The 72,089-nt window shown below is 41.3% G+C and overlaps 1 protein-coding gene across 1 annotated transcript; it reads right to left on the bottom strand.

Annotated features, from left to right (window-relative positions):
- Positions 1 to 2,258: 2,258 nt before the first annotated feature.
- Positions 2,259 to 39,771, bottom strand: PLXNC1 (plexin C1). Its single transcript, XM_062633301.1, has 14 exons — positions 38,794 to 39,771; positions 27,463 to 27,585; positions 25,604 to 25,738; positions 23,514 to 23,614; positions 17,974 to 18,088; positions 16,388 to 16,532; positions 12,385 to 12,454; positions 10,942 to 11,017; positions 10,761 to 10,814; positions 6,430 to 6,569; positions 5,182 to 5,361; positions 3,766 to 3,853; positions 2,647 to 2,853; positions 2,259 to 2,534 (listed from the first exon to the last, which is right to left on the bottom strand). The coding sequence occupies exons 1-14, from the start codon at positions 39,742 to 39,744 to the stop codon at positions 2,274 to 2,276; spliced, it is 2,646 nt and encodes an 881-aa protein (XP_062489285.1). The 5' UTR covers positions 39,745 to 39,771; the 3' UTR covers positions 2,259 to 2,273.
- Positions 39,772 to 72,089: the final 32,318 nt, after the last annotated feature.

Raw genomic sequence — 72,089 nt, forward strand, 5'->3', positions numbered from 1 at the left:
GAACAGAAGACAAAGCAGACCCATTTCCTCCATCAAATCTTTTTTCCTCATATATTTATATTTTTTCATGGTTCCTTTATATAAAGTACTTTTGGTCTGAACCTTCCTAAGATCCATTTGCCTTTTCTAAGGCTGAAATGCATTGGTAGCATCATAGTGTGATTAATACACCTGCCTTTCTTCACTTGTCATGTCCAACCAAAGCATTCCTAAAGCAGAAATTTCTGTTTATCATCTCTGCCTACTGCAAACTGAGACAAAGCATTCATTTTCTGCTCATATTTGAATTATCTTTAATCTTCATCATAACTTTCCTATTCAAGTGGTCCCATTTCTTTATTTTGCTTAAGAATCATGGACTAAATAAAGTACACCTGAATTCATCCAGTTCTGATCCCCAAATTAATTTCATTCTTCCTGCACGACATTATGAAACCTCCTCTGGACTGGTAATACCTCTGAACTTTGTCATCAGCAAATGTTATTAGCACATGCCTTATTTTTGTGCTCGAGTCACTAGTGATACTAAATAATATCTGTATGAAAAGCAACTTTGCCCAGAGTCAGCTCCCTGCACACAGCATTCAGGTTTTCTAATACCTGCGTCTTCATAATCACCATGTTAAGTAGTTTACTGAATGACTTCCAGGTACATGTGATCTACTGCTTTTTTGCTGTTGAGGAAATCACTCATCTTACGAAATAAAGATATCTAGCATAATCTGCTTTTATTAAAAAGAAGTTGACAATTACCCATTTTCCATTTACCTCCAGGTCTTTCATGAGTCCCTCATTCAAAATACATTAAAAAGCTTTACCCAGAAACAGAATTAAATCAGCAAGCCCCCATTTGCCTAGTTGTTTGTTTTTTTTTTTCTCTTAAATACTGGTTTATATTTGCAGCTCTCTGCTCATATACTGCCTCCTGACTGCAGTTTTATTTCATATCTTTCCTACTAAGCTTACAATATCATGTGCCAGTTTCTTCTCCGTCCTGTGATGGGAATGATTCTGTTACTGCTGTCTTAAGCCTCTTGATCTATATGAATCTTTCTTCTGTCACAAGAACAGTATTTTCTTCTTTGATACTGCCATTCAGACTGATCATCCTGTCTTTGACACCACACTCAATATCCTCTTTCTTCCTGAAAACTGTGGCAAGACATACATTTATTCTCAGGCAATACCTATCTTTTATACTTAGCTTATCCTTTCTACAGACTGGCCCTACTTCTTCCATGATGATTTATTCATAAGATTGAAAAAACACGTGATGATTTATTGCTTTTACACTTTTCTTGATGTTGGAAAGAACCATTTTTAAGGTACCAGAAGTGAAATGTTATATTATAACTATTGCATTTGATTTGCCTTAACAAAGTGGTGACCTTTCTATGGCAGTCACTCCTATGAAGCTTGCAGGATGAGCAAGGCAATGTTAATATTTAAATGCAACACCACTCTCAGAAAGGCTTTTCCATGCCATAACTGGCTCAGATGGCAGGATCCACAGATGGGGGATCAGTTAGCAGTGATATGAAATTGAGAATAGCTTCGTTAATCTTTACTATGAGACATATGCCTTGAAGTCAATAGAGTTATTTCAGTTTTATATCACCATATACTGCAATAAGAGTCTGGCATCATTTTTCTCCCTCATAAATGGTGATGACTGCATTTTAAAAAATTCATATCTTCATCTTATTCATGGAGCAAGTATCTTAAGCTGCCATTTAGCTTTGACATCCATGCTAATGTTCTTACATCTGGGCCTGGCTCTGTGCCGTGCTTTCAAAGCATTTTGTCCTTCCCACTGCACACTGAATTTCACCCCCTTCTTCGTCCAGAAATGCTTTCTCTTTTGTCTCAGTGGTGATCCCTATGCACTGTTCAAGATCTTCATCTACTTCAGTACAAAAAAGTAAATGGGAGGGCACAATCCTCCTCATGGCCACACTGCAGCATCTGATTGCTTACAGAACTAAAATGAGGAGCTCTCCCAGAGCCAGTCATGCTGTGCTGGTCATGTCTGTGCTGCAGCCAGAGGTGTGACAATCTACTGCTCTCCTGGAACTCAGCAGCAGTGAGTTCCGTTTGGGTGGCACAGCTTACCTCTGACATCACAGCAGCAACCATACCGTAAATGAGTTCTAGCGACACCTAAGCTAGTCAGGCATGCTTAGACATGCAGAAGATACTGTGCTACCAAGTTTCCGGAAAGCAGAAAATGCATCCAGTTTCTACCTCTATAAAGAACATTGAGAGCATTAATGCTACATTTTGCTACATTTGTATAAACATCCAAACACTCCTGAATTGCAACAAAAGGGAATTCTACTTACAAAAACTTTCACTGTGGAAAAGTCAATCTTGTCTGTTCCTTCCCGTTTGAATTTACACAGTATGGTGCTACGATCTGGCTTTTTGGTAATATTCTGGACACTGAACCATATCTTTTTGGTCTGTGCACCATTCATATATGACAGGTAAACTTCTACCTCAGTCTTAGAAATATTCAAGTTGTCATTTTCTTTCTAGAGGGGAAAAAATTGAAGATAATCAACAGTCATTAAATACAATAAGCAGTAAAATTATCCCAAACTCTATTTAAAATAAGGAATTGCAGTTCACTACTTTCAAACTTACATATATTTTCAATTCCAGATCAGGATCAAGCTCAGTGTGCAGCTGGTAGTTAATGAACACTGGGTCAGGGTGATAGTGTAATTTAACACATGGTATAAAGGTAGTTTCCACTTTTAACATCATATCAACAACTTTACCCTCTGTTGCATGGCTCAGGCTTGGGGTTAAGTAATGATATTCAGATTCATTTCCAGGACACCTAAAGACCTAGAAATGCAATAGCAAAGCTGTAACAGTCATTAAGTACCGAACAGTGGGTACAATTACAAACAGAGGCACTCAAAACCATTTTAATGTCTTCCTGACTTCACACAGATTATCTGCTAAACCTCTTCTCTCCGATCAGGGCTGCATGCAGAGCACCTGAGAAAATTTCTGCCTTGAGCCTGTGTCTACCTTTAAGCACATTTAACACACACCCTGCACGCTGCTTTAAGGACGATGGCACACTGCTAAGGCAGATAGTTCCTGCAGTGAGACAGGAATAGTGACAGTGATTTCTCCCTCCTTCCCCTCAATGCAGGTGACAAAAGAAGAGCAGGACAAGCTCTTTGGCACCCTGGGCACTTGCTCTGCCCAGCTTAACTCCTGAGAGATGGGGGTTGCTACAGTCACCCCACTGTTCACTCCATGGGGTGGTGCTGCTGTTTTCTGGTGTCTGTGCTGCAAGCCCAGGGGTCAACAGGGTTCCCACCTCCTCACAGCCTTGGGGAAAGGGTTTCATCCCAACAACAGCTCCAGTCTGCGGCCTGCAGCTGAGGCAGTGGCACCATGTGGGTTCTCAACACAAAGCCAGAGGGAAGTAAGCCATACCCTGCCCTCCAACAGATCCATGTATGGAGGTTGGGGTGACTCAGAAACGACAGATTTAGAACAAATCTCTAAGGCGTAGAAAAAAGGCTTAGGGAATTATGCAGAAGAGTATCTTATGTATCCATGATCTTGTACTGAGAATGTGAGCAACTGTAATCCTACAAGTGGTCATATTTATTTCAGTAGGGTGACTGATACGTGCCTGCAAGAGTTTAAAAACTATTGAGATCCTCCTTAAACCTTAAGAACAAAACCTAATCCATCGAGAGGCCTGTATCTGGTATTATAAAGGAGATTAAGACTTACAGTGAGGTTTGATCTCTGGTCATCTGAAATAATCACACTGTCCACAACATTAAAATTTCTACCAATCGTAGTAATTTTACGACCACCACTGTAAAAAAAACAAAGGGTGGGGGGGAAGGGAGGTTACTATTATCTGTTTTCCCACAGATAAGTCCTGCATTACAGCTTCAGCTGTGCATAAACTACTCTTGTACATTTTGCTTTGGTAGCAGCCAATACAATAAAGTCAAACTGCAGGACAAGATAATTAGAGCTATACAGAGTACTTTCATTCTTTCCTCATCATGTAATGGTAAATACTTTTGCTACCACAAAACCAAATGACATGTAATGAATACACATGCATACTCCTTTTCAGGGACTCTCCACCTTGTTTTCTATTCATGCAGCCAAAGAACTAGACTGTGATTTAATATTCTGTCTAGAAGAAAGAGAATTATGTTATTTCACTGCCCCGGAGCAGCCCTGCCTGTGCTTAATTCTTGCCTTCTTCAGGACGAACCGATGGTGCCAGGCACCTCACAGGAAACATTCTCAGCAGTGTTCAGACCATCTGTCTCAGCACACACAATGGTGCTTGTGTCTAAGGGCTCTGGCTCACAACCTCTGCTGAACACAGTTGGAGTGGTTTAAGGTGTTATTAATTTCCAGCTGCCTGAGCTGACTCTCACCTGGAGATGAGGGCATGCATCCTAGCTGCTCAGCTGCTGCAGCTGCCAGCCCAATCCATTACCTCAAATCCACACTTAACCAGTGCTTGACACCAAGACAGCAGATTAAGAATGTGAAAGTGGTTAATAACTGTGCAGGCAGAGGGACAGGTGGAAAGCTGTGCCTGAGAATATCTTAAAACCACCCTGTAAGTCTTTCACTGTAAAGAGCTGTAAGTCTACCACAGGACACTGCAAAGGCTTGAAAGGGGGTCTTTCAAGCCCCAGGCCTACAGCAAATCTGCCTGTATCACTGCAGCGGTGATTATGTTCACTTAATTTCCAATTCACTGATACTTTATACTGTTTTGGAGATGAAAGGTCTATTGAGTATCAAGAAATGAAAGTTAACTTAAGTTTGAATTTATGTGTGCTACCAGTACGTTGGATTTAGCTGTAGTATGAAGAGACTATTTTTGACTTCTACAAAGGAGACCTGGGGTGGGCAGGAAAGAGTTTACAGAATCCTGCAGAACACAGAATCCATTTTGCAGCTATTGTCACTCTATCTGTCTGTTAAATGTTAAATCAGTTCACCAGCATAAATTCATTCTCCACAACAGGCTACAGCAAGTCACCCAAGTTTACATCAACTGCAGTCTGGCCAAGGAAGGAGGCTCATATCGGCTCAGTGGGACTACCTTTCAATATAAACATAAAACCTACATTTAATATATGCACAAAAAGCATAGAAAGAGAAGCTTACCTGATCCAGGAGGTATTTGGTGTGATTGCAAGACATGATGGAGGTGAAACATAATGCAGGGTCATTGGTGGTGAACATTTTTTCCCATTAGCCTGTATACATATACTTTTGGCCTCTTTACGTGTTGGTGGTAGAGCAAACGTCATTTGTGTATCGTTTAGCACATTTCTAACTTTAATGCTGGAGGAGAAAGAAAACAGTCAGATGTTGAAACACAGATGCCACTATGCTACTCATTGGTGCTTCTACAGGAAGCCTATAACCTAAATCAAAGGGTAAGGAGAAAAGAGAAATCTCTCTTAGAGCTGCCAGATGGACGTGGAAAGACAGAACAGGAAGTTGAAAAGACAAAGCTGGGCACCTGTGGAATGTGTGACACCTGTGTGTCACAATAATCACAGAAGACAATTCAGATATTGGTTTGCTGGCCCTGGGATGAGGCTATGTAATCCAATTTGTGATTTTGTTGTTTACTGTATACTTCTCTGTGCTACCAATATGGTCCATGAGCTAGTGATGAATGAGAATCTTAAGCTTCCTTTTCTCTCATTTTTCTTCTTCTCTTTCCCTCTTTTCTCTCCTCTTTCCCTCCTCCTTCCTCCCTTTCACTCCTTTCTCTTTCTCTCTACTTCCTCCCTCTCCCTCCTTTTCTCCTTTTGTTTTCTGTGGTCCCCAGGAAATTCATGGTTGCAGTAAAAATTGAACAGTACCGTATGAATACTTTCTCAAGTGCTAGCTATGCAAAATGGGCTCAGTAATCACACACAGCCATTCCAGCTGCACCTGAAAATGACTGATTCAGACTAAGACAGCCTAATTATCTAGGGGGTTGCACTGTGCAATCATCAACAGAGAAAAGTACAAGCTGTTGCATGAGAGATTCCCTTCCCTGGCACTCTGTTTGTGCTTTCACAAGCAGAATCCTAGAATATAGTCAGAATATTTTGAAGCAGAGGAGAGTTAAACAAAAGCTGAGGCTTCCCTGTGATCTAACAGATGCTGTAAGGCACAGAGGGACATAGGTACAGAGCTGTCCCACTACTGCTGAGAGAACCGGCCACTTCCCCATCCCTCTCAAACACCAAATTAATTTCCATCCTTCAGGAATTTAAAGTGGAAGTATAACTAAAGGAGTGCAAAGCATGCCCTTGAGGAGAGGTCCCTGACAAACTGTTCACACAACATTATTGCTAAGGCAAAATGGGCTTAATTTTCAAATTAAATAGTATTTTTCAAAGTTTAACTCACATGTCTGGTTTACAGCCGGTGATTCCAGTCAGTATCAGTTTTATGCCTGATGCATGTGTAAAGTTTTCTCCTTTGACTGTTATTTCACTTTTGCCTAATGTAGAAATCCACAAAGGCTCAATGGAATGAATGCTGATATGCTATCAAAAAACAAAGCAAAATAAAATCGGATTATAAAAAGGCTAAGCAGTTAAACAACAGCTGCGAAAACAATCACCACTCAGGAATGGAGGGTTTTTTTAGCACTGAGATACATTTTTCTTATTAATTTCAATCTCGTTAGGCTTGATCCTGGGAAGTACTGTCAATTACAGCTTCTTTACAAGCCAACTATTTTTACCTACATATTTTATATTTCAATTTATCTCATAGCCAAGTTGTGCGAAGGAATCACAATCCAACATGCTGGAAGGTAAGTATCATAAAACCCCAGCTTGAAATGATTCATTTTGTGTGACCCTTGAAGAACTAAGAAGCAACGCAAGACAAAACCCACAGAGCCATCACCATGACAGATCAGAGAAACAAATGAAGGCATCTCTTGTGGCCTGAAAAGGGGAAGCAGGGTCAACTCCTAGAATGAAAAGTCAAGAAAGAGCCCCAGAATTAGTTTTACTAGAAAGTCTTTTGAAAGTCATACATAGAACTAAAGGCACAACACAACTGCGGGGATTTTCTAGTATCCCGTTTTGATGCTAAGAAATTTACAAATCTATATTCCAGGATTTAAGAATAATCCTAGTTTGCTCTCATGCTGTCACAGTCTTGCAGAAATGTGGCCAATTTTTAAACTGTGTTTTTCTTTGTGTATCTTTATATTTACTTATTGTAACTTACTAACATTACCAAGCTAGAAGAGGGATTCTTTTTCCCCCAGTATATTTACTTGATATGTTTGACAGCATCTCATGTTTAATCAGTTTTGCTGCTTCCCCAGTTTTATGGTCACACAGACGGTTTCTTTTCTGTGTGATTTTCAGACAACAAACTGAAAACATTCATAAAACAGAAAAATATGCATGTGAAACCACAAACTGTTTGGGACCTTCTCAGGCAAATGATTACTAGCTTGCTTTTAGACTGCCTATAATACTAGCTTAAAGTGATAGAGTATTGTGATTATCCTGATTTCTGCTGTACACCTGTGGATACATTCGTCCACTGGGCAGTTCAGCCCTCCTCACTGTGAGATGCGTGCTGGTGCAAAGCCTCTAGGAAACCCTTCCCACAGAGATTGTCTTCCCATTGATTTTTCACATACTCAACACAGCACCATGACTTCAGGCTGGTGGCCTGAGGGGACCACAGGAGTCACATCACCATGTTGCAAACACAACCTTGCCCATTTCAGAAAGGTCCCTGAGATGAGCTGTCCTCACATGCTACCACTGCCCACAGAATGCCACAGCACTCTGCAGCAAATCTGAGACTTGTCACAACTGACTGAAAGCTGCAACTTGTGCCTTAGGAAAGGGCAAGAGAGTGCAAAGGCTGGGGCTAGAGGGCCTGCAAAAAGGCCTCCAAGGTGACCTCGGGTATGGATAATGAAGAAGGGCAAAAGAAACTCCTGAGGGAAAAAATTCACTCCCACCCTGACTTGAGGATCACTTTAACCCTTAGTATGCAAGCAGGACAACTGAAGCAGAAATCCAAGCCAGTGAAATACCAGTGCTTTTCTCTAGCTGCATCCCATCTCTATGCTTATGCCCTACCTTAGCACACCAAGGACAGTCAATATCCTCAAACAGAAATCCAGAACCCAAATACTACAGAAAGGAGTAAAACACTGTTTTGGGTCCTGCTGGCCTCCCTGCCAGATACCCCTCCCTGCCAGCTTAGCACGCCTTGTTTCTTTTCTTATACCAAGAAGAAATCCTGTGAAGAATGGTTCACTCTGGAAGTTTCAGTCCCTCCCTGAAATCATGCCTTCCCTGCAGCTACACAACAGACTCCCTCGCCATGTCCTGCCTTGGACTCATGGCATCAGCACAGTCATTCACAGCGCTGAAGGCAAGCTGGCCTCAGCTACTTGGGAGCCTGCTTCCTGCCTTGACCGCCATGGTCCATGACACTTTCCTCAGGAGCAAAAGAAAACTGTGAATTTCCTCATTGAATGTGGGAGGGACCAAGTGTCCTCACTGGGGTCTGCAGTGCTTGTTTTCCTAGTGCTCATTTCCCCAGTGGCCAAGGGCCTTGACCTTCCAGTTGCTGTGTGGCAGGGGGAGAGATGCCCGGCAGAGGGAGGGAAGGGAGGATATTTATAAAAATCACTAGTTGTGAGGCATGGAAGCAGTGTAAACTCAGAGAGAGATACAGAAAGACTGCACCAGGTCCTCAGGTGATGTTAATCAGCACAGCCCTGTCAACTTCAATAAAGCTCCATATTTCTGAGCTGCAGCCACCCTGCCACATCCTCTGGATGGCCTAACTCTTCCTCGGGGCTGTGTAAACAGTGCCAGCCACATCCTCAGAGGTGTGATTAGCATGACTGCAGGTACCATTGAGATACCTGGCAGCATCTGAGGCTAAGCAGGCTCTGTCACCCTAGGCAGCTCATCCCTGCTCCAGCATAGCCCTCCTGTGGTGCCAGCACAGGGCCTCAAGGCCGTGTGAAGAATTCAATCAGGAACTAGCCCAGATGAAAAATAACCAGCCAAAAGACAATGTTTATTTCCAGACAAATCAAATTTCCCCAGCCAACCATACTTGTGCAACCACTCTGCTGCTCTGGCGCAGGGAGCGGGAAGGTGCCTGCATGGAATCCAGCAGCTGGACTCAGGAGGAGGCTGGGGCTGCCACTGAAAAAACTGTATTAATCTAAATGATCAGCTGCGGTTGTGGGAAAAAAACAAACCCCCTTTCTCAGCTCTCCAGTATGCTCTCCTTAAAGCACCAGCAGTGAAAGGAGAGCAGGATTTCAAATGCAATTTCAAGCCCTCTGAATGGATCAATCACTTCTAAACAAACGTCTGCATTTGGACTGCCTCTAGTGCTTTCACTGCTTTGTCCATCACTGTCTTTCCAAGATAAGGCATGTGGAAGAAAGCCATCTCCCAGGCAATTCCAACTATTTACCAATGTCAAATTAATGCACTTGGAAGCAGAGCAAAGAAGAATTTCCTCTGTTCTTTCACCAGCCATAATGCTTTATATGCAGACCAAATCTAGAATATTAATGCTCAGAATCACAAGTACTATAATCCCACTCATCTCTGTGAAAAACAAAATGAATTTTGTGATTTTGTGTAAGAAACCTCAACTGAACATCTGAATTTAAGAGGCTGAATTTTACCTGTCTTCCTAGGTAAAAGTTTGGGTAGTTCTAACAAAACATTTAGGGATAAGAACACACTTGCTATTTATACCAACTGTGCTATCACTCATGGAAAAGCAGAAACCAAAGAGTGTAGGCAGTAAACCTCTATGTACTTACTCATCAGTCAAATTTCTCTTCACTGCTCATTTCTTCCCTAACACCTGCATGTCATAAGCAACCACTTATGACAAGACCACTTAGTTTTATGAGAAAATAAAACCATTTTGGCACCACAGAGAATGAAGGGATAACCTTGTGGTTAAAGGGCTGCTCTACGAGGCAAATCACGTAAGACTGTACGCTCACATACAGTCTGTGTGATTTCAACAGAAACTCAACAACCAGATTCAAAAGGTACTCTGGCACCAGTGACACTCCTTCATTTTCAGTGATCCACCTTGAGCAGGATAGACGGAGAGTAGCTCCACTTCCAGTTTTGTCTACAGCCTGAAAGCAACAAATTTTTTTCTGAAATGTGAACCAGGCATTTACTAACATCCAGGGATTTCAGTTTCTGGATGCATCCTCTAGCCACTTAGAAACTGGGTGGCACATTCCCCCCCTCCATTTCTTCTGCTCCCCTGGAAGCTATGTTTCAGGAGAAGCTGTGATCTGACTACACAAAATGAAGAAGTTTGGGACTCTGAAACCTAACTTAGCAGAGTTCTCTATGACAGCAGAACTCAAACATGCATTTAAGTCTAGGTAAGAGATTAAGTTCAAGATGTTCTCCTCTATTTTTGTTTTGTTTTTTTTTTGTTGGTGGTGTTGGTCAGCTTACACGTCCCGGCACTCACGTACGCTGGCTCTTGTGGAGTGCCTAAATACAGCATACAAGGACTTACCAAGCACTATGAAAAAAAGAGTATCAAGCTCTGCATTACCTTTCTATGTAACCAACTGACTGGCTCCTCATCCAGATTTCTGCTCCTACTGCAGAGTCTCCTTATTTTAAATACATTTTTCCCCCAACCCACAGAAACACAATAATGCCAATCTTAAGATGCTAACTAACCTCTGTTTTCTGTGCAGTGGCAATCCCCTTGGAAGCAGCTGCATTACAGCTATCCTGAAAAAAAAAAACCAACAGCATTTCTCCATGTCAGGACAAGGAAGAGAGTGATTGCTGCTCAGATGTGAGAAACACAAGGAAAAAGGCATCACAGGGGATCCCAGTTCTCCCCAAGAAACTTCACCTGGCAGGTGGTGGCAGGAGAGACACGCGTCCATTTACAGCTGTCACATTCACCCTTGTGTATACATTGTAAGCAGCTGGGAACACAGAAAACAGAGGTTTTGTAAGACACAGGAACTCAATCTAGATTCAGCCGTGAATGTAAAATTTCAAGTGACAGAAAACAGCACAAACTGCTGAGAACAACCTGGCAAATATGTAATGAAATGTGTAAACCACATAACCTGCATTTACGCTCCAAGTCTATTGTTCTGTTGTGCTTATTCTGAGGGCAAATCTAGGGTTTGAAATACAGTCTGTGCTGAGATGCTGAGTCATAAATTTCCAAAAAGCACGAAGCAGCTGGAACACTTTGGATTTCATTCTGTTGTGGTTTTCTCCAGTACAAAAGTGGCCAGATAATACTTTTTAACTAGAAAGGGGCAGAAAACCATTACTGACTCACAGCTTGCCTGAACTTCTGTTCCGTGTGTGTAGTGCTAGCAAGTACTGCTAGTTTGCTATTGCCTTCCCCTACCAAAAAATATGCCTGTCAGAGACTAATTTGTCCACATATTGCTTTGCAATGCATCTATCAGCATGGAGGAGAGCCAAGAGCAGCACAAGCCCTCTCCACACATGCTGAGAAATGCTCTGATTTAGAGAAAGACAGCTCCTTCCCTGCATTGCTCCAGGGACCAGGAAGTGATGTACCACTTCCCAAAAAAGCAGGAGTTTGATTTCATCCCAAGGGCCTGTGAATTAGCCTCTGCATATCACAGAAGAGGGTTCTGAACAGGAACACTGTAGTTACCTACAGCATGTGTTAACCAGATCTAAGTTTTAACAACCAGATATCATAAAGGGTTAGGCCATGTACTGGGTAGAAATGCTTTCTATTGCAAGCTCTCAACAAAGTGTGTGGCTCTGAAAAATAATGTGCACAGAACAATAGTTATTCATTATTCCTATAAGCAGTTAGATGCAATTTTCTGTTTTAATTGTATTTATGTTACCTGTGGACCATATTTAAATTGTACCTGGCTCTATTAAAAAACAGCTCCATAAATAACTTTTACAGAATCTTGACTCCTCTAATCTAGGTCTTATTCTGAGTACCAGAGGCCCACCTTTTTCACAAGGACAAAAAAACTTTTAATGTCATTGTGACATCTTTCATTATCTCTTCAGGCACGTGTCATAAGTTCAGTCATTGTATCGACTTCCTTACAGCCAGCTGCCAGGGTCCCCTTAAATAAAAGTCATCAGAAGAAGTAGCTTTCTGAGGACAATAAAAAAGGAGGAGAAGCAAGAAATGGGCCAAGAAAAGGGATTTGATAATCTTCAGTGAAATGTATTTCCTTAATAAATACAAAAAAAAAAAAAAACTATCATACTTCAGGCCCCCATCCTCCCTCCCCTTTTCCAACCCCTCAGTGAACTTCAATAGGAACCAGGCTCTTACTTTTTCAACTGAAATGTTTGTGTGATATTCCAAGAGCTTGAGGACAGCGATGCTTCGATAACAAGACAATCTGGAAAAATGTCACAGTTAGACATATGCTGGATATTACAAGAAATAACTGTAAAAAATAACTGAGTTGAAAGCTCAAGTGCCTTCTTCACCTGTTCTCTACGTGCTATGCACCTTCTCTCATACATTCACTCACTCTTTTGATTTCTGATAAAAATAACTAAATTTTATCCTCCCATAGCACCCCCTTCAGCTGAGTTATTCCAAGACTTCATACACTCTCACTAATTAAGCTTGACGCTACCACTGCATGACATACAAAAACAATGTTATTGTAAGGATACAGATAAGGAAATGCTACCACGAAGCCAGGATATAAGACCATCTCCCAAAGAGCACACAGTGGTATACTGTGGCACAGCTAGACCCCAAATTCAAGCCCTCTAACACAACAGACTGTTTCAATGTGAGAGACCCCAACATACTGCACTTCTCTCTCTTTCAGTCTGAGACTTGGTTTCAAAGTCTTCTTTTGTAATCTATGCCATAGCAATTTTCATCCTATTTAAATCTTTTATGATAGCATGAGTCAATTTGCCATTATTTCAGCTAGCAATTACTATACCGACAATTCACTGGCAGCTGTGGAATGAAAGAGTATCTTCTCCTATGAGCAGAATACCACATCGAAAAGTAGAGTTAGATATGTACCACTTAAACCATGTTCCCTTTCATCTGTGTGCCTGCAGATGTGTATGTCTGTGAAATGAATGACTGTCTGAGATCAAATGAAACCCATGTGTGCAGACTTTTCTGGCTTCTCTATGCTAGGAAGTAGATAGCTTTTTTAATCTGTGAAAGTTACACAGATTTAAAGTATACCTACCTTGCAAAGATAGAGAAAGCTTTGTCTTCATGACAGGCTGGCTTGTTCAGATGAAAGCCAGCTTTGGCTACATATACACTGTTAAATAAAAAGTATCTCCTTGCTCTACATGTCATCATGGCACTCAGGTGCTCACTGTAGAGGTCACCTGCTCGATGTGTTAGAAACAGCCATTGGGACTGTTTGTATGCCTAAATACCTTTATGGATATCAAAGAGTCTGATTTTTAAAGGTGCTTAATGCGTGAAGATGTGGATAAGCACACATAGACATTCTAAAATCCTTCACCAAGCATCTAATTGCCTAAATCACTTGCCTACATCATTACACAAGAAGGGTCTCAAGCCATGAGCTACTGAAAAATAGTATGATTCTAGGAGTAGTAAGTAAAAGTTAGGAATTGATCTACTTCTGGCAGAGCTTGTTTTCTCTTTTACATTTGTACAAATCCTTTTAAGTTTGTACAAATATTTTAAAAACAATGCTGTCAGAAATGGCTTCCCGATTTTGCCTGAGCTGCAATTAATGGAACCTATTATTTTCTCTAGGGCCTGGGCTGACCTTTCAAATGCACCAGACTGCATTAAGTAGAAGGTATTTCAAAGTGGTTGTTTATTTTTTCCAGAAATGATATCTGAAGGAGTTTTGAAAGGGCACCTTCTTGTGAAACTGAGGTCACTTTACATAAGGTACCATAAAGAGTTAACATAATTTCCACACTTGCATTATCCACTAATACATCTCAGCTCATAAGAGCGCACGAGTGGCAATAATAGTGGGAGGCACAAGCTAAACTCACAGCCTTCTGGTTAAGACTGTCAAAGAGCTCATCTTTGGCACAATGCACAGGCAAAGCAAGCTGGCTTCTGTAACACTATACTCCTAAAACCTGCTGATGGAGGAAGACAAAGCCTTAATCTGGGAAGACAGAGAACCAAAGCAATGTACTACATAATTCTAAGAAAACAGGTCTTCACGGGCTGAGTCAATAAAGGACATTTTTTTTCTTCTCTAATGCATTTGTCCCTCTTAAAAATCTACCAGCAGTGTTTACTGAAGACAGCTTAATAGACCAGGATACTTACGGATCATATCACCCTAACTGTCACCTGCTAGTGACAATCTTGATTCCCAAATTAATATTGGACAGGAACTTGACACAACCCTTGCATGATGCCAGAGAGGCTTTTCCCATACAAAGGCCATAGGTTGAGCTCCTGAGATCCCAATATTCCCAGTATTCCAGGGAACCTCCTTCAGGGGCAAGGGTCCCCGAGAAACAAAGCTCTTTGCAGCACTAAGCTCTTCAGAACAATAGGTCATTTTAAGCCTGCCATTACTCCTACTACACAAAGGTATTATAAGAGAATCAGATCCATGCAGAGTATTACATGTCTTTTTGGGTGCATTATCTAGGAAAAGATAAAGGCAGGCATTTATCTGAATTCTGTGATTCCTCTTCAAGTCACTTAAGAGCACACGGTATCCTTGGGCTTGCTATCTCTGTCCCTCAGTTTAGATTAAAACTCTCTTTTCTATTCCAATATAAACAAATAAAAAAATTAACAAGGTCAACCTGTATTATAAAAGCACTGTGCTTCTATATAGACCCTTGAAGCAATGCAAGGGGGATGTTTTACTCCTATTAGTCAAGTAAGATTATACTGTAAGGCTTATCATCTGATCTGTAAGACCAAAGCCTAGAGAACAACTCAAATGTTTAGGCATTCAGTAATTTACCACCTCATTCTAAAACTTGTAGTTGCCCATAAGATGCACAAAACAGACCACATGCAGCATGTGTCCAAGAAAAATGGCTCAGATCTCTACTTTCTGCGAATTACTGGTGAACAAAGCAGTACAAGACATATTGCAAATTGATTCAACTAGTAGGTCAGAACAATGAATGAAATTAAGCCAAAAAGATGTACTAGTCAAACTGCCCCTCAATTTCTCTGTGTCCTGGGTTCAGCAGTAGCAGTCATTTTTCTCCTTCTTGGTAGCTGGTGCAGTGCTGTGTTTTGACTTTCGGCCTGGGAACAGAACTGATAGCGATGTTTTGGTTTGGCCAAGGACTTTGTGAGCCTCATGCTCTGCCAGGGAGGAAGGGAAGCCAGGAGGAAGCAGAGACAGGACACCTGACCCAAACTGACCAAAGAGGTATTCCATACCACAGCATGTCATGCCCAGGAGGTAACTGGGAGTTAGCCGGAAGGACTGGGGGACTGCAGGGTTGGAGGAGGTATCGGTCAGGCTTGGTCGGGCTGGGGGGACGAGTTATCGATCGGCTGGTGGTGAGATGATGTATTCTCTTCCCTTGTTATTTCCTTTATCATTATTATCATTGGTGGTAGCAGTAGTGATTTGTGTTATACCTTAGTTACTAAACTGTTCTTATCTCAACCCGTGGGAGTTGCATTCTTTTCAGTTCTCCTCTCCATCCCTCCGGGAGCAGGGGGAGGGCAAGAAAGGGGGGGGAGTGAGTGAACGAGTTACCTGACTGGGTTTAAACCATGACACTCTGCTAATCCTCTACATGAGACAATCACTTTCTCATAGTGTCTAAGTCAGGTTGAAACAGTTAATTGAATGCTAAGATTATTTATTGTACAGGCATTCATACTCAGACTTTCCTCTTACATATGCTAGTATGGTTTCTTGCAAAACCAAATTCTGTTGGAAGATGAGAGAAGGGTTTTAAGATGGGTTAATCTGTCAAGGCAGAGCACTGGACCGTGCTGCTTACACAGCTCCAGCCTGCTTGATTGACATTGCAGCTATCTAAAGTTTCCTTGGACACTGATTAATGGCCCCATGTAAATATACTCTTAATGCACTCACTGCACTGCTATAGGCTGAACTGAAGAAGCTGCTTCTAACCATAGGTTAACACGTTTTATTACTCCTAGGAAGGACTGCATATTATCAAATCTTTATCAAGAATAGTGTGAGTTTACTCAAATCACTTGACAAAACATTATTTTTTTTCAGTGACATTTAATAAAAAGCATTACCTACTCTCACTATTAGGCCTGTATTTATGTTCAGTTCTTCTCAGTAATAAAGGACAGTGAATAAGCATTAAACACACATACTAGTAAAACATACCATTATCAGTTATCACCAGAGTGGTCAGATTGCAGAAACAGGATGAGTTTTTCAGTACGACATTTTCATAAAATATTTCAGCAGGTGTTATAATCTTTATCATACAGGAAGTAAGGATTTTGCTTATACTTGCAGACATAGCAACCTATAAAACAATAAAAAAAAAGAATACAACATTTCTTGTAATGTTTGCTAAGTTCTCACCTTGTCTTTACAGCAAAATACAAATCAGGAAGTGCACAAAATGAAAATGCTTGTGGTGGAAGCAGACAGTCCAGGAGGTTCCTCCAGTGTGTGGATGATAACTTCCTCCTGCAAATGGTGGATGAGCCGACCAGGAGAGGAGCGCTGCTGGATCTCATCCTCACTAACAAGGAGGGTCTGGTTGAAGCAGTAAGGGTTGAGGGCTGCCTTGGTTGCAGCGACCACGAGATGGTGAAGTTCAGGATCTTGTGTGGTAGGACTAGTAGAATACCAAGTAGAATTGCAACCCTGGACTTTAGCAGGGCAAACTTTGGCCTTTTCAAGCAATTGCTAGGGGAAATCCCATGGGCAAGGCTGCTTGAAGGAAAAGGGGCCCAAGATAGTTGGGTGTTCCTGCTCCAGCAGGGGGATTGGACTAGATGATCTTTTGAGGTCCCTTCCAATCTCTAGCATACTGTGATACTGTGTGACACCAGGTAGCTTCTCAAAGGAGAGGGCCTCTCCCAGCTGAAGAAGCAATACCCAAAGAGTCCTGAAAGGAACAGCATTGCTTACTTCCAGAAATCAAATGGATCTGTAAGGTATGCTAGGGGAGCAATCTGGAACAATTTGGGATTTTAAACCAAGAATTTTGCTGTAACAGCTTTATATAACAGCATTACAACAGCATTATATATAACAGCATTATATACTGCTATAGTCCTTTAGAAATATTTGAGCCAGAATATACAAATCCTCACAGAGAGACAACATTTGCATCCATAACCAAACTGCACTTAATTATGAAAAAGAATTTGACTCGTAATGAATTATCCTTTGTTTCTGGCTGAGAGCGCTTTACAAATATGATCACATTAGTGCATTCAATCAGGAAACCAGAAACAATAGCATGCAGATTAAGTGGCTAGTCACAATACTTGATAATCAAATACTCAAGGCTGTGTGCGCTGTGAACAGATACTGAGTAAATACTAATACTAAGCACTTAAAGACGCATTTGTGTTAGCATATGTGTCCCAGTGAATGCTTTGTAACTTGTTACGAAGCTCAAAACTTACATAATGCATTTGATATATTGTCACTGGAAATATTAAAATAGCTGACAAGTGATATAATGAAAATGTTGCCTTTGTCAGCAGGGTGAATTTTTGACTTAACATCATGAAGTATAGCTTCAGGATAGGTTTTATACAAGAGGAAGAAAACATCTATCTGATCGACACATTCAACTTATTGGGATTTCCAATACATTAGCCAATTGTCCAGACAAGAGAGACTAACACATGGAACATGGTGACAAAAGAAGGGAAGCTGCAATACGTGACAAAATGACATATTTTAAGTCACAATAAACAAACATGCATAAAACTGGGTGTACATACCTGATTTCTGGCAGGGAAACTTAGGTGGATTTTCAGATCTTTATCATGTGCATGTGAAATGTTATACCAACCCTTTATGCTGTTTGAATGTGTACAATTTTCTTTCAATGTGCACCTAAAAGTATACATAAAATTATATGTAATTTTCCTCCTTATATGTATTATATGTATATATGTATATATACATATATGTATATGTATACATGTATATATTCAGATAGACATATATATATTATACATATTATATGTATTATATGTAATTTTCATCCTTATCATGCCTTTGACTTCAAATACGGTAACTTATTTAACAATATAGATTTTTTAACACAAACACTATTGATTTTTTTACACAAACACTATTGATTTTTCACAGGAATATGGTTATAAGTACAAAAAGCTTCAGGAAAACAATCAGTAAAATCTGTTTATCAAAATAAATTACAATGCATTGATATATGCTTTAGGGTCCTCATTAAGTCAATGGGAATCAAACAAATATTAGATGCCTGGCCAGCAACTGTGGGCTTCATAGCCTGGGATGGAATTCATAAACCCCAACTTGACTGCTCCATTGTACATCTCTAGATCTGATCCACCCCAGTTCCCTCTATAGTCAGTGGGAAGAAATATGCTCTTTCAGGGTGCAATTCACATATCCTGTTTTAGACATTCATTCAAAATGAAATGAATCATACTATAGAAGCTGCTTTTTCTCTCCAATGAGTATGAGAGGAGATGGGGGTGAAGCTCAGATGTAGAGCTACGCTATGAATGTGAATAGTTGATGAGATGCATCCCCCTTCCTAATCCACTCTGTCGCCCACTGAACTGAATGGTAATCTCTCCCTTTTATGTCAGTGCACTTGGTTACAAAACACCGAATTTGAAATGGCAGTTCAAAATAGATTTCTCTGTCTTCAAGAATAAAATCCATTTCAGAAGTAGGATGGCACAAAGTAAATAATAATGTTATAGATGGCAAATTGTAGGAAACAGAAACTACACAACAGAAAATTAAGGAAGAATGAGGAAACACTGCAATACACAAGTAATATAAAGACGACATATATTAATAACATGATAAGCAAAAGAGAACACAGGCATACAAATTCTGAAATCACTGAGTTTGAAGGGTGAATCCTTAAAATACTGTCTGCGGTGTTCACTAACTGTGTACAGGTAATGAAGAATCCATAGATTAACTCCAAGCAACTTCATATAGCTAGCAACTAAAAACAAGTGCTAATGCATGCATCTTACTATTTTAAATACTAAGCTTGAATAATTATAAATGTAACATTTAATATTGTTTTAATACTACTACTTTTCTACCAAATGCAGAAGAATGTATAGCTTCTGTCATGTGATCAGTAACATGCACCTTAATGAACTATTCCTTCATTCAAAAATAGAAACAAGAACACACTTGCAAAGCATGGGCCTTTTTTATGAGGAGCTCGCTGTATAAAGGAATTTCACAAACAATGAGTTTTCTCTCCAGAAGGAACAATACAAGAATGACTTCCAAGAAAAATATCTACCTCTTTCCAAAATGTCTGAAACAACCCCACAAACTATAGAAACCATAAAGCCATCTTCTCTAGACCACGATGTTGGCAACTGGAATGCAGTTAAGCACAAGGTCACTTCCTTTGTGGTCTTACTCAGGAAACTGAGTTCCTGCTGCACAAGAACCTGGCAGGGCTTTGCATCTGAATACATTCAGATCATAACTATACTGTAAGAAACTGAGACTATGCCTTGCATATTTTGAACTGTCTCAAGTAGGATGAATTTCAGTCTCTTATCTCTCTTCACGTTACTGAGATCACAAAGGTCCATCAACACTACAGTTTAAGAACCACAGAAGATGGGATCTGTAGTCAACAGCTGTGCAGAAACCAGATGCTTGGATATGTACAGATAGGTAACTCTCACTGGCAATGACACATAGGAAAGAGACATCCTACAGTTTCTGACAGGCTGAAAATGGTGATATTGAGGATGCAAGGCAACACACTTAAAATCTTTAGAACTAAACAAGTGTATGCATTTCAATGACACCAATACTAAAATATTAAAAAAGAAAACTATGCATGAAGCTATATATATAAAACTGTCCTAGGACAAAGTTATTTGCTGCCTTAGACTGCCTGAGGGAAATGAACTTGTTTCCCTCAGTCTACAATGAATAATCTAAGAGTATATGGCAAAAAAAGTACTGCCACCCAGGATGCAGGGTCATGCTTGTCTTCATACCAGGAAAAATGTGCCTTTTGTTGCTCTAAAAGCTGACCCTTAACAATCAAACAATGTGCTCTGGAGAACAACCATTTCATAGGAAGCAGTCACAAAGGGAGTAGTAGAGTATCTGATGCCCCTCAGTATAAATTCTTGCAATAACTTTGCACAGGCCAAGAATAATATGAATTCCACTCACCAAAAGATGAGATTATTTTATTATTTCCCTATTTTTAGACAACTGACACTGTTTGCAAGCACACTGGAATGAATATAACAGATAAATATTATTTGAGAACCACATGGTTCTGAAAATTAACATACAGACTCAGACAGCTGCTATGTCTGGCTTTCCTGAAAAGCTGGACTGGACCAGAACCTACAGAAGTATGAAGGTATGAAATCCTATGATCAGATTTCAGACATACATAGATATGTATACAGTGAAAAGCAGAGTAAAGATGCTTTTTAACCTTTTACAGCAAGCTAGTTCTTTATACAGCTAAGGGTTCCTCTTCACAATTGGGATCGAGTTCCTTTTATTTTGATAACACAATACCTATGCATACTGGTTCATTCATATTTACTGAAGTCTCTGCTTCACTAATCTTGTATTAACTACATTGCCTACTGAGTTTGCCCTGCCTGCCCTGCTAAAGCATACTGATTTCCTCATGGAGCGAGAATACAGCTTCAGGAAAAGATTTGGCTTCCTTTTTCAGGGTGCCAGCCCCTGAATGAAGTCCACAGATGCCATGCACACTGACCAAATTCAAAAGTGGGTCTGGTCATAGCAGATAAATGAGGCATATCACGTTATTTCCATATGGAAAATAAATGTAAAGCATTAGTGCTTTGTATTGGAATAACTTCAGCATACTTTAGGTAAATCTGATTCATCTAGAGAAAATCTATAAACATTGAGAGGAATCTATGCTATGAAATGCTATGAATAATTGTTTTGAATGATTGTAAGTGAAAAAAAGAATTTATATATTTGTCCCTATGGAAGAAAGAGTAGAAATAGGAACAGTAGAAACATTTTGTTTCATATTGTTTTCACTGGCAGTAAGATGTGTAGATTTTTTTCATCAAAATACTGGATTTGTATTGACACAGTCTTTAAAATCAAGCACTTCTGGGAAGTTTTATTTTAAAAATGGAGGGCATATTTAATATAAAATTTATTTCCCGTTAAATTTCAAAACATATCATTGATCTCAAAATTATTGCGGAATATATTGTTTTAGTGGACATGGATGGATGTATTGAATTAAAATATAGTCTAAAACCATGTTTTATTTTTCTAAAGCTTCACTCAGTGCTCTCTCTTCACAAAACCAAATATTTAATGATGCCAAGTACTTCAGAGTGAAAAATTACGTGGGTGTTGAACAAGATTCATATTATAGTAATTTTTTTTTTTTTCAAAAGAATAAATTGTTTCTGTTTCAACCAGATGGAAACTTTTGGTGATTCCCCTCATAACAGGGGATTTACTGACTAATAACTGTTATTCACAACTCTTTATAAGGTAACTAAAAAAGTTAGCACTGTAACATATACAGTTTCTAACAAGGTAGCAAAAAAAGAGTTTGAAGAAAAGACATTACAGTATACTCTCTTCTAGTAACTAATTTTGCAAACACAAAAAAAATAAGCAAAACCACATTAACACCAAAACAAACCAAAATCATAGAATCATAGAATGGTTTGGGTTGGAAGGGACTTTAAAAACCATATAGTTCCAAGCCCCCTGCCATGGGCAGGGACACCTTCCACTAGACCAGGTTGCTCAAAGCCCCATTCAACCTGGCCCTGAACACTTCCAAAATGGGTCATATTAACTTTCTAAAAGAAGGCTACTAGTGGATTTCCTCAAAAATCAATCTTACAACCACTTTTGTTTAATGTTTTAATCACTGATAAGCTGACATTAAAGAAAGTTTACACTGTCGACATCTGCTGATGATACAAAATTGGGAACATTACCATGCAGAGGAAGATGAGAATCACAGAAAAACTTGAATAACCTTGAAATGGGATGACATATCAAAGTATAAAGTACAAGAACATGCACCTAGAGCAATAAAAATCTCACAACCCGTATGTGTTATAGAGTGGAAACTCATCAGATGGAAAGAAAACAAAGAAAGAGAATGACCTGGGGCATTATTTGATGATGGGTGACTGTGGCCCATCAATGTGATGCTGTCATGAAAAAGACGTTTGTAATCCAAGGACACACTAAGTAAGGTGCCTTCTGGACAGACTGATTAAACACCTTTGAGCAGGGCACAGCTGATATTTCTTCTGGAATACTACGATAATTAGTTCTGGCCATCTTTATCTTAAAAGGTTGCATAAACTCCACAGAAGGGCTACTGAAGCGGACGGAGTTAAGAAAAGAGAATCTTATGTGAAAAGATACTAGTGACGTTAGCTGCTTCAGCACATCAGAAGAGAATTGAAAAAAAGAGACTGCTTCTGCAGTAACACTGAGGATGTGTGAGGGAGGGGGGATCACATATTTAAGCCCAGGCGATGTGAGCACCAGAGCAAATGAGTATAACCTGTCCATGAACTTACACATAATGAAAAAGAGCAGAGAGATTTTAACCAGCAGGAAAATGAGACTCGCAGCCACACAACCAGGTCAGGAAGGACAAAAAGCATATCTAAATTTAGGATTAGTTTATGAATAAGTTGACATAATGTGGTTGCTTGCAACTGCAACACGAGGCTTGATGACCCAGGAATTTCTTCAGTCCAGGCCAAAGACATGCAACAGCTTTCAAATCTGCTTCAAAGAAAGTGGCGAAACTAATGACTCAAATGCGGGGATGAAACACTTAGAAAGAAATTCTCCTCTGGCCTAAACCAAAGACGGTGATTCCAAAGCAAGGAACTATGAATACTTAAGATAACTGAGCACTCTTTCCCCATTCACCCATGCAAGTTGCTCCCAGCTATGATACTTCAAGCATGAGTACAGAATTTTATCTATCAACCTGGAAAGCAAAACCAGCTGTTCTATAAACAAAGTAATTTCTTCTTCTTAGCCCAACATATATTCCATGATTAGGTCTCAAAAATCTGAGGGTTAACATAGTCTTTAAAAGGTGCAGAGCTCCCTTTCACATGACAATAAAGTGTCTTACATTTATGGCTATAACTGATTCCATAAAAATTCACTAGATACATAATTCTGATGCTGAATAGCCCCAAGGCAGCCAAAATGTACACTGACTGATAGTTTATTCCTCTTACATGAAAGTCTAAAATACAAAAAATAATACCTTTGAGTCAAAGAACACCACCCACAGTACGGATCCTTTACAGATAAGCATTCTTGCTCGGAAATGTATCTACTGCAATTTGCAACTGGTATTCTTCTCACCTAAAACCAAAGAACGCAATAACACACTGAATTAAAATAGCCTCCATAAAGCAGGAAATTGAGGGTTACCATTAAAAATCTGACAGCAACCAAGCACAATCCCGCTGGGGAAGTTTCCCTATGGACTCCCCTCTGTCAGAAGACCTTTGGATAGAAATATGCAGCCTATTTTACACACGCTGTATTTTGCCATCATATGATGAAACACTTCTGATAATGACAATTTGGTTCTATTACTCAAAGGCCAGCATGGACAGATTAATGCAAGAAAGACTGATTAGCATAGTGAATTATAGATAACAATAGAAAAGAGGTATATTTTACAAATGATGCTTTGCTTAGCAGAACACCATTTTCCTCTCACCAAAACTGAGATTATTAAATGACTGATGAAGGTGCATCCAAAAATGCATGCACAAAACAAAATGCATCTGTGTTTGCATCACCATGTCAGGTTCCTGCATGTGCACACTAGAACAAATACATGCAACTACTTAGCATGCATGAAAATGCCATTTCAATAAATAAATGTAAATAATTGCAGCTATATTGTATGTAGCTATACTTGTACATTCAGCTTGAATATCCTAGCCAGCCATTTTCAGAAAAGGAAAGGAAAAAGAAAAAGAGAAAGCTGATTACAAATATTGAATACAAATAACTGTTATTAATCACAATGTTAATCAATAATCTTAGAAAAATATTCCTTATTCAAACCTTTTTTTTTTACAAACTTATAAGAATTAAAAGTTCCTACTGTTTGAAAAAGCAACGAGGATACATGGCTTTCTGCAAAACTATATTTACTGGGGTTTTCAGCTGTACCTTGTAAAATTCAATTTATCTGAAGGCATGCGAGATGACCAGTTCAGAAACCACCCAACATCATAGACTACTAGCAAGTTAACAAAGACAGTGTAGAAGCCTTATGTAAGCTCCAAGAGATGATCAGAGAGGCATTTATTCCTAAAAGCTGTTGTTCCTCTGTAACTCCTTTACCAAAGCTATAGAAAATGAAAGTCGTTACTTTGAATATCTACATACACTTTTGACTGAAATTTTGATCCCTTATGCATTTTTGATGAACAGGTTATTTCAGTCAGGAGTTCTCCTACCAACTTACCCACTCATACAGCATGTTAAAATGCTATGTTCACTACCGGAAAAGGGATTTAACTGTAAACAAAGGTAACCAAGTGCTGGGTAAAATCTTGTCCAGCTAAGATGGACAGACAAACCTTACGTTTTCACTGCCATCTTCCCCACTGCTGGTGAGACAAAGGAATATGCTGAGTTGATGCTCAGTAGCCCTGATGCAGGACAGGCAGCAACAACTGCACCAGCTCCTGCGAGAAGCTCTCTGCTTAACATGCAGCTCTGAGATGCCTGCCCACATGCAGTAGCTCCAGTGACTGCTGAACTCCTTCACCTCACTTTGCAGACATTAATCACTTCTGATTGTGGTTTTGTTTTAAAATCTAGGCCTAACTGAAGATGATAGGAATTTTATCATCGATTTCAACAGAACTAAAACTTCTAAACTAAAGAACTAATTCCATCTCAAATTAAGAGATTTCTCCCCATTAAGAACTAGCATACCCTGACCTGCCAATACCTGGATTACTAATTCAGAGGAACTCTGTCTCCAAAGAGTCTACAAGTTTTGTTTCTTACTCCTAGCTTGATTCTGCATGATGCCTCCAGGAAAAAAGAGAAACAAGGACTCTCTCAACAGAACGACGTATTAAGCATGAATTAAGGGTGTTTCTGGATCAGTGGGCAGCACAATACACCTATTCAGCTATTCTGAGCTCTACAGAAGTGCAGCCCAAACTTAGATAACATAAAGTAGATGTAAAGTTAGAAACTGTAGTTTGAGTATTTTAAGGCATAACTCTGACCCAAACTGGTGCTTCACTCATAAAGTGACAGAAATCCTTAAAGCAGCAGTTAGCTGGAATTTATTATTTAATTTAATACTGTACTTACCTTATTGGCAGAGGACAGATAGATGTAGTTGTTATCTACTGGATCAAGTCGAAGTTTGGGGAAAATGGAGGTTTCTTCCTTAATTTCATATAAAATCTCTGGGCAATTAGATTCCATATCCTCATTAAGAATAGCCTGAAACACATAAAATCGAATTATTCAAAAGTCCTTTTACTGATCAGTTAGCATTTTAAATAAAAGCATAATTTCAGCTACATCAAAGCTTCTGAGGTGATTTCCTGTGCCCTGATTCAATTCACCTACTGCACTGGCTTTCACGCTGCAGAAAGATGGAGGAAAAGACCTCCACAACAGATTTTTAACCAAATCCATGCTAGACACATTTTGCACTGAATCTGGCACTGGTTTAGTATATGAAATATCACTTCCACTGAGTATGTTCCTGATTGATGCGGAAACTCAATGCAGAAGATACGCCTATATCCCAGTCATAATGTGCTACACAGTCCTACAAATGGAGAAAGTATTAGCCTTCATGAAATAAATTAACATCCAGAGACCCATAATGTAAAGAGGAACTTATGCACGTTACTGACAACTGTCTCCAGAACAGAATGTTCTTTGTGGTTTCTGTGAGTATACATCTGAGATGGTATTTCTTTTTCTTACCTTGCCCAACTCTACAGGTTTCTACCACTGTTCATATAGAATTCAAGAGAACCAGAGACTCAGAAAATTTATTTTGCAACATAACAAGCATACCAACATTGACAGAAGGTTTTCCATAAACACGACTAAAAAAGGGAGATATGTTCATGACCTCTATGGTGTTAAGGAGACATGGAAGACTTCCATTTAGAATAGAATCACAGAATCATAGAATAGTTAGGGTTGGAAAGGACCTTAAGATCATCTGGTTCCAACCCCCCTGCCATGGGCAGGGACACCTCACACTAAACCATCTCACCCAAGGCTCTGTCCAACCTGGTCTTGAACACTGCCAGGGATGGAGCATTGACAGCCTCCCTGGGCAACCTATTCCAGTGCCTCACCACCCTAACAGGAAAGAATTTCCTCCTTATATCCAATCTAAACTTCCCCTGTTTAAGTTTGAACCCATTACCCCTTGTCCTGTCACTACAGTCCCTAATGAAGAGTCCCTCCCTAGCATCCCTATAGGCCCCCTTCAGATACTGGAAGGCTGCTATGAGGTCTCCATGCAGCCTTCTCTTCTCCATTTTTCATTACTAAAAGCACAATGAAATCAAGTGGGCAAAAGCTTTTCAAGCTCTCTACTATATTCTTCTCCAAGTGTCTGCTTATTAAAACCAAAAATTAGAGTCACCCTTTGCAGTGTAGACAGGAAATACACATTCTTGCAAAACCCAGTAAAAAATTCAAGCATAAAAGACATTCTACTGGATAGCTGAAAAGTTTAATAATGAGATAAGATGACTTTCACTTCCAGGTGATTGATTTAAGCTAGAATATGTCAACTACTCAGAAGCAAAGACTTTTCTCTCTAACAGACAGCTATTCACATCATACAGATAGGCTAACAAACAAATATGCTTCCAAAATCTAACAATATTTAATATTTCTCCTGGAAAATCAAAATAAGGAAGGAAACAAAAGACAGTCCATAAATTGACACTGTGGGTACTAGCAGTTGAATGAAATGTTTCAATGAAATTGAAGCAGGGTACATAATTGATTCTGAAAGTTAAGTTTGCTCTCCAAGTAACAACACAACAGTTACTTCACAAACGAACAAGAAAGAAATAGAGATTCAGGGGACTGTATCTGTTTATAATACAGTGCCTAAACCAGGAAACATTTACCCACTTGAACACAGCAGCAGTCGACAGAGAAATGGAGAACCACCACAATCATCTTACCTTCAGTAACTGTCCATCATCTGTTCCCAAAAAGAGAACTATCTGATTCAAAACAACCGTGCCATAAACAGCCACTAAACCAGAGTGAATCAAGGTAGGTAATTTCTTGATTGATCGTGCCTCCTGAAAATCAGATATAAGAAAAAACCATCACAAAATCATCTATGTATACTGCAAAACATTAAGAAAAAGAATCCCCTGAAAGATTCGCAGAGAACTCAGCTTTACACAACACTTAGGATATCATTTTAACTCTGACACAGTTTCAGAGCAACGTATCATTGGAAATGGCACATGAAATGACTTCTTTTTTTTAATACATGGCAACTGGTCACATCTGTGATAAAGATCACGTCTACTGCAGCTAAACCACTGACCTCAGTGGGACACAGACTTGGCCTAACAGCAGCAAGTTACTTTGCGATCGAATTTTTCTTTTTTTGAACATAGCCCTTGGGTTCTGAATTGCTAGTTCTTCTCAATGAAGAACTCATCACCTCACTGAACCTACCACGAAAGGCTACAGATACACTCAGTAATCATTTTTAAAGGCATGCAAATATGCTGAAGAAAGGAGCCACTTCAAGCACACAGACATTTGTATGTGCTTATGTCAAAAAAATGCTGAGCTTCATCCTCTACTTTCTGGTTTCCGACTTTACACTAAAGGAAGTGGAGACTTGTGTATTACATCAACATAAAATTTAGATAAAGCAGTATAAAGTCCATGTCAGGGAGCTTGTAAAGGTACTTGTGTAAACTTTAAAATCAACATGCTACCTACAATTCTCCATCCAAGCTGGAGGAAGTAAAGTGGCAATCACACGTAAGCAGCTCATGAAAGAAAACACTGCGCAGGAAATCTCTGTATCTTGTGGAAGGAAAAAAACAAACCAAATAACCCTGACTGCAGATGAACAAAAGATGATTGCTGAAAGGAAGCCCTGATGTGTGAGAATAAGGTCATTTGCCAGGTGAGAGGTGGTCTCTGCCACAAACTCCCTACAAGCCAAAGTATCTCCCTAATAAGCAGTAACTCAGCTCTGCAATCCTCTAATTGCTTCAAGTCAATCTCCATGGCAGATACTGCCAAAAGGGTGATACCATCTGCTCTCCAAACAGGTTCAATCCCAGACAACTTTACCTCCCCTTCCCTTCTATTAGTATAATGCTTTCCAGTGAGCTGAATTAAGGACTAGAGTTAAGGACCGAGTTAAGGGCTAGAGAGTTACCTGTAAGTCCATCTACCTGTGTACCTAAATGTTCATTTGAGCCATTCTCCTCATCACATGAACATGTGGCTGCATGGGCACCAGTGCTGGCCCAAAGGAGTGTCAGGCATGGAGAGACAGGGGGCAAGAGCTCAGGTAAGACTAGGTCCTTGGGAAAAAGCCCTATGGGTCATCTTACAAAGTCCAGAATCTCAGCCTCAAGGATAGATTTCTAAACCTAGAGGAACCCTCTGAGTGTGCAAGAACCTATTTCAATTAAATGCACACACAGAAAAAACAAGGTATGAGAATGGACCATTAAAACTGACATTTTGCAGAAAGGTGAAGGCATTTCTCAAAGTTATGAAGCGCATCCATGACACAGTAACAGCTGAATTCAACTGTCTTGCATGCTAGGATGCTGGCTTAACCCCAAAAACTCTTTCACATAGAAACAGATTTTTTTCTAAACTGCAATCCTAAATCAATTAAAATCTTTTTCAGTCATCTGAATTATTTTAATTAGCTTGCCAGAACAGCCACTTGGAATAAAAGAAGACTTGATTAACTTTCATATTTAAAGATACTATTTTTTCCATGCAGCAGGAAAAAGATACTGGAATTGCCATTTACTGGCACAGAACTTCAGTAAAACCCATTTATGAAACTTTAGTACCATGGAGGTCTATTTTAGATATGGGAGGGAAAAAAAGATTGTGAGCATTTTGGGGGGGGGGAAGTTAACTTACTCTTCTATTAGATCAGAAGGTAACAGAATTCCTGCACTGGCACACACAATGAGCCTTCTCTCCCATTAAGGAGTGTGAAGGTGAAGCTGTCAGGCTTTCATTTCCATGAGAATTAGGATTTCTTTTTTTCTGCAGTGCATGGTGTAGTAGTGTAAGGAAAACAAACTCCCCCAGGTTCCTTGCGGGCTGTACAATCAGATCACAGAAGAGCAAAGGACTCACCCAGTCTCTGAAAAGCTTTGCTGCCAGATTTTATTTTGACCCACATACTAGTAAAATAACTAGTGTCATATCAGTGCACCCTCCTCATCTGACTGAAGAACCAATACTGACAAGTGTGGAAGCCTCCTCCCCTCATTCTGCTTGCTAGAGGGAGGGTCAATGCAACGTTGAGCTAATACAGAAAAGAAGAAGGGGAATTCAGACGGTGGGCAGTCACAACAAAAATTTCCTTCTCGCTTCTGCAACCTATTTCTCTAGCTTGCCCATTCCCTCCAGGGTGCAGCTGCTGCTTCCACCCTTCTGTCACCCCTTTTCCATGTGCATTTATTTTTTTAACAAGCCCTTTACCTCTTCCACTGCGACTAATGGGGTTAGAGCACTGTAGGGCCTTCCCAAGCTTTACCTTTCACAGTGAAATCCATCCTTAAAATGATTTACAGTCTAAACTTCCTTTGTACTTGAAGAGTCACTCATCTCCATGATCATCTATCTTCCTATCCGGTAACATTTTCAGGCTCATATTAAACCAAGAAAAGCAAAAGAAAATTCCACACTGTTCTAGAAGACCTTTCTTTTTTTTAATTGTTCAGTTCTACCCTCTGTTCTATTCTATAGTCCCTCAAAATCTTGATGTGCACAGCTAAACCTAGGGATTTCCTGAGTCAACCTACATTTTGCTTTTAAGTTCACTCCACTATACTGTTTGGTTATTGGCATGAAAGGTATTTATACTCATTTTGCATCTCATTTTCAGATTTATCTCCATATGATTCCAGCTGCAGCAACCATATTCACACTCCTACTTTCTGTCTTGATTTCTTCCTGATTATTTTACACTGCATGCCTCAGAGGGAAGGGCAGCATTTTTAGCTTGCAGAGCCCTCATCATATTGCAGCTGGCCAAAAAGTGAAAATTAAGGGTTTGAGCATCAGAGTGAATGAACAGATGCAGCTATACAAAAGGACACAAGACTAGTCAACACTAGAACAATACATACATGTTTTTTCTAGGGGAAAAAACTTCTGGAAGCTCATTCTTGTTTCTTAACTTCACCACCCTTCAACCACCTGCATCAATGATTATTATTATATCAGAACATAACAAACTTAAATACTGGTGCATGCAGTGAGCCTTTATTAGGGCTAAGGAATGAGGAGATGAACTGGTCCCAGATTTTATTTCCAGGAGTTTTTTTAATTTGTGCACTGCATAGCAGGGTCTTCACAGAGACCTTGCAGAGGCAAGATCCTGAGCCTTATGGTGCAAGACAGGAGAGACAGTCAGAGGCAATGCTTGAGCCAAGATGGAGAGGTTAGAAATTTGTGACTTCCTGTAGCAGCAGAAATGCCCCTTCTCCATCCTCAGATTTAAGTTTATAGAATTGGTAAAGTGTTAAGGGAAGCTTTGAAGTCAACTGAGCTTGAACAAAGCATTACCAAAGAGCAAGAAGAAGCAAGGGGTGACTCTAGTTGGAGGTTCCTTCCTGTGAAAGATGAATACACACATCTGCTAAACAGCCATGCTGTTACAACAGGTTTCCTTTTTTTTTTTTTGGGGGGGGGTGGGGGTGGAATCCATGGAATCCATTGCACTGCAGAGACTGACAATGATTTTCCATTCCTTGAACCACTACCCATTGTTGCACATCTATGCAGACACTAAAGACATTGCCTAGTGCACATCAGAACTACAGAGCTCTGGGGGCAAAGTGAATGAGATGGGACCCCAAGCTTTGTTAACCCTACAGGGTCAGTGAAAGGTGGTGCTTTTCTGGATTTGCTACTCACAAACTAGGAAGAACTGACTGGAGATGTAATCATCAATAGCAGCCTTCACTGCAATAACTGTGAAATAACTGAGTTCAGCATCCTGAAGGTGGTGAACAGCAGAGTACAGAGCTGGAGACCAGGCAGCTTTGTGTTGAAAACAGAAACAAACAACTAAGGAAGAACTGCCTGGACCCATAGGAATGGTGTTAGGAAAGCTCAAGTTCACCCGGTTTTGAAGCTGGCAAGTGAGACAAGGGGGGCACAAAATGGAATATATAAACCTTTAGAATTAGTTTTAAGTAATGTTAATTTTGATTGCTTTGTAACAGTAGCAATGGAAAATTACTGAGGTGCATGATACATAGAAAAAGAAAATAGAGTACAGCTAGAGAACATACTGAGAATTCTTACACATGATAAAGCGTTCTAGTTGACATAGTTTTAAGAAAAAACAGTCTAGAAGAACAGGACGCAATGATAAGGAGTATCTGGGAATGGCAGGTGTCCAGGATGGGCTGCAGCTAAGCTAACTGATAAGTAGAAGGGCAGGAGGATTATTATGTCTGTGGTGTTAACAAACCAATTAAGCTGGTATAAGCATCTACTGCGCGTGCTTCAAAGGCTGCCAGAAGTGATGAAGATTGTTGGAAAAAGTAAATGACCCTCAGAGACCACCACCACAATTTTGTACGCATGCGAAGAACTTTCTGGAAAATTATGTAATCCATACGTAGCCTCAGGAATATGTACGTATGCCCAGTGGCTATGAAAGGACGAGTTGTGTGGCAATTAGGGAGACACACGCTAGGTGGAGCTATCACCTGTGTCTCCCGTCTCCAGAACAAAGAATACCTGCTTGTCAACTTAAAACTTCGTTACGGATGTTATGGGCAACAAGAATAGCTTCTACCACCACCTTAGCAATAAAAGAATAATCAATGAAAATGTGCATCAGCTGCTTAATAGGTCAGGTGATTTACTTACAATGGATTCAGACAAGGCTCTGGACTTCACCAGCAAGGTTTTGTGGTCCCCTCAACCCAGAGTTCAAGAGAGAAAGTACCAGTAGTGGAAGAGGATTAAGCCAGGGATCTCTTAAGAAATCTCAGCTTATGGAAGTGTCAGGGGGACCAGATGGGATCTTTAAAAAGATGCTGAGAGACTGATGACATTGCAACGCCATTCTCTCATATTTCTAAAGTTGTGGAGATCAGGGGAAGTCTCAAACAACTGAATAAAGGCAAATACTGTACTCATCCTCAAAAAAGCCAAAGATAACCTAGGAACTACATACTGGTCAGTCTCACTTCTTCCCTGGAAAAATCATGGAGCAAATCCTCTTGGAGGCTATTTCTGGACACAAGAAGAAGAAAGTGACTAGGAAAAGCCAGAATGGATTCACCAAGGATAAATCACACCTGAGCAATTTAAGGGATTTAAAAGATATGTAGATGTAAGCACTTAGGGACATAGTTTAGTGGTTCACCACCTTCTGTGATGAAATGACTCAATTTGTGGAGAAGGGGAGAACAGCGGATGTCATTTACTCTGACTTTAGCCAGGCTCTTGACACCATTTCCCACAGCATCCTTGTATTCGAGATGTTAACAGTTTAGACAGTAGGACTACTGGATGCATTGAAAAAAATTGATGGATCATTAGGCTCAAAGGCTATTGGTTAATGGTTTGTACTCTATCTAGTCACTGGTTACAAGTGGAGTTCCTCAGGGAACCTGTCCTGGGACATGTCTTGCTCAGTATCTTTATTAATGACCTGGAGGAAGACAGTGAAAGCTTCTGGGTTAAGCTTGAATGATACCAAAATGAGTTGATGTGCTTGACTGCAGGGCTGCCATTCAGAGGGACCTAAAGAAGCCGCAGAAATGGATCAAGAACCCCAAGAAATTCAACAAGGACAAATGCAAAGTCCTGCACCTGGAATGGTCTAACCGCCTGTGATGGTACAAGCTGAGGAGGTCCCGGAGGGCAGTAGGCTGAATAGGACAGCCATGCAGCAGCAAAGGTTAACAGCACCCTGAGCTGTATCAAGAGGAGAATGCCCAGATTGATCATGGAAAGCAATTATTCTCCTTTGCCTGGCACATGTTCAATTCTATCTAGGATACTGTACTCAGTTCTTGCACCCTCTGTACAGCACTGATCTTGATGAACTGGATTTCAGTGGCTGGTCACCATGATGGTTGGAGCCCAGAGCATCTGCCCCATGAGAAAAGGCTGAAAGAACTGGGCTGGTTCAGCCTACAGAAGAGACAATTTCAGAGGGACCAGAGAAACAGACCCAGGAATAAGCTGCATGCAGGATTAGATGTATGTAATGATGCAAACTGGAACAGGGGTGGTTTCTACTGGACAGGAGATTAAAATACATCACTAGGAGGACAATTAAGATGAGAGGTTGTGCAGTCTCCACCTGTGGAAGTTTCAAGATCCAACAGGACAAAGCCCAGAGCAAACCTGCCTGATCACAGAGCTGACCTTACTTTGAGTAGGGGGCTGGAATGGAGGCCTCCTCTGAAGTTCCTTCCAACCTAAGAGACTTGGTGATTCCTAGGAAGCAAATACCTGTGTTCAAGAAGCCCCAGATTCTCAGAAGTTTCCAGTAAGAACACCTGGTGAAGTCAGAAGACTAAAAGCAACTCTTTTTACTGGCAGTGTGAGAATTTACAAGTCTCCTATGGTTTACTCCTCACACCGAACAGGGATGAACTGAAAACTCATTGTAATCAGAGAGAACTATTCACTTCAGAAACATTAACTCTAGAGATCTATCAAACATCAGGTGAAATACTAGCAGTCTGGTAATACACAGGAGATGACTTTGCTACTAGAAAATTAATTACAGAATCAATTTTGATACCAAATGATATTTAGAACTCTGTAAAAGACCATGAATCATTTTGGAATGAGTTACCACACAAATTCAAATGTCACTCCTGAAAATTAATGTCCGTGATTAAACTGATGTGGCTCTGTTGACTTCAAAATCTCACTTCAGCAGAGGTTTTAACAGCTAAGATTTGTCCTCGGATTCCAAACTAAGCTCAATAAATTAAGGGGCATATACCAACCCACATATTTATCACCCACTGAAAAATGCAAGAAATGGAAGAACAGACTGTTTCATATCTTTACTTGCATTAAATAGCAGACGAAAATCCAACCAAGACATCTTATCATTTAGTAACTATCACAGCTCCTTAGCCTTTGCACATCATAAAATAAACATTTTGATATTAACTACAGCAACAGGTATATGCCTGACACTTTTTTTTATTTTCTCCCTGAAAAACTGCAGAATCCTTTTCTTCCCATGCGACTTTTTTTAAATGGCAAAACTAATTTCCAGATTTGCCACTGTGGTTAGGTAACATACTACAGCTCCCTCCTGTTGATGTCCTCTAATTTGAGCACTTCTCCTACTCATCTGCTTGGCTGTGATCCACAAGATCCTGGGATCTCTGGAAGAGATCTGAGACTCTACTAGCTCCTGTTCAGCCACTGAACAACAGAAGGAATTTTTTCTTAATGTTCACTAGCTACTGAAGCAAGTTTGTGGCAAATTACAGCATTACCCCTATGTACTGGTTAAGGAGCTTCAATTTCACAATTGTGATTCACCAAAAACATTTGTTAGTACTCAGCTGTCCGAAAAGAAATGGAGAATGAGATTTGGCAAATTCACATTTATTAACTAGGGAAACTGTGAGGACGATGTGCTTACATACATGCAGGTTGTACTAGAGAGTCCATTAATGCCTACACCTCAACAATGCGGGCATGTAGGTACACTCAAACTAAGAGATATGTGGAACAGAGGAAAACAAATTGAACACGAATCCACAAAATGTTTTCAAAGTAGTTTCATCTAAGACACCATCTGCTTCGTGCTAGTTAGGGATCATGTCTCTGAGAATCCAGTATTGTCTATGTCCAGAAGAAACACATCCAACTAGGACAAAATGCTTTCTGCACGCTACTGCATGAAACAGAACTAGCTAGCTCTCACAGGGCTAGCTCTCACAGGGAGCAACTCCACAGAATTTGTAGCAGTCACATACTTTTTGATAAAGTTGGTAAGCAAAAATCTTAATAACAAACTTTCAACAACAGATGCAAATATAACACTAAAACTTCATGCAACTGTCAACTCTGGCCTAAGCAGCAATGAGAGGCTAAGGAGATTATGAACCTACAATAAGTTCCTACAGGATGTGGAGCAATTTGGTTCCAATCCAATGAGGTACTCGAATTCATGCTTAACCTTAAATGCATGAGCATGAAGATGATGGAACTACTTATAGCTTAATGTTAAATATGCCTTTAAGTGCTTTATTGGGTTAGGGCCAGAAAGCTCAGTACCTTACAGGCATGAGGTTGGAGTAGAACATACAGCAGTAGTGTAGCAGGGAATTTAGGACCACAGATACCTTGGGCTAAGTCCCTCTTGCTCTGTACTATTGAGAAGCACAGTGCCAACACCCAGTGCCAACACAGTGCAAATACAAGCAGCTGTGTGAGTGCAGACAGGTAGAGGATGTCTTGCCTAAAGGTAATCAGAATAATTACATAAGTCTGAAGAATGACAACGCCAGAAGGAAAACAAAGTGCCACTACTCTCTAACATATATTCTGACTACAGACTGTATTCCTGCAGTGAAAAACGTGTATTTTCAATTCCTACATAAACTGACAGACCATGTCTGTGATCTGTGTACTTCATCACATCACCTGAGCTAAAGAATTCAAGTGTACCCAGCAAAGAAGGATAAGACCCACAGCAACCTACATTACATTTCATGTAATCTGAAATGCAAAAGTCAGGCTGACATTCAGCATGGTCCACCCACCACAAACACTGTACAGGTCTTACACCCCAGGCAATCACAGCACTGCAACACATTCATTTGCTCAGTCCCAACACTGTTGTTAAAAGACTGGACTTTAAAGCACATGCTCAGCACTGTTCCTTGCTGCTATTCCTACACATTGTACTACAATTTACTCATGACAGTTCCGTGCTACAAAGCCCTCCTTTATGGCCAAAGCCACTGCTGGCTACTACACACAGTTTGTCTACAAGCTGCGCACTGACAGAAATGTGCTGCACACCATCCTCCTGCCAGTTCTGAAGGCTACATGCTTCTGAGTCCAAAAAGAACATGTTCCACATTTGCACGGACTCCCATGATTTGGTGAGAGACAGTAGAAGAATCTGGTCTAAACAACCCAGAAGCAGCAGCATATGGGCCTGTCATCTCCAAACTTACTCTGCAATAGCCTAGCCTAACCTTCTGTAGTATGAAAAACATTAAAGCTGAACTACATGCATTTATTTCTATGTTTATACACCATAAGCACATATAATTAGCTTAAAAGGGAACCTAATTAGCCACATAATGTTATAGGCCATATTACTACACAACACCCAGATGTCCTGCTATCTTACAAAATCCATCTTCCCTGTCAGTGGTAAACTGTATTTATTGTGCCAAAATATCATGATTAATAACATCACCATAGTTAGGGACATAATGTTAAGCACACAATCCTTTTTATCACCTTTACAGTTTAATCACCTTTACATCAGCACTGTACCCAAATATAATTTACATTTCCAGGAAGGACGAGCTTTTTGGGACATGAAAGTAACTTTGGAGTTACAGGAGTCTGGTCTGAATCAAACTAATCCATAAGCAAGTGGATTGTTGATTTTTCATATTCAGGCATTGAGAGGCAATAGGGATGAGGGGCGGAGAGGAACACTGGTCAAACACAGAAATAGCCACCTTAGCTTTACCTGCATTTACTGTATGAAATCCATGAGAGTCTTCTGTTTTTTATTTTTTTGGTTTGCAAGCTCAGAAAGCACCTCCTGAAGAAACTCCGTGAGTAATAAGGAACAAAAAATGAAAACTAAAAATCCAGCCAGCAGATAGGCATTTTGGGGTAAGGATGAGACTTCAAATTCATTCAGCAAGTCTGCCTTGTGAGAGCATGTAAACCATGCAGTAAGCTATAAATTGGCATTGGAAATCAAAGGTTTGGCTCCAGCTCTGTTGTAAGAGTTTCATTATTTACTTCAGCACAGTTGTTTCACCCACATATGGGGTTCTCATTTATAACTATGTCCTCTAACACTGACAATAGTCTCACAGCTCAGTAGGAAGATGAGCACAACGAATCACACGTGCCCTCCTGTAGTTTGCATTCGGAAGAATCTCAGAACTGTGCTCTGCTATGGGATAGGTTTGGAAAGCCTAAGTGACAGTACACCTACCACATGTCTTCCAGAGTTTTCAATAAACTCCCATTGCAACACAGCAAGGATTCAGGGGTTAAGCTGCAAAGTGCCTTAATGGTGGGGGAACTTGCTTTTTGATGGCTTGCTCGACCCCCTGCCATTCTCCCTGACACTTTCCAGAATTGCTCCTTCAGCCACAGCTCTGAGAAGACTTCTGAGTGTGACTTAAAAGCACAAGCAGGCCTTGCAAGAGCACTTTCTTTGCCTGAATCATATTTTTAGCTTCCTGAATTTATTTTTTAGTTCATTTCTTTACTATTTACCAAGGCCACAGCAAAGCCGGTAGCCTTGCCCACCCTGCCCTCCATGTGCCCAGCTCACCCTCAAAAGGAGGAAGCAGTTGAAGAGTGTGTTACAGAAGTAGGTGACATGGGGATCTCCATGTGATACCACTGCCTGGGAAAACGTAACCACAACAACAAAGACTTATTGCCTACTGCTGCCTGCTGTGCATATGGGTTTAGGGAAGGGGGTGGCTGCGAGCCCTCTGGAGCAAGGCTAATCCTGGGAGGTTTGGGAAACACCTACCACCAAACAAGCAACCGCAAGTAACTAGTGAGAATGGGGATAACAATACACACAGCTCAGCACACAGGAGTCAATCTGATGGGCTTTTTTTCATTTCTGATGTAGCTGCAATGACAGGAGATGTGAATGCACAGAATAAGGTAGGAAATGTTTTATCTAGCCTATATGAAAAATACAGCAAAGTACAACTAATCATTGCCAGAAAAAGGCACATGGAATGGCGAGCCTGAGACTCAGGCCCAGCCCAGGATGCCCTCAGGTGCTCCCTCAGACATGTCTTTCCCAAGATGTAGGTGGGAATGACATGCCAGGATCCGGTAAGGGGTCAGATTTTCAGAAACAGTGCTGGAGAAATCACTAGGGCTGATGGAACCAGGGCTGATATGACAAACCTGTTGCAGCTCTGAAGTTCCCCAATGAACTTCATGTGCCTTCAGGTTAGAGACACCCAATGACTCATGCAGTGACACCAGCCACAATAACAGCATTACCACGGCGTGCAGGACAAGCGCTTAGTGCCCAGACTTACACAACTATTCCCATTCATGACAAAGTGCGTGGACGCGCAGGCTTGCTCCTTCATCTCCTCCATCCCAAAGATGCAGACAGCAGTGGCATTCCAGGCCTTGGCGTCCTGTTTGTAGAGGAAAACACCAACCCACCAGCCCCGCTCGCCCTGGCGGACGAGGCTGGAGGAAACAATGAGAGTCCTGCACCCGCAGTCCAAATACACATGCCCTTGCAAAGTAAGGCCACCCTCTGAGGGGCGTAGCTGGCGCAGGACAGCCATACTCGGTGGCTCCGTGCTGTTGCCTGCCCTGGCCTTCAAGGTATAGTAGGGAAAGAAGAGGTGGTCCCCCCACTGGAGAGCGTCAACGAAGTGCAAAGGCTCGTCCTTGCGCTTGATGATGCCCAGCTCCTCCTTGGACTCCAGGTTGTTCATGCTGCGAACCGTAATGACGGTTGCCTTGTCCGACTGGGAAGGCTCGCAGCCCAGATAGTTCCCATAGCTGCCAGTCGAATAGGTGGCCGCCACTGCCAGGTACCAGGCGCCAGCCAGCTGGAAGACGACTCCAGCGGTGGAGCCGTCGGGCAGGCAGCTGACCACCTCGCTGCGGTTGAAGCGCTGCCGGTAGGCCGGCTGCTCCCACACCTCACAGGTGCCATCCTTCTGGGTCCAGCCAGCCAGCAGGACACCCTTCCCGCCGGCCTCCACGTAGGGCAGCAGCAGGTTGCTGCGCATGCCGGGGGGCTCCCCGCAGACCTGCCCTGCCGCCGCCGGCACCACGCGGTGGCGGAGCCGCAGCTCGGGCCGCAGCTCGTAGAGGCAGCTGCCGCCCGCCACCAGCACGCCGCCGCTGCTCACCTCGATGTTGTCGATGGGGGCCCCCGGCAGCTCGAAGCTCTGGGGGCCGCCGGCGCCCGCCAGCGCCGCCAGCAGGGGCAGCGCCCAGCTGAGGGCGGGCGGCGCCGCCGCCATGGGCGCGGGCTCGGCTCGGTGCCGCGGGGCGCCTCAGGCGGCAGCGGGCGGCGGGCGCCGCTGCGCCATGCTGCGCGAAGGGGGCCGGGCGCGCTGCCGCCGCTGCCGCCGCTTCTCCCTCCGCCGCGACCGGGCTGTGCGCGGGCGGGGAGTTCCTCTTTCGGGGCGGGGAGGAGGAGGGGGTGCCTGCACGGGAGAGGTGGGCCGGGCTCCTCCGGGAGGGCTGTCCAGCTACCTCGCCGCCGTGCGCCCCTGCTGCCCCTCCGCCCCCCGGCCCCGCCGACCCGCCTTGCCGTGGACGGTGGGCGGCGGCGGCGGCGGCGACGGCGCGGCGGGATCCCACCTCGGCACCCGGACAGTGGGGGGTCGGGGCTGGGGGCGGCTCCTTCGCCGCGGAGTGGCGGGACGCGGAGGGGGGGCGAGACGCGCCTCGCCTCGGGCGGGTCACTTCGCCTCGCATCGCTGCTAGCCGGGGCGGCGCCCCTTCTCCGCGCCTCCGGCGACCGCCCGGTCCCACACGGGGACCCCTCCGGGGCAGGGCGGCTCCTGCGCACCCCGGTCTGTCTCGCTCGCTGTGACACCGTGCGGGCAGCGCTGCCGGGGGAAGGAGGGCGCTGAGCGGGGCAGGCCTGCGGGCGGGTGGGCGCGGGGTGTGGGCGCAGGGGCAGGCGCTGCTGATGTGCACGCTGCACGCCCGGCAACCCGGCTGTGTCCCTCAATACTCTGCACCGCTGTCCTGCTGAACAGCAGCCCCGCAGCGCGGTCGGTCGTTGCTACCGTGAGCGGGAAGATTGAGGTGTCGGAGCCCTGCTTAGAAATCTCATGGCCTGAGGTAGAACAAAGGCTGTAGGCTTTCTCCCTGAGTTCAGCAGGGCAGACAAAAAGCCCAGCCCTCTCCAGCTGTGCTGCAGCGAGATGGACGCCCAGCCAAAGCGCGCTGCGGGACAGGTCGGGCTGTGTTGAATGGCGCAACTCATTTACTTTATTTCCCACTGGGCCGTTGCCGGTACAGGCTCAACAAAATGAGAAGTACAGGCGACATGCTCAGCTAACGGTAACTTACTGTTTTGCTGAATTTTAAATGAAAACGTGGGTTTGTGAAAGGTAGCAATGATGCACTTTAGTGTTCTCTCTTGGGTGCCTCTGGGAACTCTGAGGATGGGCATAGAGCCCACTGCCACTCTTACTGAGAAGAGGACGTAATGTTCAAAACTGAGAGGCCATCTGACCCTCCATTTGCGCTGCTTTTATCTTAAAGTAGCTTTGCAGCAGGAATAAGTGGAAGTGTCAAAACTAGAACAAAAGTAACCTCTGTCTGAGTCAAGCACAACATTTTCAAGTAGGAAGTGCAATGTAGTTAGCAATTTTTTTATTCTCCTTCTCCAGTGCTGAACCCAGCAGGGGTTATTGTGCAAGAATTGGTGGTTGCTCTGGTCAGGAAAAATATTTGACCGTCTTGCAGCAATAAGCATCTAGGACAACTATTACCATGAAATTCAGAGCTCTTCTCCATCCGTCTTGTACGGTGTTTAAAAATGCGTCCAAAATCTGCAAAATGTAACAGAGGATGTGGAAGAGAATCATTGCACAATTTTACTTCTTGTTAGACGTGAAGAAATGCTCTACGTACTAACCAACACTGCCTGTAGCTCCCTGTGCAGGACTTCTGGTCAACATGTAAGCAGAGTAAATCCTCATGCCAAAAGAGATTGTGTACAAAAATGCAATTTATACAGCTTTGCAAAGGAGGCTGAACATGTCACGCTGGAGTGTATTATATGCTGCCTTGCCTTCTAGTTGCTTTTCAGTGCAGGTACAAAGCTCTCCATGATCTATGTCTTGCTCATAACCCATAAGGCTAACCAGGAAAGTATACCGACCTCCTGCAAAACTTTGTGCTCTTGACCACAGAGCATGTCCAGCAATAGGTCTTCTAGAGACATTCCTCCCTTTGCCAAATCGTCAAGCTCTGCATCTCTTGGCTTTCAGGGCAGACTAAACAGTCTGTTTCTCAGGCTTGATGTCTAAAATAATCCATATGTACATCATGGACCAACTGATTTAGTTACATAGGTGAGGCCAAGCTTGTTCTATTTGTCAAGAACAGCAACACTTCCTAAGGCTGCAGACTTCTCCAGCTGCCAGAACAGTGTTCTGCTTCAAATTTTGCTTACTCTAGGACCTGGAAAGGCTGGTCTGCATACAGCTCGTGTAACAAGAAAACAGTATAGTTGTGTGGGGTAGCAGGTACTAATACAATGAGGTGGGGTAGGATGGCATGGGATAGGAGTCTGCACCCCCGCTGTCCCAGGGACAGCCATTGGAGTCCAATTCTGCAGGGTCTTCCCTGCCTGCATCACTTTTCTGTTTCTGTTCCTTCCTCCCTCTTTCTAGGAAAGCAGTAGCTTGGACCAAAGCCTCATCTTGCAGTGTTTAATTTTGCACATGCTTCTGGAAGCCACTGAAGCAGCTTTGCATTGAGAATTAATGCATGAAGTTTTTCTCATGAGTGGCCCAGTTCTTGAAGTGACAAGGTATTCTCAATTCCTTTCAAAGCCCCTGAAGTAAATAGGAGCTCCTCTCTTCAACCCGTTCTTCCAGAGATATTCATTAGGATTCCGGAAGAGTTGAGCTTCTACGGTTGTTATGGAAATAGAAAGGGAGGCGACAGGTTTATTTTATAATGCTGCTGAGTACAGTATTTGTTATTAATACAGCAGACCAGAAAACAGTGCAATCAGTTCATGATGGAACGGATTCTAAGACAAACTGTCTGCCTGTTAGCGTTGCACTTTACAGAGCGTTGCTGTCTAACTGGCACTCCAACCAAAATATCTAAGAAAGCCAGGGAACCAAATTGAGCTTCCTTCACCATCCGAAGCAAGCTTTATATATTTCAGCAGGGCGTAAGAGATCTGAAGTTAGAATGTGAATCACAGTAGCGCTTGGTTCTACACATACAATTTAAAGAGCTCTCATTTAGATCTTCATCAGTTGGGCAGAAGACATCCTGAATTGACTTACGGTTGCTTTCCAACTGCAGTTCATCTGTCTGCTTCCTTTGTCCTTATTTCTCATCTGCATGCTAAATTCCTGTGAATTTATGACTCCATGGAGAATGACAAAATATTACTCAGTAAATGAGATTTTTGTTTTATGTTTACTTTATTTAGATTAACTTTGGTATTTTTCCTGTTTTGAATCTCCAAGCCCAATTAAGTTTTGATTTGATTTATTTATTTAATGCCTGTGGTTACTTTAGCTTGGTTCTGAAATTTTTTTTTCTCAAAGGGTAAATAACTTTTTGTCCACAAAGTAGTAATAGGTAGCATTAATGTTAGCATACATTTCTCCTCAATGTAATGCTTGAAATAACTGCTTTTCTCATTATATACTTAAGAAAATTTTATACTGTAACTAAATGTTGACAAAATAAAAAAGAAATACCGGGCAGTTTTTCAAAAAGCTTTGCTGGGACGGATTCCCTTACTGGCAGAGTAAGTGCATTTGAATGCTAAAACTGACTTTGCAGATTTGGATTTCAGTTCTGCTTTTCAGTTTTGTTTGTATGCATCATTTAATATAAAAGTCACTAACCTGTCTGAATTTGTTCTGGTGGTCTTCACCGTGAGGAAATGGCAAATTCAAGAGCAGGCATTTTTGTGACCCTCGAGAGGAAATTCCAGTCGCTATTGCAAATAATGAGCAATTAACTGTGAAAGGTCTGCAAATAATGCAACTGGAGGGAGAAGAGGTTGATCTGAATTCATGAATGTACTACCCATGTATTTGTCTGTGTTAAAATATTCACAGGTACTAATGCTTTCTGTATTGTGGGAGGGAGAAGGAAAGAAGGGAGGCAGAGAGGAAGAAACAAAGGAAGGAAGAAGGTTTTAATCTTACCTCCATTCTAAATGCTATTAAATTTTGGATAAGAAATCAGGAAACCACAATTATATATGCAGAACACATTTTTTGAATCACATTATGTTTCCTTTCTTTTCAAATGTGATGGTTTTGAGATACAATAGCAATGTGACAGAAAAAGAACTGGGGAATACACACAAAGGAAAAATATACTTTGCTGTTCTCTACATTGAAAGATCTTCATAATCTAAATTAAAGTGGCACTGAAAAGGTTGATTTTTTATCAAGAAATATAAGCAGGAAACCTGAGTTCTAGATAGGCTGTGCCACAAAATTCCTATAGAACACTGGACAAGATAAATCCTTCACTAAACCCCATGTTTGTCTCCTCTGTTCATGAAAGAAATAAAATGACTTACCTTCCAAGAAAGCTCTGGGAATCCACACAAGTAAAGGCATTGTATGCATGGGAAGTAAGATTATAGGATTACAGGAAGGCACACTTGTCACACAGGTGATATAATTGAAAATAATGTTTTTCTCATCCTCAGCTTAACTATCAGAGATGGTATATATCAACAGCTATGTTTTACCTAGGATGTATTTTTATTTATTATAAAAGTTTGTCTCATGGCATTCAGCAAAGCAATATGAATTAAATAAGAGGAATGAGAGTTGCACAATATTAATCTCCTTTTCTTTCCTTCACAACCAGTAGGATTCATGGGTAGGGCTGTCTGAGTTGTACCATGCTGAAGCAAGATGATGTGACAGGATGGTACTGGCCAAACCGTGGTAATATGCCTGAAACTTTTATTTGCTGGTGTATTTGCTTCTGCCATTTGGATGCACGCAAAGAGTACCCAGAGCAGGGACCTTTTCCTATAGTCACTTGGGAACGGGTTTAGTGTGTCAGCATATCTTGCAATTCAAGAATATTCAAGGCAATGCAGAATCAGGAAGGCACAATGGTGTCTCAGAACCGTGGTAGGTCCCTCCATCCTTTGTAGGTATGCACATTGTTTCATTCTTCTGGTGCTGCCTCTCTATAAAGGCAAAAAGCCCCAGTTGAAGTAAAAGGTGCCAGGGTGTGAGCAAAGAAAAGCTTTGTGGGTGTGACGAGGGCATGTGGATAAACTATGGGGATAATACTAGGGATTACTGAGGGAAAGGAGCTGAACCATGGAAAGGATGTGTGGCAGCTGATAGGAAGGGAGCAGTACCTTTTTAGATAAGAGAGAGCAAAATGTAGCTAAATCTCAAGAGAAGGCTTGAGGACTATGTTGTTATAACTCCTTGGGGATCTGTGTGGGGTGGTGTCAGTGATATGTCTGTGGGCACCAGGGAGAATGTTGCTTTGCTGGAGTCCCACTGATGTGTTGAGCCACTTGCCCAAGATGATGCTCCTTTCTGATGAAACTCTGGGGCTATGTGCAAAGCCTGGGCATCTCTAACCTAGCAGAGTGCTCCAGATGCTGGTTAATGATTCCCTTGAATGGACCATCATGTTATAACTGAAAGACTTAGGCTCCAGTTAACCTGGGCTGGAAATTTAGAAGTGAGTTCTGACCATCAGAACATGGGCTTTGAAAAAGTTTCTAACAGGAACAGTGCCTACAGAAAGCAGCAATACTTCTAGAGTGGAATTTCATTACTTTATTGTGGGGGTATATGACATGGAAACCTGCAGGAACTTTATGATCCAAAAGGCTCCTTCCAGTGCTTCATTCTTATGTCAAACTGGCCAGGAAGGGTGGTGCCTGATGTAACTCAAATGCCTTTAAAAGTGATCCAAGCTCCACAGCTGGCTGTGTCTTCAGACAGTGGTAATACACAGTGGAGGGCCCTAGGATCTAGAGGAGGTCTGAAGAGCAATTCTGATCAAATGAGAAAAGGGCAAATACTGTATAAAGTGGCCCTCGCTGTATGAGCCAAAACACAAAACAGAAACTTCCGCATCAAGTCAGTTCCTCAGCATGAAACAAACACGCCCCGAGTAAAACAGGAACAAATTTAATCTGCTGCACCTAACTCTGCCAGTAGAAAAGGAAAACTATCAAGAACCTGTCCTAAACTCCTCTTCATTTTTCCCCTTTGCACCTTTACACCTGCAGAATAGATAACTATATGAAGGGTTATTAAATCATTTCAAATAAAATCTGTTAGGTCAGCACATTTGCTGCTTAAGCTGTATTACCAGCCCATCCTATTTGAATAAGACAGCTGTAGGAGAGTTTGTGCAGGTTTTTCTGCTGGCAGATCTGAAGAGAAGATAAATTCAAGCAGACGGTTGTGGTGGTAAACAGCTGGATATGGGCCAAGAAGTAGTAAAGGAAATGGTGACTGACCCCTCAGGAGTCTAGGTATGTCTCTGTTACCGTCTTGTTGATGTGAACTGAGGCTGTGGGATGTGTACATCCCTTTCACAGATGCCCTGATTGTTTCTTAGTTTACCTTTTTATTAAAGACTCATCAGCTGTCATTAAGAGCTTCTAGCACAAAACTACCATCTCCTGTCTTGCATCAGCACAGCCATTTGCAGAGTCGCTGTCTGGCTAATCCCTAAATATTTTCCTGTTTATGGCACCATTCTCATATGCAATTTTGTCCTCACCCTATTAGTTTTTAGCAAACATTTAATGGATATATGAACACTTTTTAATGGATAAGTTTAGCAAAAGCTTTTAAAAAGAGCTTTTTATACCTGAATTCAAGAAATATTCACCTAATCGGATTTGAAAGGCAAGCCTGTGTCACTCTACTAATAAGAACCTTCAAGCTGCAGAAAAGTTAAAATGCATGCTAAAATTTGTTCATCAAATTTAATTCTAATTAAACTTAGAATACTCAGAATTGAAAAAAAAAACCAACCAACCAAGTACTCAGAGTTGGGGAACAAGATGCTGTGATCTTCCTCAAGGACAAGCAAAATGAATGACTGCTTTAAAGAATAGCCATCTCAGCTTTAATTACAGAACTGGTGCAGGAGCTGTCATAGCATTATTGCATATTTATATGTTCCAGGATTAGAATAGGTTCTGAATGGATAAAGTACTATTTATTTTCACCATTCTTTTCTCTGATTTCCCAAAATGATATTTATTTCTTGCAATCCCACTGCAGATGTGAGTAAACACACTTACTGTTATTTATAACTCCAGTTTTTGGTTGTGGTTGTTAATCTGGTCACAGCCAGTGTTTCATAATCTGACATAAAGAGACTTGAGAATTGAATCAAATTACAGATATATGCGACTGCAGCAGGTAAGTAGGAAAGTTTGTTAACTTTAAGAGAGGGGTAGTAAAGGCTATGATGTACAAAGGAACAAGCCTTAATTATATATAGTTTCCGAAGTATTAAAATACCTTTCCACTACTCCTGACAGTCACTTACAGTATGAAATATTACTTTTGTTTACCATTAGACCCACTTGCATCAGTTGAATCTAAGCTCAGATAGTTTTCCAAGTCTACCTTTCAGCACTGTAACACTGATGTTGCATCCTTTCTAGTATGTGGACTAAAAGATGACAGCATACCAAACCTGCTTTGCCAGGGCAGTTTGTGAAAAAACTCCTCCACAATCTCTTGTGTGCCAGAAATTCCATTTTTTTCCATGCATCTTTCCTCCTTTGGCTTGGGAGTCCCACCATCCTACAGCCCTATCATCCTAGAGCAAAACCTCTAACTGTAGGAGAGATGCCATCTGAAACACCAACGGCAGCATCCTGTTGCTACCAAGAGCACAGGCCTCCATATACCCAGTTCAAAACATGAAAATACTTACCTGTGTTGGAGAAAAGTCAACCATGGCTGCAGAAAATAATATTGGATTTTTCTTTTGTAAGTAAAAATGTAAACAATGCACTGGTGCTAGATAAGTTAATATAGAGAAATGCATGGAAATAAAAGTGATTTTGGTATAAAAACCAAAGTGTTTTTCCAAGTATGCATTCATTTAAGGAACTGTGTAACCAAGCACCTATTTACATATGTATCTACTTCTCTTTGCATACTGACCTGTATCTTTTGAAATACTGTTGGTGAGAGAAAGAAAAATAACTGTATTGTTTCCCAAAGTTGAAGTTCTATGCAGTTATGCTGTGAAATGAATGGCTTGTCAGGGAAAAAATAACTTTGCGATTTGCTGTGTGTAGGAAGGCAATGAAAGATGTTAACTCTACTCAGGAGGTAATGTGAAAAGTATTCTGGTGTGCAGACCAGTCTTGATCTTTCACTGCTGGCGCTTGACCTTTTCCTCCCTGACTCCATGGCTGGTTTCCATGAGCAAATCTTCAAGCTAAAAGCTGACCCAAATTTAACTCCTTAATTGTCATTCTGGCAATTGTTTTTCATGTATCTCTGTCTCACTTCCCCTTTTGTGCTGAAGAGACTTTTGCATGGAAACAGAACATTAGAGGCTAGCTCAGTGCTGCAGTGCCTGCAGGCTGTGATCTACAAGCTGATTTTTTTTTCTTCTACGGTCACCTAAGAGGAATCAAAAAGAACAGAGTGAAAGACTAGCTTGGCACATAAAAAATCCCAATTCCTATAGAGAATATTTTTCAAAGTTGTCTGAGTAGGAGCCATCTTTTCGTAATGATTTTTTAAAAAGACCATTATCAACATAAAAGCTGTACTTAGTTTGCTTTTGCATTGGTTTTAATGGAAGTCTGATTAATTAAGTTAGCCAAATTAATTAAGCTAATGAAATTAACCAAAAGAACTTTCAGTTTTGTGTCCAGAAGCTACAAAGATAGTTTCCATCAAATAATCTCCTCATTGTTCTCACTGTTAGCTGATACAAGGACCCAAGATATACACTACCTTTGCCACCAGAGAGCAGTGGAATTAAGCATTTTAATTACAACAATAATTGTTTTTAATTAGTGACATGCAGTAAATGCCAGAGCTTGCACCCTTTCCTTGAATAGAGGTGTCTCTGAAGGAAACAGGGACCAACATTCAATATGAGTTTTCTTGAAATTGTTTCTTTTTTTCCTAATATTTCCCTTCACTGTGTTCATTCTGAAAAGGGTCTGGTAGAGTTGTCCATGTCTCAGCTTGCACAAAAAGCCTTTGAATCATTGTCTTTAAAAAATCATATATGCAGCTACGCCTGGGTTCAAAAACACAGTTCAAGAGCTAGATCTGGTATAGGAGTGTGTGGTGGCCAGACACTGGTTCAAAGAGCAAAACAGTAAGTTTGCTTTTACACAGGGAAGAGCTGTAAGAAATACAGTCTTTGCAGTACTGCTATGGATTAACATTTGCCACCCCAGATGTCTCTTCATTTAGAAGAGTAGTAGTAAATAAAGTCTCTCACTTTTCCAGTTACTTTGAGTCTCTTAATCCAAACTAAGGAAAATACTTTCCAAAACTGACCCATAGGTGATGCAGCTCAGCAAAAAGTCAACATTTAACAGCTATGTTCAAAAAGTCTCCAGGGGTCATTGTTTGCAATGAGTGTTGGCAACTGCAAGGCTGGGAGGGGATTCAAATATCTTGGAGGATAGGATTATAATTCAAAATGATCTTTACAAATTGGAGAAGTAGCCTGGGGGGAAAATAGAATGAAATTCAATAAAGGAAAAGAAAACCCCACATGATTTATTTGGCTGTAAAACCCAGGGCTGGAAAGATGATGCAAGTTCCTTGAAAGTAGAGCATTCCACATGTAATTCAACCAACCAGTGTCACAGGCACAAGACTGGGACAAACAAGGAAACACACAGTTTCACAAAAAAGGATCCATGGGGTACGCTAACACAAGCTAGAACAGAAGTCAACATTTTACAAAATCACATGGAGACAAAACTTCTGTATAAGCAGAAACATTGCCTGTAAGAGCATGAGGCAATCCTTCTGCACAGCAAGGCTGCCGCTGATGTGTTGCCTCTGCTTTTGGGCATCCCCTTTCCAAGAAGGAGGAGAACCAGTGGAAAGCAGTAAAAACCAGAATGGGCCTTTGAAGACAAGACTGAATTAATTAGAATTGTTTTGAATTAATTTTTCTCCAGAGGAAAAGAGGAAAGGGTAAACTGAGAAGGGTTGCAGTGATCTTCAGATACGCAACAGGAAAGGAAACTGTTTGTTCCCCTTGTCTGCGGTTGATTGCATGGCAGGAAAACTACAATGAGTAAGGTTCAGATTTGACATTAGGAAATGTCAGGAAGGTGAAGTCTCAAAGGGTCAATTGCTGGGCAGTACTTAGGAATGTAAACCTAGGTTAGGAATGACAGGCAGAGTTGGTCTTGCCTGGGTAGATCCACAACATCCAACCAAATCTGACTCTGTCTTGCTGAAAATAACTGGCCCTGAGCAGACGTGAATAATGAATAATTGGAAGAGGGTGATGGCTGTGTATGTATGTATAGGGATGACACCATTTACTGGGGAAGATGTGTTATGCATTCATGTTTCATATCCTCATCCCAAACTTGGGCCAGTAATATTCTGTATGATGATAGGATGGCATTCTCTCTCTCATTCTTTATCAGTTTCCTGTATTTGCCATTACTTCTCCCCCTTCAAACTATTTTTTGGTTGTAGGGAAAGTGGGGAAAGGGGCTCTCACTCTCTCATGCTATTGGAACATTCTGGAACATTTACAGGGATTAGGAAAAATCTCTTGCAAGTCCACCTGGGGATTCTGACTTCTCTATTACCATTGTGAAAAAAAAGGGAAGGTCCCTTGTTGTATGACAGCTGCAGGGGCCACTGAGCTTGAGTAAGGCAAAATAAGGTCAAGATTTTGCAGGCAGGGCATTTTATAATATTGCCTGGGAAAACTGATGAGAAAATATTTCACAAATGCGTATTTATTAAAGGTAGAGGAATTATCTCAGATATGAAAGCCAGCAGTTACTGAGGCATGAAAAAGGGACGTGGATCCTCTTTTATGTCATATATTAATCAGTACTTTTTTAATTGACCGCAACTAATCTGAAGATATTTTTGTATATTTAATGGACTTAAGACAGGATAAGGATACATTTGCTACAAGGAAGCAGCACTATTCTTGGGGTACTGGGATTTTGTTTTTTAGTTGGTTGTTTTGTTTGTTTGGTTGTTTTTTTTTGGGGGGTGGGGGTTTTGGGGGTTTGATTTTTTTTTAAATTGTTAGGATTGTAATCAGTAAGCAAGTCTGTTCATGTCAGTCAGAGATCTCTAGAGACCGAAAATTTCAGCCACAATTAGAGATCATACAATAGGGCTCAACGGTACTTTTAAAGATCTTTTAGTCCATCCTTTCTCTCATAATGGAGGAACATCTACAAGTAAATAATTCTCAAGAGATTTTTCTCTCTCGTCTTTTAAGAGTCATCGATGGTGAAGAGTGCTCTGTCTCCGAAGACAGGCTATTTCTGTGCTTACAGGCAGAACCTAAATGAATAAGCTGAACCGGGTCTTCTCTGGCTATTTCAGAGACTATCACTAAGGGTTTCTTGTCCCATCCTGCTGTTTGGGGTGTCTGCCCAGCAGATGGAGAGTGAAAACAAAGAAAGCTCACAGTCCAGCCTGTGAAAGTACCCATGAAGGTGAGTGGCTGAGTTAGAGATGGGGATGTTTCCAGCTCTTTGCTCCTTCCTGGCTCCAGCACATTCCACTTGGAAGCAAGCATTTGTATTGTAGGATATTCTCTCAGCCAGTGGTTCCCAAAGGAGGAGCAAGGCACCAGAGTGAGGATCACATCTGTAACTGGTTGAGCAGTAGGCATCTTTCTCTCCGGTGCTTCAAATCTGTCATGGTAGGAGGGAGACTGACAACTAGGAGAAACAGCTAGAACAGAAACCAGGTTGGAAACTGTCCCACCAGGCATTCATCTTGGTGCAGCAGAGACAGAACAACACAGCACCTACTGGTGCATGGTTTTAAAGCTCTCTATGTGAGTGTGCTTGGCAGCTTCCCCTTAAGATTCACAGATGGCTTCGCGAGGTCCGCAGTGATCTGTAGTTACGACCACAAGCCGGCAGGCGAGGTCTGGGCTGTGGTGAGCCCTCAGCGAGTTCTCCCTGCCTCTCTGCATCGGCCAGCTTTCCTGTTTTTAAACAGTGCATGGCTTTTTCTGCTGCTCCTTCCCAGCTCTCCCCACATTAGGTTATCTCTCCGAATGAACTGCCATGGGTGGCCACAAACTTGTAACTGCGTGCACCTCAAAAAACCTGTGTTTATTATCTCGTGTGAAGGGGGTGTTGCTGGTTTTCATGTTAGTGCTGATCTTACAGTGCCTAGAAACTGCTATTTTATGTGGTGCACTAAAAGCTTTGGCTGAGTATTTAGAAATACATTTGCTATTGTAGCAAGATGTTTCTAGCTCTTACTGTCAGAGTGGGTGCCCTCTTGGACAAGCACCCACAGGGTGCCTGCCACAGGGTTCAGCCCTCAGGGGTCCTGAAAGGGTCTTGGGGCTCAATTTGAAGGCCCAAGGCCATGTAGCGAGAAACCCATGTCTCAAGGAAGTCCATGACAGTTTTGCCAGCTGCAGGGAAGATACGTCAGCAAGAGCCTTCCTACACACACGTAAGGGACACAACACATCTCCAGTTAACACAGATCATAGCCAGTACCATTGCCGCTCAGTTGCCATGTTACCCTGAGTGGTGGGTGAAGTCTGCAGGGGAGCATGAGCATCAGCTGTCCTTGTGCCTGCGTGGGATGGATACATTCAGTGGGTTGGTGTTTCAGTCCCAGTGTTTCTTCCACAAACACTGATTCATAAGGTGTTAACACTGCACAACTTCATGTCAGCCTTTAAAATCATGAGCAACATGGACCAGTGGATAATGAACTGTTGGTATTTATAGATATTCTGGGTCTGTTCATTTGTTTTCCTACAAAATACGTGCACACAAACACACATATATAATTATACACAGACACGTGTAAATAGAAATTCCCTGTCAAAGATGGAATATTACAGTGTGTGCTGTAGCATAGACTATATATAGCCAGGAGCTCACTGCAGATATATTGCTTCCTATTTGCAATTATAAAAATCACGTTCCTTCCCACAAATCATTATATAACTCTCCCATGGCAACTGCAGCAGTTGAACAGGAAAAGAATGTTAGGAAAATATGTATATATTTAGCTGTTTCCGTGAAAAAAGGCATATTACAAGGGTGATTAGATACTCAACGCCTAACTCTTTTAGTACTCACGAGGGAGGCTGGAAGCTGTTTCCCCTTGCTAGGGTCTCCCTGAGCCTAGATGAAAGCTTTTTACCTGGTGGACGCGAGTACATTGGAATTGCTGTTGGGCAATCTCTGGGATATTAAAATTTGCAGTCTACATTTTGGCCACAGGGTGCCGCTACCAATTCAGTCGACAGACCAGTTTCCCCAGCGAGTTTTAACAGCATGCCTTGTCGCAACTCGGCCTGTGACACTAGTTTTTGCGGGGCTGCCTGTTGTCCAAAGGTTCATACAATAACCCTTTTCTCGCAGTCGCCAATGGACTTCAGTTCAGCTGCAGTCAAGATGTTTCCTCACAAAAGAATAGCTTTTTATTAAAGTGCACAAGTGAAATGTGAGCAGAATTAATAATAAAAAGGACCTAAAAGAGAACTTTAAGAGGTATTTCATAAACATCATATGTTTTTACAGTGTTAAAAAAAAATGATTCTTGTAATAAGATTTGAGATGAATCTGCCGAAAATAAGCTGTGCATCTCTGCTGTTATACAAACTCATAAAAAGTATTGGTGAAACAAGATATCAATTAATCCTGTGGCGAACTTCAAACATCTCCTCCACCACCATTAGAAATGTGCTGTTTCAGATTCTTTTTTAATCAACTACAGGTTTTTTTTTCAGACTCTTTCCTCGTGTTCCTCAGTATTTTAGTGACCTCTGTTCTGTTGGTAACTAGTGGATGTAAGTGCAATAGCATCAAGGTAGTCTAAGGATACATTCAGACCTGAGAATGTTTATTTGCAGTCCTCAGTGGTTAGAAAAATGCACATTTTCTAACATGTGAAAGGCATACATCTCAACAGATATAACTACCTAGTGAGAACCCTATGAGCATTTTGCAGCATCTTCAGGTAAAGGAAGAAAATGCGCTGCTGTCAAGTCATCTCTCCAACAACATCTGGGTAGATGCCAGCTGAAAACTACTGACAGAGCTCTCACTTGGGTTTCCTCTGAGAGGCAATGACAAAAGGAGGTGAGGGTGTGGGGAGAATCTTGTGCTGGGTGGCCAGAGAAGAATAGGGGAGGGGTGGTAGCAGCAGCACTGAGGACAAGTGTCAAGAAAGAAAGGGGCAACATTTTAGGGGTGGAAGGAAAAGCACATAATACTATCGATTTTTCCAGTAAGCCTTTCTTACAAAACAGTTGGGAGCCACTGACAATTCATGGTTCTGCAGGTGATAGAGACCATGTTCTCTTCCTGGAAATCATCATTTTTTTCCTGGAAATCGTGACGTTTTGAGCACTGCTGGCCTCTGGCCAAGTCAGATATCATTTCACTGATCCTCTGCCTGAAATCAATTCATAATAATGCAGCATGGTGAGAGCCTGACAAATAACCTCACAGTGCTGTTGTTGATTGCAGAAAGGTTTTCATATTCTTAACAGAAATTTGCCTCTATTCACAGCCAGTTGCTTTCACTTGCCTGATATTAGCTCATGCAACAGTGAGTTTCAGGCATGCGTTGCAATGTCAAGCCTTTGAAAAGAATTTCACATTTTTCTGTAAGCTATATATCACCTTGTTTCGCTTCCCTGTGTTCTGCAAGATCCTGGGTTTAAGAAAGTAAATAATAGAAATTAAGGGCAACTTCATGCCATTTCCGTGCAAGGTACAGGACTGATGTTCCCACAGGAAAATGGTCTGCTCAATTCCCTAAATGTGAGCTCAGTAAAAATCCCCAGATTCTCATTAAATGGCTGGAATGTGTCAGACTGTAGAAATCAAAACACTCTGCTGAAATCGTTCAGAGAAAGCTCTGGCAGTCTCCTGCCTGATGTATGCATGAATGCGTGCATGTATGTCGGCATATACGTATTCCTGCCCTACTCCATGACAGCTCAGCTGCTGGATTGCCTTTGGTATTGGATCTGAGAGGCCCATGTCTGTTACTTCCTTTTGGAGAGCACGGAACAGTTTGGTATCTGCTCCCCAAAAGGAGGAAAACACCTTCCAAAACACCCAAATCCTCTTCTGAACAAATTCATGTTGCTCTGGCAAGTCCAATCACCATCTTAAAACTTTTTTTTTCCCTAGAGAGGTGCTGCAATGGAGTTTTATTTGCATGAGCTATTTTCTCACAGATTAGCTGTTGCCACATGAAGTCATTAAGGTTGTCCAAGAAGTTGTGTCCTGAGAGAACAGATGACCCTCAGGACCTTATATGCTGGGGCAAGCAGCTCCTTTTGAAGCTGTAATGGCTGCTCCAGGGCTCTGTCTGCCTTGTAAGGACTTTGGTGCAAGGGACTGTTTTCAGTGGCAGCTAAGATAGGGGCTGGGAGAGCACTGGTTGTTACTGGAAAAAAACCAGAGCAAGCACTTGACTCTATTTGCCAATGTAATTTCTGTTGTGTTTTCCCAGACTGATAACCCTGTTCCCTTCTTAATAAAGATCCCTCTATATCATGTCTTACCTGCCTGCTTGCAGCAGGTGTAAAGACAGGCCAGGCCAGTGCCTTCAGCTTTTGCACATCTTGGGACGTGGGCTCAAGTTGCTAAGCCACTTGGCAGATGATTGACAATTGCATTCACAGCAGTGGGAAAGAACAATATTTATTTAAAGAATTAAGCTAATGAAGAATATGGCAGCAGGGTGGGTAAGAAGGGAGTAACACAGCCCAGCTGCCACAGGGCTACCAGCAGATAGCTGTAGATAAACCACAGATATTTGTGTTAAACAAAGACAACAGGTTTTGTCCTTCAGAGTTTTTTCTACTTAGAGCACTGGTCAAACTCGACTTTGCTTTTTTAAAGAGATCTGCCAGAAGCAAAAGTGCGAGTGCATGGAAGGAGGCCTGACACAGTCGTCCTTTATATTGATGCCCCGTACAGACAAGCTGGCAGGAGTAGGAATCTGAGATTTCCTGAAAAAAAGAAAAAGATACTAAAAAAATAGCAGCAGGATCTTCTGTAGTGAAGGCTGGACAATAAAACAGTGAGAGATCTACTAAACCCCTCAGCAGGGAGAAGAGCCTACTCTCCTTCATGTGGACAGCTGAACAAACACTCTGCCTTTGCTGCTATCTGAAGATACAGCCTCCTTCCCACTATTAGCTTTCTAAACACAGCACACCAACAGCAGGCTTCAGCTAAAGCTTGCACAGCCCTTGCAAAAAATCAGTGCTATTGCTTCTTGGCTAAAGCCAGTTTGGATATTCCTGAAATGCATTGCAGTAATCACAGTTTGACTGCCTTCTAGAGAGCTTGTTCTGACTCAAAGCCTACAAAAGCTCAAGCACAATAATCTGCTTCAGACTCTCTTACTCCATGTGGATGGTCCCAAAATTGGGACCTGAACATAACTGCCATTTCAATTACTGGCTTCAGGGGAACAAAGAAGGGGCTCTTTTTACTACAGTGAGACTGGTAAGATGATCTCTTTCCCAGCCCTAAGCTCCCACTGGTCCAATAATAACCAATAACGGGGATTTCTGTCACTTGCATCCTCTGGGAGATGCTTATATATCACTGATTCATATTGCAAGTTTCCTTGTTGTGCAACTGCCGTAAGCCTGGCAAATCAAAGAGCACTGACAGCTTACTGAAGGAAGGGATACTGAGCAGAGCTGGACAGGAATTTTTCAACAAAACAACTGTCAACACCAAAACGTTTAAAGGAAACAATAGGAGTGCCAGAGAAAGTTTAACGAGGAAAGTATTTCAGAGAGAGATGTGTCCACTTCCAATTGATGGGTACACCATGGGAAGGGACATTATTTGACAAGCAGGAATCTACCCCTCCCTCGTTGAATCTGCTCCTGGGTGTGTCCCTTTGCCTTGACCTACTGGAGCTGCCGCGTGGAGCATAAACTGTGGACATACTCCCTTTAAAGCCGGTGTGCCAGATGGCATCCTCCCTTCCCAAATTAGAGATGAAGTGTGTTGGCAGAAACTCCTTGGGAAGCAGGAAATGTCTGCACAATGCTTCCTGCTCCCTTCCCAGCAGATCTCCTCACTGTCTCACCGCTGCCGGAATTGGCAGCTCCTAGCTCCCGCTGCCGTCAGAACCCAGAGCTCCTTAGTTTTCTGAAGTCACAGAAATGACTCTGTATAGCTGAGCCCTCTGTTCTCACCATTTAATTACCATTGTTTCAAAACCCTGTTTGATTCTGTGTTACAAAGGCAGTGTCTAATGCATATCTAATTTGATATGATACAGTTATCCTTAGAAGTAAACTGTTTTGACAGTACCTAGAAGCAAAAAGTCCCACTTCTTTTGATAAACATTCCTAAGTTTTGAATTATTTGCAGGAAGTTTCCACAATGAGATGTTTGGGACCAAAAGATTGTGTTTGGCAAAAATAAGCTAAAGCAGCTAAAGCAGATGTAGCATTTCAGTTGTGTGGCAGTGACATAATCATGCTTCTAGCCCAGAACAGCTCACCTGATTTCCAGAGGCATGATTTGACAGGAACTGCTAGCCTATTCCCTTGTGGAAAGACCGCCTTTCGTGTATTAACCAAAGCACTCACAACAGGTGTAAACAACTTTCCATTAGAGGTAAAGTTCCTGATACATTAGACAACATCACACTTTAACCTTCCAAAATCTAATTTAATTCCGAGGATCAATAGCTCATGTTACTAATATATTTTGCCAAAACCCTGGGATCATGTCCTACGTATTATAGTAATTCTTTCCAGAAGAATTTCAATTTGTAAATAATGAAGAGCTCGTACAACTCCTTCTGTTAGCAGCACTGCCGGGCCTTTTGCCAGTTTGTAAGCTGAAGAATTTTGGTGTTTAGTGCTCCCATCTGTTCAGAAAGCCTGAGGGTGAGTAGTTATCAAAAGCAATATGTGGGCTTTTTTATTCCATGTCTGAGATTTTATGACATACTTTGTCACAGAACAGGCCACTGGGGAGAAGAGATTTCCCTCCGAGTCTCTCTGCTTGGGGAACCTCTAAAGTCCCACATACTTAATATTTGACCAGTCTTGAGCTGAACAGACCAAAATTCGCACAAATATCTAATAATTCCCATCCTGATACCTCTGATAGAAATACGACCAAGTGTTTCACAGTTATGAAAGAATTAAAATCTCAGGCATGTGTATACTCAGCGCAGAGGAATTCGATAAACACAGCTCTGTTTGAACAAGGGCTTTGAAGGCAGCCCTGCTGTCAAGGTATAAGGAACCTTTTGTTCCCCAAATAAACACTTCAGATGTGCGCTTCTTCTGCATCATGGTTTGGAAGGTGAGGACTCCTCTCCCCATGGGGATGGCAGGTTGCAGGGCGTGGGGACACAGGGCTCCGGGAGACCTGCCTGCTGCAGGGGGACTGCCTGCCTGGTGTGAGCCTGTCTGATCCACCCAGTGAAACAGCATTCTTTTTGCCTTTCAGCTGGGATGCCGCAACCCTCCTGGTTTGAATGCACTCCAGCATAAAGGTTATTTTCCACAAGCGACCATTTCACTAGGAGTCACTCAGGACACCTAAGGGCAGGTGGTTTGGCATCTACGAGCTCTCTACATACTGTGTCAGTCGGCTGTTTGCCATCTGTCCTCTGTCCCACCATAGGGACACCCTGCTCTCCTGCCAAAGGTCCTCTTTTCCTCTTCCCCTGGCACAAGTGGACATCCTGGGGTAGCATTCACATTGCATCTTCTGCAAGCTCTGTCTGTAGAACTTGCATGGAAATAAAGCTTGATGTTGTCCTCTCTGTCTGGCAGCACAGGAGATGGTGCAGATGTCGATGGGGTGGCTCCAGGGCTGGTGGAACGCACTGCAGAAAGTGGGCGGGAATTATCACCCGCTTTGTAGAAACCTCTTCCTTGTTCATCAAAACAAGTTACCAGTGATCCTGAACTCCAGTGTGATTCCAGGGTATAGATGGACCAATTCCTCTGTTTTTTATTTCTTTAGGACGAATTAAGAAACTGAACTCCTGAATTAAACAAAATAAGCGAAAAGCTCCAAGGGGCCTTAAATTACAAGTAGATCTTTAACTTTTATTTAAAGCCTACATTTTGTGGACACCAGCTTCTTTGGGGTTTGCTCTTGGCCTGCTTTAACTCAGAAGACTCACTGTCAAGATAATCATAAGCAGGATCCTACATATTTACTTAAGTTTCTGATCTGTTTGTTGTAAATGTTAAGTGTTGTGAATGTCGTAAATGTTGATAGTTTTTGTTAGGTTCATCCACTAATAAACTGGCGGCTTCATGTAGTTTTAGTGCAGAGAAACCAGACAAAATCCAAATGAACTCCATTACCAAAATGAAAAACAGTACTAAAACCTCAGAATTCAAACATGATTTGCATTTGGAGAAGGCTGGTATGGCAGGCACAAGGTGAAAAAGAAATGTCAAAACATGAGCCTGAGAAGGCGCTCCAAAGAACCATTTTTAAACACCCCTTTATCTTGAAATCAGCCAGTTTCCATATTTATTAGATATACTCTATAAGTGTAACTTAAGGTAACTCACTGTACCACATTCCACTGGTTTCACATAACTTTGCATTCATTTAATTTGCAGTATCATTACAATTTTGAAGCAACCTCCACACGACCCTGCACAAGTCTATTGAACATCTGAAATTCAGGCCAGCTAGTCTCATTAAAAAACCATCATCAGTTAAAAGTGTCAGAGTTGCTTTTCTTTTCCTTATTGACAATGCATTCCAGCCTTAACAAATGGCACAGCAAGAGGTTTATTACCCTCCTGCTCTGCTAAGGAACAACAGGAGTCTTCCCTATTGATGCAGATCATCTAAAAACCATTTTGCTTTGTTATGTGTTATCAGATCTTCTAATGCACCACAGCTAATCAAGCCTTTGCCTCCCAGACCCCAGATCTTTTCTTGCTGCTGTCCTCCAGTTTCAGTTTTAGTTGGCTTGTGTACATGGAACTGAATAAGCCTGTTTTTGTTAAGTATCCTGGCTTAAGAGGGATTGTTTGGAAAATTATAAGTAGAGTTTAAATCAATACCTGAGCAAGATTTAGGCACTTACTCCTCTTTTCATTTAAGTAAGAAGCCCACATTTGAAATATCCTTGAAAGCCAAGGCCTTAAGGGTAGGAAATTGTACATTTAGGGTTTTATCCTCAAGCAAGTAGAAATCATCATAACTCCAACCATGCATGCTGCTGGGATAATGAGCAAAGCTACAGCCAGCAGCCAGTGGCCAAGCCATCCCCAGGCAGGAGAGGATGCTGCTGCTGGTCCCCATCCAAAAGAAAGTGCTTGACACGTCTGGGGAGCCTGAGCAATGCCCGCTCTGGCAGCATGGCAGGTTAAAGATGCTCGGCATTTGGCGAGGAGAGGTGGAGCACAGGCAAAGTCACCATGCTCTGCTGGGAACAGCAGCCACTGGAGCCCATTGGCTGGCTGAGAATGGTGGGGACAGCTCCCACATAATGTCTTCTACCAAGTGATGCTCTTGACATCCTCTGTGAGTGCCACGGCTGGGAAAGGCGGCAGGAGAGCAATCAATTCAGCTTACTGCATGGCTGATTTAGCCAGCAGGCTGCCTGGGAGAGCAAACACATGCAGTGCTGGCATGGCAAGGTGTCAATAGGACATTTTATTTGCTTGCTTGTTTTTTGTTTGTTTTCAGAGAACCTCCTTTCCCCCTTTCTCCACAGGATTTCAGCATGGGCAGAAAGCACGTCTGTAGAGCAGTGTGATGTGTCATGAAAGGCCTTACAGAAATATACATCTCTGTGATTGCAGTGATTAAGGGTGTAAGCATGGCATGTCTTGTGGGAAAGGAGCGCAGCTCCAGAAAGAGTCTCTTTCAGCAGCCAAGAAAGCCTATCAGTATTGACTGAAAGCATTAAGCTTGTATCAATAGATTTACAGTTTAGAAAGTCTGACTTCCTGGAAATTAATTGAACATTTCTTTTCCAAATACCAGCACAGTACATCCTCATCAAAGATCCAATGGATGAACTGGCAGTGCTTGCTGTTGGTGACACCTGGATTCAAATTCTCTGAGACCTGTTGGCATTCAAAAAAACTAAAGTTTTCGGTGTGTTGTTTTTCCATCTGAAGATGAGCCACAGGAACTCTAAATTTGTTTAGTTGAATACTAAATTAAATGCACATGATTTATTTGTCTTCGGTGCCTAATATGTCAGCTTTAAACTTTACAGTTAACAGCTGCAAGGAGGCACAAAGCTGGAGTTCGTATTTCCCAGCCACTGCCCAGACAGCTGCAAGCTCAAACTCTGGGATATCTGTTTTCAAGAGTTTCTTCAAAATCTTGAGAACTGGCCTGATCCTTTCATCTTAAGTGGATGCTGAGCCGTGGTGGAGGGTGCAATGGGCTGTCCTGGGTTCAGTGAACTTCCACAGAGAATGTCAAGAGTTCTCAGGGATCAGCTCATCCAGAGATACAAATTGTATCTGCTAAGGTGGGTGTGGGTTTCAGATGTATTTAAGTCAAAGTTTTATCTGTAAGGCTCCTGGAAAGCTCCAGATTAAAACCCAGCCACAACAAATCTTTCTGAGCTGGCTAGAGCTTCCTATGCAAGGTACTGCAAAGTGCCAAAAAATTGCTTTTAAAGACCCTAAGGAAAGGGAATTCAACACACAGAAGAAATTAATGGCACCATTTTAGAGCAGATTTTTAAAGCAGCTATTAAAGGGTCACTGCCAATTAGAAAATGACTAGAGATTTATTGGAAAACTAGGGCAATTTCTTAAAACTGCTTTCAGATTTAGCCTTCTACTCCTAACCAGGTTTTGTGGTTGAAGCATCACATTTCTCATTGTTTTAAGAAACAGTTCCCTGAGCAGAAGACCCGATGAGCTCTGGTTACTTGTGCCTCAGTGACTAATGATATTCTGCGACTCATGCTGATGGAAGAATTTCCTATGGCTGGAAGTTTCCCTTCTCCTCCTGGGTGGCTTCCTTCAGTCTCTGGTAACAGAGCTCACAGTAACAACACTATTTTAGGTCTTTCTCCTCCACCCCGTCACAAAAGGTCAGAAAACCTGTAGGAATTTAATGTGTTTAAGAATTCTACATCTCTCTTTGATACGGCAGCAACCGGCCAAAAGTCACTGAGAAGAAAAAAGATGGACAGATCTCCAGGCCCTGTAATCAGGTGAACAGCCAGATATCTTTAGGAAATTCAACTAAAAATAAATTCTCTGTAAGCTCTTGCTGTGTGACTGGCCTACCCAAGCCACAGAATATCCCCATTAAAGGACTACATCAGAAAACAGGAAAAGTGACTGAAAGTCATGTCCAAGCTCCAAACCACACCATATAACACTTGATTATTTTCCCCCAGTGTAGTCATCCTGAGTGTTGCTTGTCACTACTGTAAGTTTGAAAGGACAGCCTTGCAATCTCTGTTGTTTTGCTAAGGTTCCCTTTCTCTTCCTTTTCTTTAGGGCTCACACACACCTCTATAAAAGCTGTAAATGTCTGTGTGAACGTCATGTAGGTGACATATTAGTAAATTCTTGGTGTCAGGTTACTATTTCCAGCATTGCTAAGAATCCACAGTACATCTATCTATATATACATATACATAAATACGTATGTATGTGTGTGTTTGGTAACTGTTCCTTTAAGGTGCCAGAAATGAGACAGACAGGGTTCAGTTTAGGCAACGTAGTAGGCTGTGTGTAGGCAGTGAGAAGCAACCTAGAATATGAATCCTGGCTCTGCTTTGATGCAATCTCCACTGAAGTTGAGGGAGTTGCTCTGGATTTACGGTGCTGTTTATGAGAGTGGATCTTGGCACAGAACCCTGTGGCTCAGCCTTTATAATACATATAAAATATCTAACTGTGCTTGCTTCTACAAGATTAACCCAGCTGGTGAGATTTCTGCATGTAAATAGCTATGACATACATTGTGTAATCCCCGTGACTGATGTTTTTAAACACGTTTTGGGCAGTGCTGTGGTGGCTGTCTACACCAGATTCATTACCCACTGGAGGGCTGACAGTATCAGCAGAGACGCTGGTTTGCAATGCCTCCTGCATGGTGAAATCAAGCCAAAATGAACCACTTCAAAGCAAGGATGTGTGGAAGGCAAAAATTTCTGACTCACTCTCCCCTGAAGGAGAAGGTGTAATGCTGGCTCTTCTCCCACGTGCCTTCCTCTCCCCACCTTTCCTTATTGATACATTAACAAGCTTCCTGACATAGAGATAGGAATTTCTGTAACTCTACAAGTTCAACAGCACTTGCTACTCATTCCTCAAGTCTCTTTGTAACATCACAGCTCCTTGCTGTGAAAGTGATCACAGGTTAGGTTGACATGTGAAGATTTATGGCTAACACAAAGATGGATGGTTTTAATGGGAGGCTTTACTGTGATCTTAATCTGTGCTGGTTTGTTCCCAGTTAATTTTGCATGGAGTCCCCAGCCCATGTGAAATCAGAAATCGCAGCTGAATAAAAAGAAGTCACATAAGACTATGTGCCTCTCCCTTAGGTTAACCTACGTTTTGAAAGCCGTAAATTTGGCCTCTTGCATCTAGAAAACCATAGGAAGCATGCTGCAGATGCAAACAAACAAGACCATGTGAGCCTGTGATGAAAGTTGGGTTTATAACACAAGCCCAGCAACAGGTGAGCTCCATAACAAACTTGGTTAGAACTGAGAAGCCTAATTAAGCAGCAGCTGAACAAAGAACAAATAACTCAGCTTTGTACTCATAGTGGTCCACAGAGAAAGAGTGAAGAATCCACCCAGCTCCTACCAAAATTAAAGACATATTTATAAACAGAATTGTTTCTAACAAGAAGACAAATCTCATTCTTGTGTAACTGTCCTGCGGTCAGTGCAGAACCCCAAGGGAATAATTAAAATCAGAATGTTCATTAAAGTCTTCTATGATGTGCCAGCTGGTCTTAAATGGGGAAGCACGTTAATGGCTTCTCAACGAACGTGTTGCGAGATCAGCTTCTTTTATTCAGCCATTCTTCTGTTTGGAAACTGTCATTTTATTTCTTTATAGAAATAATATTCCCCCATACTGTTGGAAAAGAAATAATTGAAATCTAATACTCTTTGTATGGATTCTGAATCTTTAATTTGTTCTGGCACTGTTCTGGCAGTTTTGGAACCTATGTTTTTCTCTTCATTATAATTTGCAGAAAAATTCTTGATCTGTAGAAAATGATAAGGGTGTTTTAAGTCATTGATTAAGAAAGTTCACTGTTTTGATTAACTGTGTCTAGACAAAAAAGTCAGAATAAAATGTGGTCTTAGTCACAGTTCACTTAATCCTTTAAGCCAGACTTTCAATGCAAGAGAGTTCATGTTTATACATTTAAAATTATTTTGAAAAGTGCTTTGCACTTCCAATGAAAATTGCAGTGTTTCTTTAAACAATTCACTCCAGCAAAATGTTTTGTATCATTTGTTTTAATTTAACCCAGAAGATCATCCGTAACTTCTACAGAAATCCATTAAAATGATTTTAGTCAAGGAATTTGGTCATTTGAAGGAATATTCTCACACCTTCTGTTATTGGTTTTAGCAGCTTTAAGATATAGCTCATTATAAAAGTGTTGTATATCAATAATTCTGTGTGTGTGATTTTTCTTCTGATGTTCTTTACCTTTTAAAGAAACTAGCTTTGTTTATGACACCCTCCCAGTTCCTTCAGCTTCCAAGAAAAAAAATTATTCCAGTAAAAAACACCTTCAAATCTATTTCCATTTTAATATGTTATAGTGTTATAGTAGCTTGCTATTTATTTTACATCTGAGTGAATGGTACTACATAATATTTCCTAATAAATTTTCATCCCTAAATCTTAGATTTTTTCTAACTCAAAGTAGAATATGAACATGAAAGACAGTGAAGCTGTATGTGCAGGAGCAAAAGGGTAAAATACAAATATCAGTGTGGGGAAAAAAAGCAGCAATTGTAAAACTGAGATTTTACTCCTCCAAAACCTGAAAATTTCAACTTATTTTTCTATTAGCCATCTTTTTGGAAGGCATGACTAGTTCGTTAGAAAATACAATTATTGGAAGATGTGGGCTTGTTGCGTGAGGCACCACTGGAATATATGGCAGAGGTATAAGAAGGATCTTAGAAGAGGGGACACCCTGCTGTACATTTGTAGACCTATTTTGTGGCACAACAAAAGATGTCTATAGAAACATTGTATCCCACAGCACAGTTCCTGGAAGTTTAAGAACTGGCTGCAAACCCTTATAGCTGGTTTATTACGTAAAATCATAATGACTTACTACTGACTATTAATTTTAAACTGTAAGAAGCTCTGTTTTAGGAATGTCTTGACTGGACTTCCAGGGGTTTGTTTGTACAGACAGAAAGCAAGCTTCTGAACTTCAGCCAAATCCAGAACCCTCTTAGACTTAAGAGTTCAGGCCTTGCTCTTCAAAGCTAAGTATTTTACATGCAAAACCTTTTCAAAGTGGTGGTGGTTACTTTCCTGATGGTTTGATGCAGACAGCCATCCATTTTCCTCTGGGCAGAGCCTGTCTCATTTTTGGGGTGGCAGGGTATGATAGGCAACAGTCAAAAAGGCCTTGATCCAAGTACCAGAGATGGGAATCTTTTGTGCCACCAGTTTTGGCTGGATTTGATCAGAAGCAAAAACATTTTCAAGACCATTCAACCTTGGCATAACTTCGTTTTTCCTAATCTGTGTACTGCCAACCTCAGAGAGAGAAGATCTGAAGACCAGTCCTTTGGTGGTGCCTCTGTGATGTTCTAGCATGGATAACATATTGCCCAGTGTCCTATCCAGCCACCAGCTTCATGGGCACCAGCGTTGCTTTCCAGCTGTCAGCAGTGCAAGGACAGCAGCCACCATGCTGACACAGTACTGACACAAGTGTCCACAATTGCAACAAAAGATGTGTAAAGGGGTCACTAGAATGAGTGCCCTCGAGGAGAGATGGAAGGCAACATTAGGCAACACTCCACCTTCTGAAGCATGTCTTGGGGTATCTCAGCTCTTAACCTCCACCTGTCTCGTTCCTCCTCTTGCTTCTCACTTTTCCCATGTTATCTACACATGTCAGATCCTCTGAGATGCCATGGGAATAGATACCTCTTTGATCTCTACATAGGCTGTTTTTATTGCTCCTGCAGTCTCACAGTGTGTGAGGAAAGATTGTGAGCAGGAAAAGAGGAATACAAAATGAAGCCAAACCTCATGTCACAGCATGTATCCTCATCTTGGAGCCAGATATGGTGCAGGAGAGAGCAAGTCAAGGAATGGCCCTCTCCTCCTTATAAACCACCGAGATGCAAATCTGAATATGGAGATACGTATGAAAGGATTTATATGAGTCCATGAACTTAGAACAGCTGTTGAAAGTTACATATCTAGTACAACAGCTTCTTCGTCAATAGGGCAGCACCACCACCTTGACAACACCAGAGAACCATAATGATGAGTTTGCACTGCTGCTTCCCTCAGCATCATTTTGAACTTCAATTTCCATTGACATAACTTTAATTTCTCCTTCCTAATTGGCAACCTCTCCATATCCCTTTCTTGTATTTCAGGACTAATTGCAGGTCGTGCTACTTTACCTATTCCACCAGCATTTACACTGTACTCATTCAAAGAACACACAATAAGCAAGAAACAACAATTTCCCTCCTACTCCCCCCCTCACTCCCCCTTCCCCAGTCACTCAGTGAATTATATGGTAATTGTTTATTGGAAGTGACCTCATAGTTTCCTAATTTTGTGGGGTGATCTGAAGAATAATTCTTTTACAACCACAACACATTAATGCCTTGGAAGTATTCAGCTGGAACCTATAACCACAGATGATTCCTGTGCAGTTGGCAGCTAAAATGTAGCCCACATTTGTAAGTGACAAATTACAGGATAATAATAACCTTTGTGGAGTTAGATATCCCAGAACACATGATGCCAAGAGACAATAAAAATTACTATGTAGGGATGGTATGGAGAACTACTGTTTATATGAAGTGACTATATATTCAAAAGAAAACCAAAATAAAAAGGATACTTCTGTGCTAACATCTTACAATGAATAAATACTCACATAACAAGTCTAGTTTTGACTTTTTAGAAGTATGCATAGATTTTGCTAGCACAATCACCTCTGACTGCCCTCTTCCTCTTAACTTCCTATCTCTCTTGTTAAATGGTAGGTAATGTGCTGATTTTTATCAGGAAAAGCAATCTCTGGCATTTCATAAACATTTCAAAAGGCCAGGTTTTGGGGGGTTTTGGTTTTGTTGGGGTTTTTTCGCCATCTTTGGTTTCTCTCTTTCACCACCTTTTTCTTCATTTTGTGGTTCATGGCCATGAGGTTTATTTGCTTTAGAACAGGCTCTGACTGAATGCTTTGCTGTGGACATCTTCTAACACATTAAATTTCTGACTGTTTTATAATGACACACTGAAAAGCTGGCACCATTCTGAAGACAACACTTAAGTCATTTTTTTTTTACGTCAGATTCTGTTCATCAGCCCTCAGCATCCATCCCTGATTCCTGGTTTACTGCCCTGTGATAAGCACAGCTCTATTCTGCTCGGCATTATCACATGAACAAGCTTTTGGTGGGTAAGAGACAAAACCTTTTTTTTCAATTAAATGAAAAACAGATTATTTCAGATCACAGTTTTGCAAAATACAGACAAACTTCTTGTTTTACGGATAGTAGCTTTTGACTCAAATGCAATCTGAGTAGAAATCGTACCAACATTGTCCCTTTGGAACTTGGCTTTAAGGTTCTTCTGAGAAAGCAGTTTTCTGCAAGTGGACAATCTTTTTTCTGAAAGTCTTTAAATCACAAACCTCTTTCAAGAAAACAGAGCCTTCCCTGTGTTTACTCACTCTCCTTATGCAGTCCACATTGGATATATAAATTTATCTGCAATATTAGCAATTTTAAGTGAATGAGTAATAAAGCAAAGACTATAATTTTAAGTGAATGCGTACTTTGATTATTCAAGGGCATCTAAACTGTTTGAGCCTTGCATAGCTATTCCTGAAGGACTCATTTAATGAGCTTCCATCATGTTTCTACCTTACATATCCATCAGTTATCCCAGCAAAACCACTGAATTCAGAGTGGGATGTGGTAGCTTGAAATAACCCAGACCATATGTTCAATAGTAAGAGAAAGCACAGTAACATAGGTATTCTGCCCTATAGAAAAGCTTTTTATTAATAGCTTTTTTCTAAAGTTAAAATACAGCTAAAGAGGAGGAATGCTATTCACAGAAAGTTTGTATTTCAGGTATTTTGCATGGGTCTGTAAATAGTGCTTTTAAGATATTTCACTTTCAAATCCAGCAAAGCTCTTAACATGGGCTTATATTAAGCATGTAAGCGAAGTGCCTTAAGGTCAATAGAGCTGTTCTTACAGTAGAACAATAAGTACCTGATTGGGTGTTTTGTTCAGCTTTAAACCCCTAATCTTAATTTTTCCGTGCCTGAAATTAATGCATATAATATTTAAAACACAAATATTTTTAACATAAACAGCACAAGCAGGAAGTAGTAGCATTCATAAAAGCTGTGCAGTTCTTACAAGCAATGGATGTCGAAATCATTGTGAATAACAACGCAGGATGTTTTGATGGTCAGTTAAAGGTGAACCTAATATTTTTACAGTTTGTATAAAACATAACTGTAGTAGCTCAAAAAAGCAGGAGTGCTGCAACTTTCATTAAATATAGCTGTCACACCTCATAGCATCAACCTCTTAAATCTCTGTAATGAGCAGCAGGCATTTCAATAAAGTCAGAAATAACTATGACTTTGTGAAGTATTGCTACTTCATGCATATATCCATTTTCAGCAGTTAAAGACACTATCAACAGTCCCTTTTTCTACTTACTGCCTCTGATTTACTGGCTGACTTTGTTATTTCCTTTGTGTGGTTTATAGGACATAATTACTTAAAATGGAAAAGAGAGAACGTCTAATAGAAATTTCGCTGCAGACAGTTTCTGCTTTGTATTTATTTAGTTCACCAGTCTCTAACATCAAGGAAGATGTACTGGCTTGCAGAGGGAATAAAAACGGCAGAACTGTGATGAAAATACGCAATAAATAGTGAAAGATATATTACCAAATCATTCATTATTTCAGCCATGTAGTTTCTGTAGTATAAAATCAAAACAGAAATTAAGCCATCACTTGCAAAATGCATCAAAGGCCCTTGTGACTGTAGGAACTCAGCACAGGATTTATACTCCTTTTAAAGCAAACAGTCTCTTTGAGAAACAATGATCCAACCATCCAGCTCCAAAAAGGAGTGCTTTGTTTTGTTTTCAGGTTATTTAACCCCATTTTCAAGATGCCTCCATCAATTTCAAAATGAAAATAGTCTTGAAATGAGGAGTTCAGATGTTTTCTGTTGAAAATGTTTAAATTAAGCTACCCCCACTACCAAAACTAGAATTTTCTTTGCCGCTCATGTCACATATGTAGGAGACACAATGCTGTATAAAGCCCAATTTGCAAATTGACTCAACCTCATTTATATATTACATAGACCATTTTACAGTTCAAGCACATATTATTTGCTAAGACTTAATTAGGAAGCGTAGGCATCTGAACGCGAGTTACTTCTTGAATCTTCTCTTGATGAGGTGGTTCAGCAGCAACATCAAAAGCAGGGCGAGGAGGATGAAAGAGAAATTGTCCCGGTTTTTGTTTGGAAGATGGGCACCAGGGAGCAGCAGTTCCCAGGAGTTGGAGAGCTGTCAGCCAGCAGAGCAGCTCCCGCCCTAATCATCATTTGTTATGGGAAACGAAGCTGCAACTTGTGTTCTTCAAACAGGCTCTTTTAGTTAAAAAGTGATATTTTTGTGTTATTAACAACAGCTGTGATCGTTTTATGGACTAAAATTCCTAGGGTACTGGAGCCAGCTCATGATACCTTTCCCCCATTCCTATATTATGGAATTTTGAGTCTGTGAAGCTTCACTGTTTGAAATTGATAATCCATACGTTAGATAAAATGCAAGGGAATCGCAAACTGCCTGGTGAATGACCCTGGCACTTATCTTTTAATACCATTTCTTCATCAGTAGCAGTTTGGGCTTATGTTATTATTTTTCCTCTTTCAAACTACAGCACGCTCTTGTTTTCTGCTCATTTCCCTGGGTTGAGGGATTACTAACTTTTAACACAGCAGACTTCAGTCCTGGAGAATTGTCAGCTCTTTTAAACCATTTGGAAGTATGAACCTTGCTCTTCTGAGCTATTCTTCTGAGCTTTTTCATGCACCTGAGCATCAGCACAACCATCAGGCCATCTCCCTCTTGCCCCAGCACAGCCAAATACTAAAGTGAACAAAAGCACACAGGGAATTTAAAGATGACACCTTGGGTCAGAACAAGTGTCCACCTATCCTACCTGGCTACAGCAGATGCAGGGAGAGTCTATGAAAAACAGGCCAAATATAACCTTTATGCTGTTATATTTTCCCAGTTTCTGTAAATCAGAGATTAGGGACTTGCTGAGCAGAACCACTTTTTAACAGCCACAGATCTAACTCCATGTAGCCATCTGATTTTATTTTGAGCCTGTTTAGATGCTAAACTTCTATGGCATCCTATGGCACTTTGATAATTTAATGTGTGATATGTGGAAAGGTATATCTTTTTGTTTGTTTTAGATATGCTGTTTAGGCTTTCTGCTCGATGATCCTAGTTCTTGTAACAGGAAAGACAGAATTGTTCCCTCCTCCTTCATGTCATTCAGGATTTGTATACATCTCAGGTATGTCCTGTTTTGTCCTTCTTTTCAGTGTTAGCAGTCTTCATATATTAAGATCCATTTTGCATAGAAGCCTCTAATCATTTTTGTTACCTTTCTTTCTTTTCTAATTCTTCTGCGTTCCTTTTGAGACAGAGGCAGAGACAGAAGCCAGCCCCATCTGTAAGCTGTTACAGCATTATTAGCACCATTATTAGCTTTTTTTTCTTAGCTCATCCCCAACCTGCTCACCTTTTTGACAATGAAGGGCTGTCAAGGAGGTTATCTTTGGAAGACCATGTAAGTTCCCCCACATCTCCAAAATAAAATCAGCTAAATTTGTATCTGATCATTGCCTAAGTGCACTTAGGACTACGTTCCCACAATGTATTACAGTGTATTTATCAAAGATTAATTTTGTCTTTCATTTTATCACCTATTCAGCACGATGAAACCTTTTGAAATTCTCCAGTCTGCTTTAGGTTTGATTGTCCCTACTACTTCCAAAACACAAGCAAACTTTCTCCTCTCACTGTTGCTCAGCTTTTCCAGGTGATTTGTGGCCTTTCCCAGCCACATCCCCCCTGGGATTCCCTGAGTTACTGCTCCAGGAAGAATAGTGACCATTTATTCCTGCATGCTGTTCCATCTCCTTTGAGCAGTTATTAATGCACAGCAATCTCCGCCTGACATTAGGCTTCTGTAAGATTGTTTGGGAAGGGATATTATAGAAAGGTTTAGGAATCCAAAGGTCATTTTTTTTTGCTGAAGTTGCCCTTGTCTACAAGTGCAATGATCCTTTCAAAGAACTGTACAGCATTTGTGAAGCATGATTTCTTTATTTATGAATGCTGCTCACTATCTCCAGTAAGTTGTATATATTCGGGTCTACTAATTCTGCTCATTATTATAACTTCCATCAGTCTGCCTCAGCAGGAAGTCAAATTTACCGTTCTTTGGTTTCCTGGCTCCCCTCCGGAGATTATTTTAAAAATTGAGGCCACATTTGCCACCTTCCATTACTCTGGAACCGGGGCCAATGTAAGCGATAGGTTACACACTGCTGTGAAAAGTTCAGCAATTTTATGTCTGAATTCCCTTAGATCCCTCAAGTGATTGTTACCTGCTCCTGGCAGTGTGTTGCTACTCGCTTTCTTGATTTGCTCAAAAACCTCTCTACTGACAGTTCAATTTGACACAACCCCTCAGCCTCACTCCTGTAAAGACTTTGTTGTACAAACTTCCTTAAGCTTCTCTGTGCTGAATCCTGACACTAAAAATCCTTGGGAGATTTTTTCTTTCCTTTTTCCTTTCCTTTTCCTTTTCCTTTCGCTTTTCCCTTTCCTTTTCCTTCCCTTTTCCTTTCCTTTTCCTTTTCCTTTTTCTTTTCTTTGTCCTTTTTGTTTTTCCTTTTTCCTTTCCCTTTTCCTTCTTTTGTCTTTAATCCTTCTTACATTATTTCTTTTTTCTTTGTTTTTTCTTTGCTGTGGCTTTATTCCTCTTGAGTATCCATTCTGTACCTTGTTTATCTGTCCAACTCCGAGGGGCTTCCTGCTTCTGGTATATTTGAAAAGGCTTTTTATAGTTTTCATGCCATTTGCTTGTTGCTTCTCAAGATCATTTTAAGAT

Source organism: Pezoporus occidentalis, unplaced genomic scaffold (genome assembly GCF_034315485.1).
Source record: "Pezoporus occidentalis ecotype Australia unplaced genomic scaffold, CSIRO_AGI_Poc_V1 ctg112, whole genome shotgun sequence".
Lineage (NCBI taxonomy): Eukaryota > Metazoa > Chordata > Aves > Psittaciformes > Psittacidae > Pezoporus > Pezoporus occidentalis.

Excerpts from the sequence above, each read along its gene's own strand:
- PLXNC1 (XM_062633301.1), bottom strand. The coding sequence starts at position 39,744 with ATGGCGGCGGCGCCGCCCGCCCTCAGCTGGGCGCTGCCCCTGCTGGCG. Across the intron at positions 25,739-27,462 it reads ATGATGGACAGTTACTGAAG|GCTATTCTTAATGAGGATAT; the intron begins GTAAGATGATTG and ends TATGTGTTTCAG. Across the intron at positions 3,854-5,181 it reads CCAAATACCTCCTGGATCAG|TGGTGGTCGTAAAATTACTA; the intron begins GTAAGCTTCTCT and ends TTTTTTTTACAG.